This window comes from Pan troglodytes, chromosome 19 (genome assembly GCF_028858775.2).
Source record: "Pan troglodytes isolate AG18354 chromosome 19, NHGRI_mPanTro3-v2.0_pri, whole genome shotgun sequence".
NCBI classification, from domain to species: Eukaryota; Metazoa; Chordata; class Mammalia; order Primates; family Hominidae; genus Pan; species Pan troglodytes.
In genome coordinates this window covers 36,623,419-36,685,989 of record NC_072417.2, presented here as the reverse complement: position 1 = coordinate 36,685,989, position 62,571 = coordinate 36,623,419, and the positions used below count along the sequence as shown (strand labels likewise).

Here is a 62,571-nt window from a genome sequence, read left to right as displayed (position 1 = left end):
TTTTTTTTTTTTTTTTTTTTTTTTTGAGATCTGGTCTCGCTATGTTGCCCAGGTTGGAGCACAGTGGCTATTCACAGATATGACCATGGCATACTACATCCACAGACCCCTCGCCTCAAGAGATCCTTCTGCCTCAGCCTCCTGAGTAGCTGGAACTACAGGCATGTGACACAGTGCCCTGCTTGCCTTCTTAAAATATTGGGTGGTTTGGGCTGGGCACGGTGGCTCACACCTGTAATCCCAGCACTTTGGGAGGCTGAGGTGGGCAGATCACGACGTCAGGAGATCGAGACCATCCTGGCTAACACGGTGAAACCCTGTCTCTACTAAAAATACAACAAATTAGCCGGGTGTGGTTGCAGTCCCAGCTACTCGGGAGGCTGAAGCAGGAGAATGGCGTGAACCCGGGAGGTGGAGGTTGCAGTGAGCTGAGATCGCACCACTGCACACTCCAGCCTGGGTGACAGAGTGAGACTCTGTCTCAAGAAAAAAAAAAATTGGGTGGTTTGCTTTTTCTACTGTTGAATTTTGAGAGTTCTTCATATATTCTGGATACTATGAATACAGACTTGGATTTGTAAATATTTTCTTCCAGTCCATAGTTTTTCATTCTGTAAGAGTGTCAGTGAAGGCTTCTTTAATCCAGGTATTAAGGTTAGGGTTCATGACTTTCTTTGTTTTTTGCTGACTTTTGTTGCTGACAAAGTTTGGCATTAATAATGGGGTGAGAAAAAAATGGGGTGAGGCCAGATGTGATGGCTCATGTCTATAATCCCAGCACTTTGGAGGCCAAGAAGGGAGGATCACTTGAGGCCAGGAGTTTGAGACCAGCCTGGACAGCATAGCGTTCAAGATCTTCTCTACCAAAAAAGTTTTTAAGCAGTGTTTTGGCTTACGTTTGGGCATTTGAATCATTTATTATGAAGTGGAGTGGAAGTAAGAATGATGGAAATTTAATGATCTCTTCCATCCCTTGACAAAAAGTGCTTTGTCCCTGAAAGAATTTAGCAAAAACAGGCTGGGCTCGGTGGCTCATGCCTGTAATCCTAGCACTTTGGGAGGCCGAGGCAGACGGATCACCTGAGGTCAGGAATTTGAGACCAGCCTGGCCAACATGGTGAAACCCCGTCTCTACTTAAAACACAAAAAATTAGCTGGGCGTGGTGGTATGCACCTGTAATCCCAGCTACTTGGGAGGCTGAGGCAGGAGAATCGCTTGAACCCGGGAGGCAAATGTTGCAGTGAGCCGAGATCATGCCATTGCACTCCAGCCTGGAGGACAAGAGTGAGACTTCATCTCAAAAAAAAAAAAAAAAAAAAAAGAATTTAGTAAAAACAAAGAAAAGAAACTGATAGGACATGTTAGGCCGAGCGTGGTGGTTCATGCCTGTAATCCCAGCACTTTGGAAGTTTGAGGCATGAGAACCGCCTAAACCCAAGAGGCGGAGTTTGCAGTGAGCCAAGATTGCGCCAGTACACTCCAGCCTGGGCAACAGAGGGAGACTCTGTCTCAAAACAAACAAACAAACAAAAACACGTTAATGGCAGTGTGCCTTATTTCATCCAGCACACAAACTCAAGCACCTCATCATTTCTTATCTTTTTTTTTTTTTTTTTAGATGGAGTCTTGCTCTGTTGCCCAGGCTCGAGTACAGTGGTGCAATCTCGGCTCACTGCAACCTCCACCTCCTAGGTTCAAGCCATTCTCCTCCTCAGCCTCCTAAGTAGCTGGGATTACAGGTGTGTGCCACCACACCGGGCTAATTTTTGTATTTTTAGTAGAGATGAGGTTTCACCATGTTGGCCAGGCTGGTCTTGAACTCCTGGCCTCAGGTGATCCGTCCTCCTTGGCCTCTCAAAATGCTGGGATTACAAGTGTGAGGCATTGCTCCTGGCTCTGATTTTTTAAATCTAATTTAGCATTAGAACCTAGTGTCACAGGGATGGGTGTTAACACATGTACTTGAATAGAAAAATTTCAGGGCTGGACATGGTGACTCATGCCGTAATCCCAGCACTTTGGGAGGCTGAGATGGGAGAATTGCTTGAGTCTGAGAGTTTGAGATCAGCCTGGGCAACATGGTAAAACCTGGCCTCTATAAAAAATACAATAACAGGGCATGGTGGCATGTGCTTGTAGTCCCAGCTATTTGTGGGACTGAAGCGATGGCTTGAGACTGGGAGCTCCAGGCTGCAGTGAGCAGAGATCACACCACTGCATTCCAGCCTGGGCAACAAAGACCCTGTCTCAAAAAACAAAACAAACAAAAAAACCCAAAAATGTATATATATATGTATACATATATGTATGTGTGTATATATATTTCAAATACATAACATAAAAGCACCTTTCCAAAAAATATTAGATTGACAATGGTGTATTAAAATAAACAATATTCTAATTTTCCCAGTCCTTTCTGAGTATATCAGTAAACAAGCTGTCTCTAAGTTAAAGTGTAATTGCTTTTAATTGATAGTCATTTGCTAAACCTTGGCAAAGTCTTTTTGGCATACTGAAATCACCCAACGGGTTCTTCCTGCCCACTGCACAGGCAAAACAGTAAAGAAAGAGTTTAATTAACATTAAGGTGAGGTTGGCCACGTGGGAGAAGTGGAGTTATCAGTCAAATCAGTCTCCCCAAAGACTGGAGGTTATGGTTTTTCAGTTTGGTGGGCAGGGGACTAGGGGATGGATGCTGCTGATTGGTTGGGGATGCAGTTATTAGGGGTGTGGAAAATCGTCCTCATGAACTGAGTCCACCTCTGGTTGAGGCCACATGGCCAACTGAGTCACAAGTCACCAGTCCTGGTGGCATAAGACTGGAAAACATCTCCACCAATCTTAGATTCTACAATAGTGATGTTATCTATAGGAGCAATTGAAGAAACCACAAATCTTGTGACTTCTGGCTACATAACTCCTGAAGGTAAGGGATTATAGAAATTGTGTCAACATCTCAGCAGAATTCAGGCCCCTCCCATAAACTTAATTTCGTGGCCTTTCAATGGTTTTACAAAGGTGGTTTCAGCCCCCTGAATAAGGAAAGGATTAGTTTTAGGGAGGGACTATTATCATCCTGGCTTCTAATTTAAACTATAAACTAAATTCCTTCCACGGTTAGCTTGGCCTACCCCAGGAATGAACAAAGACAGCCAGCCTGTGAGGCTAGCAGCAAGATGGAGTCAGCCACGTTACAATACCACCCAGAAAATGAGAAAGTGAATACTTCTTTTGTTTTTTATTTGATCTTTATTTATTTAATTTATTATTTATTTTTTTAATTTTATTTATTTATTTTATTATTTTATTTTTATTTATTTATTTATTTATTTATTTTTAAAGTGAATACTTCTAACGACTTTTGTAACACAAGTGTTTCAAATTCTTTTTTTTTTTTTGAGATGGAGTCTCACTGTCGCCCAGGCTGGAGTGCAGTGGCGTGATCTCGGCTCACTGCAGGGTCCGCCTCCCAGGGTTCACGCCATTCTCCTGCCTCAGCCTCCCGAGTAGCTGAGACTACAGGCGCCCGCCACCGCGCCTGGCTAATTTTTTTTTTTTTTTTGTATTTTTAGTAGAGACGCGATTTCACCGTGTTTGCCAGGATGGTCTTGATCTCTTGACCTCGTGATCCACACGCCTCGGCCTCCCAAAGTGCTGGGATTACAGGCGTGAGCCACCGCGCCTGACCTCAAATTCTTGCTTTCAACAAAAATTAAAGAAAAATCAAATCAAGTTGTTAATTGAGAGATTATCACTATATGACTTTTTTGCATATATCTCAAAAAGTATTCAACAAAATGAGTGACAATTTTGTCATCTATTTATACATGTGAACGAGATTTCTCGGCACACTCATAAAAACATAAAAGAAATAGAATTTATTGCGAAACTTTGTCTATCATTAACTAATGTTCATTCATAGATAAATGCTTCTTTTTTTGACAGAGTCTTGCTCTGTTGCCCAGACTGGAGCGCAGTGGTGCCATTTCAGCTCACTACAACCTCCGTCTCCTGAGTTCAAGCAATTCTCCTGCCTCAGCCTCTGGAGTAGCTGGGACCTCAGGCCACCATGCCCAGCTAATTTTTGTATTTTTTGGTAGAGGCAGGGTTTCACCAGGTTGGCCAGGCTGGTTTCAAACTCCTGACCTCAAGTGTTCCGCTCACCTTGGCCTCTCAAAGTGCTGGGATTACAGATGTGAGCCACCGTGACTGGGCATAAATGCATTTTTGAAAGAAATGAGCCCATCTGTCTTATTAATAGCTATCATTCCAATAAAATGTTTACTGTCTTTAAAAGTTATTTATATAAATTGCAGCATACTTTTCTTTTGTTTGACTGCTAATAGTAATTATATTGATAATTAAATCCAGGGGAAAAAATTTACCAAGAGCCTTTTTGTCACAGGAAGTTAAGAAGAATTAAAAATTTAATACACATACATACTTTTGTTGTAGAGAAGTATTACAAAGTGATAAAAGACTTTCATGCATGAAATATATTGCTTTGGAATGTAATTCTGTGGAGGAAATGGAATGGAAATACAAGTTCAGAAAGATAAAAGAATGACAAAATTTCTTTTTTTTTTTTTGAGACGGAGTCTTGCCCTGTTGCCGAGGCTGGAGTGCAATGGTGCCATCTTGGCTCATGGCAACCTTCACCTCCCGGATTCAAATGATTCTCCTGCCTCAGCCTCCTGAGTAGCTGGGATTACAGGTGCCTGCAACTATGCCCAGCTAATTTTTTTTTGTATTTTTAGAACTCCTGACCTCATGATCCGCCTGCCTCGGCCTCCCAAAGTCCTGGGATTACAGGCATGAGCCACCGCACTCGGCCAAGAATGACAAAATTTCTGATGTAGGCTGGGCGGGGTGGCTCACCTCTGTAATCCTAGCACTTGGGAGGATGAGGTGGGTGGATCACCTGAGGTCAGGAGTTCGAGACAAGCCTGGCCAACATGGAGAAACCCTGTCAACATGGGGAAACCCCGTCTCTACTAAAAATACAAAATTAGCCGGGCATGGTGGCGAGCGCCTGTAATCTCAGCTACTCTGGAGGCTGAGGCAGGAGAATGGTTTGAACCCAGGAGGTGGAGGTTGCAGTGACACGAGATTGCGCCACTCCACTCCACTCCACTCCAGCCTGGGCAACAAAGTGAGACTCCATCTCAAAAAAAAAAAAAAAAAAAAAAAAAAAAAAAAAAAAAAAATCTGATATAAATGAAGAATTTGCTAATATATTTTTACTACCAGAGCTGACCACTCTCCCCCTTCCCCCTTTCTTTCTTTCTTTTTTTTTTTTCTTTTGAGACAGAGTCTTGCTCTGTCGCCCAGGCTGGAGTGCAGTGGTGCGAACTCAGCTCACTGCAAGCTCCGCCTCCTGGGTTCAGGTCATTCTCCTCCCTCAGCCTCCTGAGTAGCTGGGACTACAGGCGCCCGCCATCACGCCCGGCTAATTTTTTTTGTATTTTTTAGTAGAGACGGGGTTTCACCATGTTAGCCAGGATGGTCTCAATATCCTGACCTCATGATCCGCCCGCCTCAGCCTCCCAAAGTGCTGGGATTACAGGCGTGAGCCACTGCGCCCGGCCCCCACTTCCCCCTTTCTTATAACCACTGCATGATTTTGCATAAAACTTTTAGGGCGTGTCCAAGAAAAAAAGTTTGAAAACTACTGGTTAACCCACTCTTTCCAGAAACTTGGCTGTGAAATGGAAAAGAGTTCCAGGGAGGCTCAGGTCAAAAGTGATTTTATTTTATTTTTTAATTTTTAATTTTTTTGAGACTAGGTCTAGCTCCTTCCCCAGGCTGGAGTGAAGTGGTGTGATCACAGCTAACCACAGTCTTGACCTCCTGAGATCTCATGGCTCATTACAGCCTCCACCTCCCTGGCTCAAGCAATCCTCCCACCTCAGTCTCCTGAGTAGCTGGGATCACAGGCCTGCGCTACCATGTCTAGGTAGTTTTTGTATTTTTTTTGTAGAGACAAGGTTTCACCATGTTGCTCAGGCAGGTCTCGAACTCCTGAGTTCAGGCCATCCACCTGCCTCAGCCTCCCAAAGTGCTGGGATTACAGGCATGAGCCACCACTCCCCGCCAGTGATTTCATTTTTTAAGTTGGAAGATCTGAGCATGTTTAAGTGTTTAGTATCATGCCCGTTTTACAGAAAAAAAAAGAGGCTCTTAGAAACTACGATTTTACTCCGATGCGGAGATTCTGGAACAAGATCCAGGTAATATATCAGTCAGGATAGGCTAGGTTATGCTGTAGCAGCACACACCCACTAAATCTCAGTAAGCTGAATACATCCTAGTTTTCTTCTCCCTCTTACTACGTATCCTAGGGTGCGTTGGCAGGGAGTCTGCTCATCTTAGCCACTCAGTGACCCAGGTCACCGGATGATGGTTTCATCTCCATAATTGGGGCAGCTGGCAGAAAGGGATACAATGGCCGGCTCAGTCGCCTTTAAAGCTGGTGGGAAGTAACATATTACCTCTGTGTGTTTCAAGTGGGTCAGGGAAGTGCCAGTCCTACCATGTGCCCAGAAAGGGAAAGCACTGGAAACGTTGATGAGCAGCGCTGCCTACTCCATGACACTTCCAGTATTAGAAATAACCACAAACGCTTTTTTTTTCTTTTTCTTTTTTTTCTTTTCTTTTCTTTTTTTTTTTTTTTGAGACGGAGTCTCCCTATGTCGCCCAGGCTGGAGTGCAGTGGCGCAGTCTTGGCTCACTGAAACCTCCGCCTCCCGGGTTCAAGAGATTCTCCTGCCTCAGCCTCCCAAGTAGCTGGGATTACAGGCATGCGCCAGGGCGCCTGGCTTTTCTTTTCTTTTCTTTTTGTATTTTTAGTAGAGATGAGGGTTCACCATGTTGGCCAGGCTGGTCTTGAACTCCTGACTTCAAGTGATCCAAAGGCCGGCTACAAACTTGTATTATCTGATACCTACTTTGAGCCCAGGCCAGAAAGGATAAAGTAAAGCATGAGACGTTGTTAGTTCATTTCAACAGATTGGGGAGTTGTGGGTTTTAGTCTCTGACGCTTCATTGTTACCATGAGAGCCTGCAAGTTTTTCTTTTTTCTCTTTTTTTTTTTTTTTTTTAACCTCTTTGGGTCATCTGGGAGGACGTGGTGCTCTTTTAGCTCTAACATTTTCTGGTTGCAATGCGTTTAGGACTGGGATGCGAAGTGAGTGAGTGAGTGAGTGAGTGAGCCTTCTCAGGAAAACACTTTCTAGAATTTTGTCCGAGCGTCTGTTGGGAAACGCGCTTACATCCTGCAGAGGGCGGTAAGGACACAGCGCACAACTCTGCATTATACCTGCGAGTTAAAAAGCCAAGGGTTCGCTCACTCAACCTTGAATGCGCGTCAGAATCACCTGGGGGAGGTTTTCTAAAATACCCGTGCTCCACCCAAGACAATGAAATCAGACTCCCTGCGAGCCGGGCCGAACATCAGCATTTTTGAGGACGCTCCCTGTGGCTGTGCATCGGTGATCTTTAATCCCCTGCTACTTGTTAGAGGAGCTGGATGACACTTCGTGGGCTCATTCTCATAAATAAGCTGCTGAATGGAGTCCTCTCCTCCCAAGAGTTGTCGGTGTTGCATCTTTTTTGTTGTTTATTTTTTTTTAAGCCAACGGACGAAGACATCCAACGGTGCTGCATCTTAATGGGGGGACATCCAGCTAAAGGGAATCTTGGAGACCTCCGCGGGTTTCTAGCAGCTCGCGGCATGTTGGTTTCCCAGGGCAAGAGGCCGCCACTGAAGGTCAGCTCTGTCTTTCCAGCTGGGCAGTGGAGGCTCTAAGTCTGTTTTCAGCAGGATAGGAGGAAGGAGACGGGGTGGCCCCAAGGAAGGAGGAGAAAAGGCGGCCGAGAAGAGGAGGAGGGCAAGGGGAAGAGGAAGGGCGAGGGAGGAGCCTGAGGAGACTCGCCCGGCTCAACCCAGACGTCCGCGCCCCGGCCGCCTGGTGGCCATGGCGGGCCTGGGCCTGGGCCCGGGCCCGGGCTCCGCCGTTCCCGTGTGGCTGGCCGAGGACGACCTCGGCTGCATCATCTGCCAGGGGCTGCTGGACTGGCCCGCCACGCTGCCCTGCGGCCACAGCTTCTGCCGCCACTGCCTGGAGGCCTTGTGGGGCGCGCGCGGCGCCCGCCGCTGGGCCTGCCCCACTTGCCGCCAGGGCGCCGCGCAGCAGCCGCAGCTGCGGAAGAACACGCTACTGCAGGACCTGGCTGACAAGTACCGCCGCGCCGCACGCGAGATACAGGCGGGCTCCGACCCTGCCCACTGCCCCTGCCCGGGCTCCAGTCCGCGCTCCAGCGCGGCCGCCAGGCCCCGGCGCCGCCCGGAACTGCAGCGGGTAGGGAGGCCGGGCCCGCAGCTCCCCTCGCTCCCCCGGGCTGCCCGCCGCCTGACCCTTTCCCATGTGGCTCGAACCCCTTTCCTCAGCCGTTCTACTTTTACGTTCCTTTTCTCAGTCTAAAAGTCGACTCCCGCTCTTCGGAGGCACTTTGGAAAGTTCATAAAAGTATGAAGAAGTAGAAAAAAGCAAATTCCCCATCTTCCGAAAGCTTGTCAACTTAGCTGCTACACACCTTGGCATATTTCAACTTCTTCCCAATCGATCTTCGGTCTCTTTCTCTGAAACTTGTAAAATTGTGGTAAGATCTATATAACATTAAAACTGGCCATTTTAACCTTTTTCTTTATTTCTTTGAAACGGAGTCTCGCTTTGTCGCCCAGGCTGGATGGAGTGCAATGGCGTGATCTTGGCTCACTGCAACCTCCGCCCCCCAGGGTCAAGTGATTCTCTTGCTTCAGGCTCGAGAGTAGCTGGGATTACAGGCGTGCGCCATCACGCCCGGCTAATTTTGGTATTTTTAGTAGAGACGGGGTTTCGACATGTTAGCCAGGCTAGTCTCGAACTCCTGACCACAGATGATCCGTCCGCCTCGGCCTCCCAAAGTGCTGGGATTACAGGCATGAGCCACAGCGCCTGGCCTCATTTTAACCTTTTATTTTTTTGAGACGGAGTCTTGCTTTGTGGCCCAGGCTGGAGTGCAGTGGCACCATCTTGTCTCACTGCAAGCTCCGCCTCCCGGGTTCACGCCATTCTCCTGCCTCAGCCTCCCGAGTAACTGGGACTACAGGCGCCCGCCACCACGCCTGGCTAATTTTTTGTATTTTTTTTCTTTTTTAAAGAAATAGGGACGGGGTTTCACCGTTGTTAGCCAGGATGGTCTCGATCTTCTGACCTGGTGATCCGCCCGCCTCGGCTTCCTAAAGTGCTGGGATTACAGGTGTGAGCCACCGCGCCCCGCCTCATTTTAACCATTTTTAAGTGTACAATTCAGTGACAAATTAGTTACATTTCCTGTTGTGCAACTATCACTGCTGTTTCCAAAACTGTTTCATCATCATAAACAGAAACTTTGTACTCATTAAGCAGTAACTCCTCATTTCTCCTCCCTCTAGCCCCTGCTCACATCTAAGCTACTTTCTGTATCTGAGTTTGCCTGTTCTAGATATTTCATATAACTGGAATCGTTCAATGTTTGTCCCTTTGTGCCTGGTTTCTTTCACTTAGCATAGTGTTTTCAAAGTTCATTCATGTTGTAGCATGTGTCAGAACTTTATTCCTTTTATGGGGCTGAATAATATTCCATTGGGTGGATGTGCCACATTTTTTTGTTTTGTTTTGAGATGGAGTCTTGCTCTGTTGCCAGGCTGGAGTGTAGTGGCACGATCTTGGCTCACTGCAACCTCTGCCTCCTGGGTTCAAGTGATTCTTCTGCCTCAGCCTCCCAAGTAGCTGGGACTACAGGCATGCACCACCACACCCAGGTAATTTCTGTATTTTTAGTAGAGACGGGTTTTCACCATGTTGGCCAGGATGGTCTCGATCTCTTGACCTTGTTTGTGATCTGCCCACTTCGGCCTCCGGAAGTGTTGGGATTACAGGCGTGAGCCACCGCACCCAGCCTCACTGTGATTTTGATCTGGATTTCCTTAATGACTAATGATGTTGCCCATCTTTTCTTGTGCTTGTTGGTCATTTATAGATCTTCATTGCAGTAATGTCTATTCAAGTCCTTTGACCATTTTAAAATTGGGTTATCTTTTTGTTGTTGAGTTTTAGAGATTCCTTCTATATTCTGGATATCAAATTAGATATGACTCACAGATATATTATAAAATATATATTCTCCCATTCTAAGCGTTGTCACTTTCTTGATGGTATCCTTTGATGTGCAAAAGTTTTAAATATAATTTTTATCTGTTGTTTTCTTTTGTTGCTTGTGCTTCTGTTGTCATATTTACAAATCCATTGCCAAATCTCAGTTCATGAAGATTTACCCCTATGTTTTCTTCTAAGAGTTTTTTTTTTTTTTGAAACGAGGTCTCACTCCTTTCCCAGGGATGGAGTGCAGTGGCACGATCTCAGCTCACTGCAGCCTCCACCTCCCGGGTTCAAGCAATTCTCCTGCCTCAGCCTCCAAAGTATTTGGGATTACAGGCGCCTGCCACCACACCTGGCTAATTTTTGTATTTTTAGTAGAGACGGGGTTTCACTGTGGGCCAGGCTGGTCTGGAACTGCTGACCTCAAGTGATCTGCCCACCTTGGCCTCCCAAAGTGTTGGGATTACAGGCATGAGCCACTGTGCCAGCCTCTTCTAAGAGTTTTATGGTTTTCGCTTATGTTTAGGTAATTGGTCAATTTTAAGTTAATTTTTGTATATGGTGTGAATTAGGGGTCCAACTTCACTCTTTTGTATGTGGAAATCCAATTGTCTTGGTACCATTTGTTGAAGAGTCTATTCTCCATTGATTAGACTTGGCATCCTTGTCAACAATCATTTGGCTGGGCCAGGCATGTGGTTCACACCTGTAATCCCAGCACTTTGGGAGGCCAAAGTTTCATCTAGAGATGAAACCCCATCTCTAGAAAAATACAAAAAATTAGCTGGGCATGGTGGCATGTGCCCGTAGTCCCAGGTACTGGGGAGACTGAGGTAGGAGAAATCACCCGAGCTGGGAGTTTGAGGTTGCAGTGAGCCGTGATTGTACCACTGCACTCCAGCTTGGGTAATGGAGTGAGACTCTGTCTCAAAATAAATGTATAGTTTTATTTCTGTACATTCCATTTTATTCCATTGGTCTATATGTCTGTACTTATGCTGGTACCACACTATTTTGATTACTATAACTTTGTAGTAAATTTATAAATAGAGAAGTGTGAGTTCTTTGACTTTGTTTTTTGTTTTTTTCCCCAAGATTGTTTTTGTTATTCAGAACCCCTCGCAATTCCATCTGAATTTGAAAATTGGCTTTTCCATTTCTACAAAGTAGGCTGTTGGAATTTTGATAGGGATTATGTTGAATCTGTAGATCACTTTGGGTAGTATTGACATCTTAACAATATTAAGTCTTCTTTCCCTAAAACACAGAATGTCTTTTTATTTATTTTTATTTGGGTCTATAATTCCTTCAGTGATTTTTTTTTGTAGTTTTAAGTGTATAAGTCTTTCACCTCTTTGATTAAATTTATTCCTAGCTATGTTATTCCTTTTTATTATTATTATTATTATTTTTATTTTTTGAGACAGAGTCTTGTTCTGTCACCCAGGCTGGAGTACAGTGACACGATCTTGGCTCACTGCAACCTCCATCTCCCGGGTTCAAGTGATTCTCCTACCTCAGCCTCCTGAGTAGCTGGGGTTACAGGCGCCCGTCACCACCCAGGCTAATTTTTATATTTTTGTAGAGATGGGGTTTCACCATGTTGGCTAGGCTGGTCTCAAACTCTTGACCTCAGGTGATCTGCCTGCCTCGGCCTCCCAAAGTGCTGGGATTACAGGCATGAGCCACTGTGCCAGGCCCATTATAATTTATTTTAAGAAATTTTTCAGGCAGATTGTCATGGCTCACACTTATAATCCTAGCACTTTGGGAGGCAGAAGCAGGAGGATTGCTTGAGCCCAGGAGTTCAAGACCAGCCTGGGCAGCATGGTGAGATCCAATTAAAAAAAAAAGAAAAAAGAAGCTATGAGACCCAATGAAAAAAAAAGAAAAAAGAAGCTGGGTGTGATGACATATGGCTGTGGTCCCAGCTACTTGCGAGACTGAGGTAGGAAGAACACTTGAATCCAGGAGGTTGAGGCTGCAGTGAGCTGTTTTCATGTCACTGCACTCCAGCCTGGGCAACAGAGCAACATCCTGTTTCCCCTTAAAAAAAGATTGCTACTTATGCCTGCACCTGAGCCCAGGCACACATCTGGATTAGAAGATGCCAGGCTCAGAGGATCTTCCTAAAGGCAAGGACCAGATGCATTCACACAGGAAACGAACCATGTTCACTGAGAAGCAACTGGAAGATCTGAACATCTTGTTCAATGAGAAACCATACCCAAACCCCAGCCCTCAGAAATAAATTGCCTCGAAAATAGACATACACCCAACAGTACTCCAGGTCTGGTTCAAGAACCACAGAGCAAAACTCAAGAAAGCCAAATAAAAGCATATTCAGCAAAAACAAGAAACTTCACAACTGCCAATACCGGAGGGTGGAGTCACCACCAGTGTCGGCCTGAGAAATGCAGACACACTACCCAGATTGCCCAACACTGCTCACCTGATTGGCCTGGTATACATGGGTCATCGGGTACCCTCTTTCCAGCTCATCCTGTACCCCAACCTCAAGGTCCCTGCAGATGACTTCGTTGGCCACAGAATAGTCCATTTTGGCTGCTGCCAAGCTCCTAACGTATATGGCTTCTACCCCATTTTGGAATCCCAAGTTTGGGCTCCAAGCTTCAATTCTGACTCTTCTGCCTGTTCATCTCTACAAAGCTGAGAGATGATAAATACAAAAAGTCACATGTAAAAAAAAATAAATACTAAAAAAATTTTGTTTGTTTGTTTTTTTGAGATGGCGTCTCGCTCTGTTGCCAGACTGGAGTGCAGTGGCGTGATCTCTGCTCACTGCAACCTCCACCTCCCTGGTTCAAGTGATTCTCCTGCCTCAGTCTTCCCAGCAGCTGGGATTACAGGCACACGCCACCACACCTGGCTAATTTTTGTATTTTTAGTAAAGACGGGGTTTCACCATGTTGGCCAGGATGGTCTTGAACTCCTGACCTCGTGATCCACCCACCTCGGCCTCCCAAAGTGCTGGGATTACAGGCATGAGCCACCACGCCCAGCCTATTTCAATTTTTTTTTGAATGTTTTAAGACTTGTTTTTGTGACCTGACATATGTTAGGTCTTAGGTTTTGTGACCTATCCTTGAGAATGATCGTGTGCTGAGGAAAAGATCCATGTCTGTAGCGTGGATGTAAATGTTCCGTAAATATCTATTAGGTCCATTTGATCTATAGTACAGATTAAGTCCAATATTTCCTTGTTACTTTTCTGTCTGAATAATTTGTTCAATGCCAAAAGTGGGTTGTTGAAGTCTCCAGCTGTTATTGTATTGGAGTCTGTCTTCTCTTTAGCTCTAATAATACTTGCTTTACATGTCTGGGTGCTTTAGTGTTGGTGCATATATATTTACAGTTGTTATATCTTCTTACTGAATTGACTCCATCATTATAAACTTTGTCTTTTATTATAGATTTTGTTTTGAAATCTATTTGTCTGATATATGTATAGCTAATCCTGCTCTTTTTTGGTTTCCATTGGCATGGGATATATTTTTCCATCCCTTTATTTTCAGTCTATATGTGCCTATAGATGAAGTGTGTTTCTTGTAGGGAATAGATCATTGGGTCTTGTTTTTTTATCCAGTCAACCACTCTGTGTCTTTTGATTGAAGATTTTTGTTCATTTACATTCAATGTTATTGATATGTAATTCTTGCCATTTTGTTATTTGTTCTTTGGTTGTTTTGTTTTGTGGTCTTCTCTTCCTTCTTTCCTTCTTTTCTGTCTTCCTTTAAATGAAGATGATTTTCTCTGGTGCTATGATTTAGTTTCTTGCTTTTTATTTTTTGTGTATCCATTATATGATTTTTGATTTGAGGTTACCATGAGCTTGCAAGTAGTATCTTATAACCTATTGTTTTAAGCTGATAACAACTTGACACTGCTTGCATGAACTACCTAACAAGCAAAAAGAAAACTAATAAAAACTCTACACTTCAAATTCATCCCCTGCTATTTAATTTTTTGTTATTTCTGTGTATATCTTATACTATCTATATGTTTGAAAGTTGTTGTAGTTATTTTTTATTGGTTTTCTGTGACCTTACTATTACTAGTGAGGTTTTTGTTTTGTTTTGTTTTGTTTTGTTTTGAGACAGAGTTTTACTCTGTTGCCCAGGTTGGAGTGCAGTGACGTGATCTCGGCTCACTGCAACTTCCACCTCTTGGGTTCAAGAAATTCTCCTGCCTCAGCCTCCCGAGTGGCTGGGACTACAGGCATGTGCCACCATGCCCAGCTAATTTTTGTATTTTTAGTAGTGACAGGGTTTCATCATGTTGTCCAGGCTGGTCTTGAACTCCTGACCTCAAGTGATCTGCCCACCTCAGCCTCCCAAAGTGCTGGGATTACAAGTATGAGCCACTGCGCCTGGCCTTCTTTTCTTTTTGATTGAAGTATTCCCTTTAGCATTTCTTGTAGGACAGGTCTGGTGTTGATAAAATCCCTTAGCTTTTGTTTGTCTGGGAGAGTCTATTTCTCCTTCATGTTTCAAAGCTATTTTCACAAATTATAGTTTTCTAGGGTAAAAGTTTTTTCCTTCAGCACTTTACATATGTCATGCCACTCTCTCCTGGCCTATAAGGTTTCCACTGAAAAGTCTGCTGCCAGATGTATTGGAACTCCCTTGTATATTATTTATTTCTTTTCTCTTGCTGCTTTAGGATCCTTTCTTTAACCTTAACCTTTGGGAGTTTTATTATAAATGCCTTCACATAGTCTTCTTTGGGTTAAATCTGCTTGGTGTTTTATAACCTTCTTGTATGTAGATATTGATGTCTTTCTCTAGATTTGGGAAGTTCCACGCTATTATTTCTTTGAATAAACTTTCTACCACTATTTCTTTCTCTACCTCCTCTTAAGGCCAATAATTCTTAGATTTGCCCCTTTGAGGCCGTTTTCTAGATCTTGTAGGCATGCTTCATTCTCTTTTTTCTTTTGTCTCTTCTTACTGTGTATTTTCAAATAGGCTGAATTCAAGCTCACTAATTCTTTCTAATACTCGATCGATTTTGCTCTTGAGAGACTCTGATGCATTCTTCAGTATGTCAGTTGCATTTTTCGATTCCAGAATTTCTGCTTGATTTTTAATTATTTCAATCATTTTGTTAAATTTACCTGATAGAATTCTGAATTCCTTCTCTGTTATCTTGAATTTCTCCGAGTTTTCTTAAATCAGCTATTTTGAATTCTCTGTCTGAAAGGTCACATATTTCTGTTTCTCCTGAATTGGCTCTTGGTGACTTATTTAGTTAGTTTGGTGGGGTCATGTTTTCCTGAATGGTCTTGATGCTCGTGGATGTTTGTCAGTGCCTGGGCATTGAAGAGTTAGTTATTTATTGTAGTCTTCACAGTCTGGGCTTGTTTGTACCTGTCCTTCTTGGGAAGGCTTTCCAGGAATTTGAAAGGACTTGGGTGTTGTGATCTAAGCTGTATCTGCATTAGGGGGCACCCCAAGCTCAGTAAAGCTGTGACTCTTGCAGACTACTAGAGGTACCACCTTGGTGGTCTTGTATAAGATCCAGAAGAATTATCTGGATTACCAGGCAGAGATTCTTGTTCTCGTCTCATACTTTCTCCAAAACAGTCAGTCTGTGTGCTGAGCTGCCTGGAGCTGGAGGTGGGGTGACAGAAGCACCTTGTGGCCATGACCACTAGAACTGCTCAGGGTCAGACCTAAAGCCAACACAGCACTGTGTCTTACCCAAGCCCCTTGTTAACCACTATCTGGCTACCACCTGTATTCTCTCAAGGACCTAGGGCTCTATAATCAGCAGATGGCAAAGCCAGCCAGGCTTGTGTCCTTCCCTTCATGGTGGCACATTCATCCAGGCTCAGGGCGGGTCCAGAGACCCATCTCAGCACTAGGACTTGCCTAGGAGTTGCAGTCCTTGTGGCCTAGACTGCCTTTGAAGTTTATTTAGAGCCGCAGAGCACTTCAGCCCACAGTGGAGAGGCTTGCCAGAACTCAGGTTCCAATAACTGGGGTGGGTGATTTGATTCCTCTCTGGCTAGGACTGATCTAAATGCTCCCTCTGTGGGTAGGCGTCAGCTGAATTCAGCCCAGTTTTGCTTTGTGAAGTGACAAGGCAAAGTCTCTCTATTCTCTTTATCACCATGCTCTCCCTTTCCCGAGTGCACAGATTCTCTGTGCATGTGGCCCCTGACACATGGGATATGGGTTGCATTGGCAATTCAAGACTGTTTTTCCTACCCTCTTCAGTGCCTGTTTCAGTAATATAAAGTTAAAACCAGGTACCGTAAGTACCCCTGATTTTTGGTTCTTATGAAGTTGCTTTTTTGTGTAGTTGTTAAATTTGGTGTTCTTGTGGGAGGGATGATCAATGGAGCCTTCTATTTGGCTATCTTGCTCTGCCCTCTCCACCCTTAAGTCTTCTGGCTTTCCCCCACTTCTCTCTGGCCCTAAACCATTTTTAAGTATACAGTTTGGTGATATGAAATACATTCACAATGTTTTGAAACCATCACTACCATCATTTCCATAACTTTAAAAAATTTTAAATTAACATGACTGGTTCTTCAGGGTACCATAACTCTTTTCAACTCGCAAAAGTGGAATTCTAGGAGGACATTAAAATTCTCCATTTCCTCTTCCCCCAGCCTCTGGCAACCATCATTCTAATTTCTGTCTCTGATTTTGACTACTCTAAATACCTCATATAAGTTGAATCATACAGTATCTGTCTTTTTGTGACTGGCTTATTTCACTTAGCATAATGTCTTCAAGGGTTATTTATGTTGTAGCATGTGTCAGAGTTCCCTTCCTTTTTAAGGCTGAGTAGTATTCTATTGTATGTATATGCCACTTTTTGCTTATTCATTCATTTGTCTGCAGATACTTGGGTTGCTTCCATGTTTTAGCTAGTGGGAATAATACTGCTATGGGCATGAGTTTATGAATCTCTTTGAGATCCTGTTTTCAATTCTTATATATCCAGAAGTGGAATTGCTAAATCATATGGTAATTCTAATTACATATATATACATATATATATATATATATATTTTGAGATGGAGTCTGGTTCTGTCACCCAGGCTTGAATGCAGTGGCATGATCTTGGCTCACTGCAACCTCCATCTCCCGGGTTCAAGAGATTTTCTTGCTTCAGCCTCCCAAGTAGCTGGGATTATAGGTGCCTGCAACCACACCTGGTGAATTTTTGTATTTTTAGTAGAGATGGGGTTTCACCAGGTTGGCCAGGATGATCTCGAACTCTTGACCTCAGGTGATCCACCCGCCTCGGCCTCCCAAAGTGCTGGGATTACAGCCATGAGCTATTGCGCCTGGCCTATTTTTAATATTTTGAGCAACCACCATTCTGTCTTCCATAGTGGCTATATCATTCCCACCAACAGTGCAGAGGGTTCCAATCTTCCCACACCATCAACATTTGTTATTTTGTTTTTGTTTTTTTTTATAGTAGCCAACCTAATGAGTGTGAGGTGGTATCTCACTGTATGTTTTGATTTGCATTTCCCTAGTGATTAGTGATCTTGCATGTCTATTCATGTGCTTATTGGTGATTTGTATATCTTCTTTGGAGAAATGTCTATTCAAGTTCTTTGCCCATTTCAAAATTCAGTTGTTTGTGGGTTTTTGCTTGTTTGTTTTACCAACCAAACAAGCGGCAGTGATATGTTTTTATTGTTGAGTTTTAGAAATTCTCTGTATATTCTCAGTATTAATGCCTTATCAGATGTATGACTTGCAAATATTTTCTTCCATTTTTGTGGATTGCCTTTTTACTCTATTGTTCGTGTCTTTTGATGCACAAATGTTTAAACATTTCATGTAGTCCAATTTGTCTCCTTTTTTCTTTTGTTGCCTGTGCTTTTAGTGACATATACAATAAATCATTGCCAAATCCAATGTCATAAATTTTGCCCTATGTTTTCTTCTAACAGCTGTATTATTTTAGGTCTTACATTTAGGTCTTTGATCCATTTTGAGTTAGTTTTTGTATGTGATGTTAGGTAAGGGTCCAGCCATATTCTTTTGCATATAGATATCCAGTTTTCACAGTACAATTTGTTGAAAAAACTGTCCTTTCTCCATTGAATGGTCTTGGCACCTTCGTCAAAAATCATTTAACTATATATGTGAGAGTTTATTTCTGGGTACTCTATTGTATTCCATCGGTCTGTATGTCTGTTTTTATGCCATTACCACAGTATTTATGACTCCCTCTGTCTAGTGGTGGTTCCCGGGTCCAGTTTTATAGAACCCAGGACCTGAACTTTGCTGTTTTGAAGGTGGCAGTAGAGAAGAGCGTCACAGAAGTTGGTCAGGAGCTGACAGAGCTGGTGGAACATCTTGTAGACATTGTCAGAAGCCTGCAGAATCAGAGGCCCCTATCAGAATCTGGACCAGACAACGAACTGAGCATCCTGGGCAAGGTAGGCTCCACTGGGAGAGGAAAGGATGTGGAAGGGAATAGGGCTAGGGATTGCTTTCAACTGGAACAACATGAACATATTTGAACCTGAAGGATACAATAAGTCTCAACCTTTTATTGTTCTCTTTACTACCAGACATGGATGATTGGACATTTGGAATGCTTGAGGTAAGGTTGGGAAGCTTCAAATGGGCTAGGATCACTCCACCTAACAAGCTATCTCTAAGATCACCAGTGACCTCTGTGTATAACGTTCTGGTGCCTGTCTCTATAAACGTTCTGGTGCCTGTCTTCATTGACCTTTCAGCAGCCTTTGACACTGGGGACCACACCTTCATTCTTAGCTTTTGGGACAGGAATCTTTTGGCTTTCCCCCACCTCTCTGGCTGATCCTTCTCAGTCTGTTTACAGGCTCTCTCTCCTCTGCTTAGGAATTAAATGCTGGAGTTCCTCAAGGCTGAGTTGTAGGTCCCTTTGTTTCCCCTGCAGGTAGTCTTCCCTGCATCCATGGCTTTAATGACCACCTCTATGCACAAATAATTGCTCCAGGCTGGAGCCTTCTCTGAGCACTAGGCTGCTATGTCTTCCTTCTCATCTTTTCTTCTTGGGTATCTCAAAGCATCACACTTAATGTGTCCTAAACTGCTCCTCTTCTGGGATTTCTCATCTCAATGCTTGCCCCATTATCTTTCCAAGTACAGAAGCCAGAGACCTGGAAATCATGTTACCTTCTTCTCCCTTACCCTAATATGCAGCATATTGTAGCTTTAAGACCTGCCTAATTACCTCTCAAATCTATTTACTTATTATTGAGCTCCTTTGAGACTTCTCTAATCCAAGCCTCTGATAATTTCATGTCTGGATTGCTGTCATAGTCTTCCAAGTGCTCCACTCTCCCTCTTCTAGTCTGTTTTCCTCATGGTCATCACAGTGACTACCACAAACATCAATCTGAAAATGTAACTCATCTGCTTAAAACATTCAAATTACATCAGTTTGCTCAGGAGTAAGACCCAAATCCTCACAGGACCAACAAAGCCCTGTAGGATCCCATCTCTGTCTGCCTCTCAAATCTCATCTCTGCTCCTGCCGCCTGGCTCTGTGCGCTCTAGCTACACTGGCCGCACAGTCACTCTAGTGTGTCTCACGTCTTCCCACTACAGGGCACCCTTCATGGAATGCTCTCCTTTCCCTCCATCACTTAGGTATTACTTGCTCATCCTTCAGATCCTAGCTAGAACGTCATTTCTTCAGAAAGAAGCCTTCAATGATTTCCTTGAACAAATCAAATCTCCCCATTAGAGGCTCTGAGGACTCCATGTACCTTTCATTTGTAGTGGTTATCACCATTGCACCTTTGTAATGACTTGTGCCATACTCTATATTAATGTCTGCCCCCCTCCCTTTTCCTTCACTGGACTCTCAACTTCAGGAGGATAGGGACTTTTGATGCTTTTTTATTTTTTTTGAGACAGAGTCTTGCTGGAGTGCCGTGGGGTGATCTCAGCTCATTGCAACCTACGCCTCCTAGGTTCAAGTGATTCTCCTGCCTCAGCCTCCCGAGTAGCTGGGACTACAGGTGTCCGCCACCACTCCTGGCTAATTTTTGTATTTTTAGTAGAGACGGGGTTTCACCATACTGGCCAGTCTGGCCTCAAACTCCTGACCTTGTGATCCACCTGCCTCGGCCTCCCAAAGTGCTGGGATTACAGGCGTGCGCCACCTTGCCTGGCTGATGCTTTTGTTCTTTTGTCCACCATTGTGTCCCCAGGCCCTAGCACACTACCCAAGTACCCACTTACAGTAGGGGTTCAACAAATACCCACTGAATGTATGAATAAATGCATCTTTAGGGATGCGATGTGTTGGGATAGAAAGTCTGAGGGTCTGACTTTCAGAATTGACATTGTCACTCACTAGCATTATGACCTTGGGCAAGTCATTTCATCTATCTGCGTCTCAGGTTCCTATCTGTAATATAGAAATAATGATACAGGGCCTGCCACATCATTGGTTTATTGTGAGGATTAAAAGAGGTATAAGAAAGTGCTTGAGCAATGTTAAAATGTGGGATGTTATAATTAACTGTGGCAATTTAGTTAACCTTCATGAATTTCATCTTCTTTTGTAAAATGGAGATTTTTTACAGGTTGATAAACCTACTTTGTGAGGTTGTTATGCAAATGAGAGAAAGGCAATATCTAGCATGTAGAAAACACTCAATAAGTGTAATACTACCGTATTTTGATTGGTAGAAAGAATGGGGAGTGGATTATGCAAAGGTGGGAAGGAAAGTCAGGGGTTGAAGTGGGTGAGCAGATAAAGGGCTGTATTGGGGAAGAACAGGACCTGAGGCTAAAGAAAATGAGGGAGCATGTGTTGAAGGCCCTAGAAAGCAGGACCTGGATGCAGGCAATTTGAGAGGGAGCTCTTGCGAAGTGAAATAATATAATGATAGAGGTGGGAAAAGGTTCCTTTTTTATTTTTGTGAAATGGAGTCTTGCTCTGTCGCCCAGGCTGTAGTGCAGTGGCATGATCTTCTCAGCTCACTACAACCTCTACCTCCCGGGTTCAAGTGATTGTCCTGCCTCAGCCTCCCATGTAGTTGGGATTACAGGCACTTGCCATCATGCCTGGCTAATTTTTGTATTTTTAGTACAGACAGGGTTTCACCATGTTGGCCAGGCTGGTCTCGGATTCCTGACTTCAGGTGTTCTACCCTCCTCAGCCTTCCAAAGTGCTGGGATTACAGGTGTGAGCCACCATACCTAGCCGAAAAGGTTATTCTGACCTCCATGGTTTATCTCAGTAACTATCTGTAGTATTTATTTTATAAAGCCCCTATAAGATGTGCCTAGAAATGTTAAACTTTTTTGGTATTACCTAAGAAATCCATGTTTATTGTGCAAAATATTAGAAAGCACATAGCATTAAATAAAGCAAATTAAAATGCTCCATAACCCCATCACCCAGAAATAACCACTCTTTGATATTTTTGCTGTGCTATGTATTATTCCAGATTTTTTTCAAGGCATATTTTTTGAGGGCCTAATTTTGTTTTTAAAAACTTGCTGGGAATTAAATAGAAAATTATAGATGAATAGAAAAACTTGAATATAATAGTTGATAGACTGCATAGCGGACTTCCATTTATTCAGTTTTAAATGGTTTATCAATAGGCTTTTTCTTCTGGGGTGGATCTTTCCATGGCTTCTCCAAAGCTGGTGACTTCTGACACAGCTGCAGGGAAAATCAGAGATATTCTCCATGACCTAGAAGAAATTCAGGAAAAATTACAAGAAAACGTCACCCGGAAAGAGGCTCCTGAAGCACAAATGCAGGGTGAGCTGATCTTATTTATTGGAGGAGGATTAAATATGGAAGTTGGGGGGAGTAGCAGAGTGCTCCATGGCTTTGTTCTCTGGGGATAGGATCCCAGAGTCCAGCTGTATTACCACTGTGGTGTCGTGAATCAGGTAGGGGTGGGCTGAAGTGATTTTGTGGCTGAATATGTTTTTGGCAATGACTGAAGGTGTGATGTATCACAAGTCCTTAATAGATAGAAACTCATTTTTGAAGATCCATGCACACAGGTCCTTACTGATCAAGTGTGTTATCTTACTGCAGAGATTCTGAAATAGGCCACTTTTAATTTTTTTTTTTTTTTTTTGTGATGGAGTCTCACTCTGTCGCCCAGGCTGGAGTGCAGTGGCACCATCTGGGCTCACTGCAAGCTCTGCCTCCTGGGTTCACGCCATTCTCCTGCCTCAGCCTCCCCAGTAGCTGGGACTACAGGTGCCCGCCACCATGCTGGCTAATTTTTTGTGTTTTTGATAGAGACGGGGTTTCACCATGTTAACGAGGATGGTCTCAATCTCCTGACCTTGTGATCTGCCCGCCTTGGCCTCCCAAAGTGCTGGGATTACAGGCGTGAGCCACCGTGCCTGGCCTTAAATTTTTAACTAGTAAATGTCTTCTTCTTCTTTTTTTTTTTTTTAATAATTTTGTTTTGTTTTTGTTTTATTTTGAGACAGAGTCTCACTCCGTCACCCAGGCTGGAGTGCAGTGGTGCAATCTTGGCCAGAATTATAGGCGTGCGCCACCACGCCTGGCTAATTTTTGCGTTGTTTTTTTTTTCTTGTCTTTCTTTCTTTTTTTTTTTTTTTTAAGTAGAGACAGAGTTTCACCATGTTGGACAGAGTGGTCTCAAACTCCTGACTGCAAGGCTCACCACAGCCTCCCAAAGTGTTGGGATTACAGGCGTGAGCCACTGCACCTGGCCGTAAATGTCTTTCTTAACAAAGCATATAGGCCAAGTGCAGTGGCTCACGCCTGTAATCCCAGTGCTTTGGGAGGCTGAGGTGAGAGGATCTCTTGAGGCCAGGAGTTCAAGACCAGCCTGGACTACAGAGAGAGATCCTGTCTCTACAAAAAATAAAAAGTAACCAGATGTGGTGGTGCACACCTGTAGTCCCAGCTACTCTGTAGGCTGAGGCTGGAGGATCACTTGAGCCACGGGTTCAAGGCTGAGTGATCATGCCACTGCATTCCATCCTGGGCAACAGAGGGAGATCTTGTCTACAAACAAAACCAGCATGCCACTTTGTAACTAGTTGTTGATACAGTCTATTAAAATATAATCTCTGGGGAGTGTGTTAATGTTAATATTAAACAGTACCATATAGAAAAGAACCTTTCTGTCCTGATCCTGTAGTTTCTCTGTTGTTCTTCCAGAGTTATTGAAAAATAACTAACACCTTCCTGTCAGACATTAGACGTTAGCTCTGTCTGGTCTCCCAGGGTTCTTCCTTCTGCTCTGGCCACTGCTATCTTCATATGCTTTAGAGGCATTTCTTCTGTAGCTTTTCCTCTTCTGATAGCTTTTATATCCTTTATATTTTCATATTTAAACAATCTTATGCTACTTAAAAAATCATTTCTGGCCAGTGCAGTGGCTTATGCATGTAATCCCAGCACTTTGGGAGGCCGAGGCGTGTGGATCACCTGAGGTCAAGAGTTCAAGACCAGCCTGGTCAACCTGGCGAAACCCTGTGTCTATTAAAAACACAAAAATTAACTGGGCATGGTGGTGGGTGCCTATAATCCCAGCTACTCAGGAGGCAGAGGCACAAGAATCACTTGAACCTGGGAAGCAGAGGTTGCACCATTGCACTCCAGCCTGGGCAACAAGAGTGAAACTCTGTCTCAAAAAAAAAAAAAAAAAAAAGAATCATTTCTTACGTAAGTGGAGAAGCATGATTCCTTGGAAAAAGTTTCTTAAGGAAAACAATTAGAGAGCAGTTTATTGTTCCAAAAATTATCTGAGAAAGAAGCACCTTCGTATTCTGTGTGCTTCTAAACTTAGGTTGGGTTCCTTAGTGATTTTATTTATACAAACTTAAGATCAATTTTTAAATTTTGGGGGGTTAAATTTAAAATTTCATATTCAAAAATCAAAACAGGGCTGGGCGCGGTGGCTCATGCCTGTAATCCCAGCACTTTGTGAGGCCAAGGAGGGTGGATCACCTGAGGTCAGGAGTTCGAGACCAGCCTGGCCAACATGGTGAAACCCCGTCTCTACTAAAAATACAAAAAATTAGCCGGGCGTGGTGGCACACTCCAGTAGTGCCAGCTACTCCAGAGGCTTAGGCAGGAAAATTGCTTGAACCCGGGAGGCAGAGGTTGCAGTGAGCCACTGCACTCCAGTGTGGGTGATGAGCGAAACACCATCTCAAAACAAACAAACAAACAAAAACAGTATAAAAAGGGCATACTGCCCAATCTCTCTTCCATCCTTGCCAATTGCCCCATTCTCTCTTCTCAGTGCACCACTTTTATTACCGTTTTTTTGAGTGTCTGTTCAGAATTTATTTATGCAAATGTCAGCGAATATGAATTTATATTTTTATTTCTCCCAATCTTTTTTTAATACACAAAAGATAGCACATTATATACATTGTCCTGCATTTTGCTTTTGTCTTTTACTTTATACATCTTTATTTTACAGTACAGTAGTTAGGACATTTTTTCTTTGCTTTTGTTAGTACCTAGGGCATTTTCTCTTACAGTTGCTCAGTATTCCAATATCTGGGTATGCCAACATTTATTTACTCCATCCTCTGCAGATGAATGCGTGATTGTTTCCAATTGTTTACAATGACAAATAATGCTAAAATCAATAACTGTGTATGTACATTGTTTCATATGGGTGTAGATATAATTGTAGCTCAAATTGCCAGTGAAGGTTTCTGGGTCATAGGGTAAATTCATTTGTCATTTTGATATACATTGCCAAATCACCCTCCAGTTGGGTTATACCAGTCTTCACTCCCACAGAAGAAGTGTGTGTCCCCAACCTGCCAACTGAGTGTGTTGTCAAACATTTGTCTTTTTTTTTAAACCAATCTCATGGGTCAAAATATTGATGTGAAATTAGCCAGTCTTGGTGGTGGGTGCCCGTAATCCCAGTTACGTGGGAGGTTGAGGCAGGTGAATTGCTTGAACCCGGGAGGCAGAGGTTGTAGTGAGCCAAGACCGTGCCATTGTCCTCCAGCCTGGGCAACAAGAATGAAACTCTGACTCAAGAAAATACATTGACGTGAGAGTATACTGCACGTTTTTTATCTCTTTCTTTTTCTATTTTTTTTTTTTTGAGACTGAGTCTCGCGCTTGTTGTCCAGGTTGGAGTGCAGTGGCCCGATCTCGGCACACTGCAATCTCCGTCTCCCAGGTTCAAGTGATTCTCCTGCCTCAGCCTCCTGAGTAGTTGGGATTACAGGCACCTGCCACCAGGCCTCACTAATTTTTGTACTTTTAGTAGAGATGGGGTTTCACCATGTTGGTCAGGCTGGTCTCAGACTCCTGACCTCAGGTGATCTGCTTGCCTCGGTCTCCCAAAGTGCTGGGATTACAGGGGTGAGCCACCGTGCCCGGCCTATACTACACTTTTAATTTGTGTTTCTCCATGAATTGTCTTTCATATCTTGTGTTATTGGTCTTTTAAAAATTGACATTTAGGAGCTCTTTGTAAATTAAAGAGATTAAACTTTTGTCTGTTATATGAATTGCAAATTTTGTTCCTTAATATGTCATTTGTCTTTTTATTTATCTTTTATGGGTTTTATAATGCCATATAGACATTTTTAAATTTATGTAATTTTTTTTTTTTTTTGAGAAGCAGTTTCGTTCTTGTTGCCCAGGCTGGAGTACAAAGGTGTGATCTGGCTCACTGTAATATCTGTCTCCTGAGTTCAAGTGATTCTCCTGCCTCAGCCTCCCAAGTAGCTGGGATTACAGGCCTGTGCCACCACACCTGGCTAATTTTTGTATTTTTAGCAGAGACAGGGTTTCCCCATGTTGGTCAGGCTGGTCTCAAACTCTTGACCTCAGGTGATCCACCTGCCTTGGCCTCCCAATCTGCTGGGATTACACAGGAATAAGCCACTGCGCTCGGCCTTTACATAATTTTTTATAGAGATGAAATCTCACTGTTTTGCCCAGGCTGGTCTCAAACTCTTAGGCTCAAGCAATCCTTCTGTCTCTGCCTGCCAAAGTGCTGGGATTACAGGTGTGAACCACCATGCCTGGCCTCAATTTTTTTTTTTTTTTTTAGAGACAATAGACAGAGTCTTGTTCTGTTGCCTAGACTGGTTGACTAGAGTGCTGTGGCAATTCCTGGTCTCTAAATGTTTCTTTTTTATTTTTTTGAGACAAGGTCTTACTTTGTTGCCCAGGGTGGAGTGCAGTGGTGCAATCAGGGCTCACCCCAGCCTTGACCTCCCAGGCTCAAGTGATCCTCCCTCCTTAGCCTCCTGAGTAGCTGGGACTGCAGGTGCGTGTCACCGCACCTGGCTAATTCTTGTATTTTTGGGTAGAGACAGAGTTTTGCTATGTTTCCTAGGCTGGCCTGGAAATCCTGGGCTCAAGCAATTAGTTCACCTTAGCCGCCTGAGTAGGTGGGACTGCAAGGTGGCGCTACCACACTCAGTTAATTTTTTGTTTATTTTTTTTGTGGAGAAGAGGTCTTGCTTCTACTTTCATGTAGTAAATTTTGTTCATTTTTTCTTTTATGCATTGTAGATTTTAAGTTTTAGTTAGAAAACTCAACCCCCTGAAGTTTAGAAAGGAATTTTCTCAGGTATATGTGTGTGTTTGTACTTATACAGTTTACGTTTAAATCTTTGGTTTCATGTTTTACATTTAAATCTTTGACTCACTTCAAGTATATCTCAGCATGTATCCTAGTGCATTTTGTTTTATTTGTTTATTATTATTATTATTAATTTTGAGACAGAGTCTCACTCTGTTGCCCAGGCTGGAGTGCAGTGGCGTGATCTCGGCTCACCACAACCTCCGCCTCCCGGGTTCAAGCAATTCTCCTGCCTCAGCCTCCTGAGTAGCTGGGATTATAGGCTCCCAACACCACATCTGGCTACTTTTTGTATTTTTAGTAGAGATGGGGTTTCGCCATGTTGGCCGGGCTGATCTTGAACTCCTGACCTCAGGTGATCTGCCTGCCTTGGCATCCCAAAGTGCTGGGATTACAGGCATGAGCCACAGCACCTGGCCTTATTTATTTTTTAAATAGAGGCAGGGATCTCACTTTATTGCCCAGGCTAGTGTTGATCTCCTAGCTTCCAGCAATCCTTGTGCTTTGGCTCCCAAAGTGCTGGGATTACAGGCATGAGCCACCATACCGAGCCCCTAGTGAATTTTAAGTAAGATTTGTGTAGTGCCACTTTAGAGACATATCTCATAGCATTTTCATGTTTAATGATATTGCTCTGCTTAAAATGTTGCTCTTAACTGGAGAACCATGATTCTTTGGAAAAAATTTCCATGGTTAAGTGTAGATTATTTCTCTCATCAATAGAGATAAAAAAAGTATTAGGGAGTGTTAATTTAAAAAAAAAGTAAATAACTTCAGTAGGTTCTGCAAACGCTTTTTAAAAATTTTTTTTCTTTCTTTTTCTTTTGTTTATAATCTGCATTCTGCTGAATTAATTAATTAATTAATTTTTTTTATTTTGACACAGGTTCTCTGTTGCCCAGGCTGGAGTGCAGTGGCACAATCACTGCAGCCTCGATCTCCCAGGCTCAGGTGATCTTCCTTCCTAAGACTCCCAAGTAGCTGGGACTACAGGCATGTGCCACCACACTCAGCTAATTTTTTGTACTTTTTGTAGAGATGAGGTTTTGCCATGTTGCCCAGGCTGGTCTCCCACTCTTGGGCTCAAGCGATCCTCCTGCCTCAACCTCCCAAAGTTGTTGGATTACAGGCGTGAGCCACGGTGCCCAGCCAAACATTTTTTAAAAACCTATTAACAATAAGTAATAATCGGATCAGCAAAATAGGAGAACAGTGATATTCATCTGAATTTTGTGTTTTTCTAAATTGTAGTGAAAATACATACAACATAAAATTTACTATCTTAACTATTTTTAAGTAGGCAGCTCAGGCAGGTGCAGTGGCTCATGCCTGTAATCCCAGCACTTTGGGAGGTTGAGGTGGGCAGATCAGTTGAGTCCAGGAGTTCAAGAGCAGCCTGGGTAACATAGTGAGACCCACTTCTCTACCAAAAATACAAAAACTAGCCTGCTATGGTGGCACATGCCTGTAGTCCCAGTCCCAGCTACTTGGGAGGCTGAGGTGGGAGGATCACTTGAGCCTGGGAAGCAGAAGTTGCAGTGAGCCGAAATCAGGCCACTGCACTCCAGCCTCGGCAACAACAACAAAAAAAGTAGCAGCTCAGAGCTCAGTACTGTTAAGTATGTTTACATTATCATATAACCAATCTCCAGATCATTTTCTTTTTTGTAACTTTATTTTATTTTATTTTATTTTTTTGAGACAGAGTTTCACTCTTGTTGCCCAGGCTGGAGTGCAATGGCATGATCTCGGCTCACTGCGACCTCTGGCTCCTGGGTTCAAGCGATTCTCCTGCCTCAGCCTCCCAAGTAGCTGGCATTACAAGCATCCACCACCACACCTGGCTAATTTTTTTTATATTTTTAGTAGAGACGAGGGTTTCACCATGTTGGCCAGGCTGGTCTCAAACTCCTGGCCTCAGGTGATCCGCCCGTCTCGGCCTCCCAAAGTGCTGGGATTACAGGTGTGAGCCACCACGCCTGGCCTGTAACTTTAATTTTAATTTTTTAGGATCAGGTCTTACTTTGTTGCCCAGGCTAGAGTACAGTGGCACAACTATGGCTCACTGTAACCTCAATCCTCCTGCTTCAGCCTCCCCAGTAGCCAGGACTATAGGCCCACACCACCATGCTCAGCTATTTAAAGAATTGTTTTGGCCGGGACAGTGGCTTACCCTGTAATCATAGCACTTTGGGAGGCCGAGGCGGGTGGATCACTAGGTCAGGAGATCGAGATCATCCTGGCTAACACGGTGAAACCCCGTCTCTACTAAAAATACAAAAAAATTATCTGGGTGTGGTGGTGGGTGCCTGTAGTCCCAGCTACTCAGGAGGCTGAGGCAGGAGAATGGCGTGAACCCAGGAGGTGGAGCTTGCAGTGAGCCGAGATTGCGCCATTGCACTCCAGCCTGGGCGACAGAGCGAGACTCTGTCTCAAAAAAAAAAAAGAATTGTTTTGTAGAGACAGGGTCTCATTATGTTGCTCAGGCTGGTCTGGAACTCCTCCTGGCCTCAAGTGAGCCTGCTGCCTCAGCCTCCTAACTAGCTGGGACTATAAGCATGGGCCACCATGCCTGGCTTCATGTTGCAGAATTGAAACTCTATACCCATTAAGCAACAATTCCACATTCCCTCAACCCCCTCCTACCTGGCAACCACTATTCCACTTTCTGTTCTATGAATTTGACTATTCTAGATACCTCATGTGAGTGGAATCATACAGTATTAGTGTGTGAGAGGTTTATTTCACTTAGCATAATGTCCTCCAAGCTCACCTATGTTGTAGCATATATCAGAATTTGTTACTTTTTTTTTTTTTTTTGAGACGGAGTCTTGCTCTGTCACCCAGGCTGGAGTGCAGTGGTGCGATCTTGGTTCACCGCAACCTCCGCCTCCCGGGTTCAAGCAATTCTCCCACCTCTGCCTCCCTAGTAGTAGCTGGGATTACAGGCATGTGCTACCACCCCTGACTAGTTTGTGTGTGTGTGTGTGTGTGTGTGTGTGTGTATTTTTTAGTAGAGACGGGGTTTCACCGTGTTAGCCAGGATGATCTCGATCTCCTGACCTAGTGATCCACCCGCCTCGGCCTCCCAAAGTGCTATGATTACAGGGTAAGCCACTGTCCCGGCCAAAACAATTCTTTAAATAGCTGAGCATGGTGGTGTGGGCCTATAGTCCTGGCTACTGGGGAGGCTGAAGCAGGAGGATTGAGGTTACAGTGAGCCATAGTTGTGCCACTGTACTCTAGCCTGGGCAACAAAGTAAGACCTGATCCTAAAAAATTAAAATTAAAGTTACAGGCCAGGCGTGGTGGCTCACACCTGTAATCCCAGCACTTTGGGAGGCCGAGACGGGCGGATCACCTGAGGCCAGGAGTTTGAGACCAGCCTGGCCAACATGGTGAAACCCTCGTCTCTACTAAAAATATAAAAAAAATTAGCCAGGTGTGGTGGTGGATGCTTGTAATGCCAGCTACTTGGGAGGCTGAGGCAGGAGAATCGCTTGAACCCAGGAGCCAGAGGTCGCAGTGAGCCGAGATCATTGCGAGTGGTCATTGCACTCTAGCACACATGACTGCTTTAAGTTAATAATTAAACTTTAGCACATCGAGAGGGAATTAGGAGGTGTCAGCAATGATGATGAATCTCACTCCAACTCATGTTACCCAGTTTATGTAACAACAGTTTAAAACATTGACTTGGGGGTCCTGGATATTCTAGGTGTTAGGGTGCTGCAATTCCCTGGAACTGTATTAGTTGATTTTATTTCATGAGTGTGCATAAAACACCTTCTATCTATGGGACTGGCATGGGGCTTGGTGCTTAGAACATACAGATGAAGAAGATCTTTGCTAGCAAGGAGCTGAGAGCTTAGTGAAGAAAGAGTGAAAAGTCCACAGTGAGAACATGGAGGTGCAAGTACCTGGGCTGCAGGCACACTGCCTCTGCCTGATCCAGTCCTGACACTGAAAAATGTGTAGATGATAAGAAGACAAGCCAGCCATGTGCCTTGACCATGATGTTTGGAGACCTTCAGTTTGCCTTTTTCTGATGGGACTTTCCTCTGTTAATTTTTTTGTTACTTAGGAGAACTCCTGGAAGCCCCGTCTTCCTCCTCATGCCCATTGCCTGACCAGAGCCACCCTGCACTCAGGAGAGCTTCTCGGTTTGCTCAGTGTAAGTATATGGTCCACTTTAAACATGGGTTTGGCTTGCCGCAGAGCGGGCTTCGAGAATATCCTATGTCCATCTCCCTACTGCTAGGGCCACTCCTTGGCTTACTGCACATGGATTTGTTCCAGGTCCCTCCACGGGGGGAGCTGATTGCAAAGGCAAAGCAGGTTGAGACTCTAGACCCAAGAGCACTCAGAGTCCAGCCAACCTTTGAGCATCTCTGCTGTGGCCACCAACTACAGCCAACTGCCTGTTCCCAAACCTGCTGAGGTATTTCTGCATCTGTGCTGTGGCCACCAACTATAGCCAACTGCCTCTTCCTAAACCTGCTGAGGTATTTCTGCCATCTCAGTCTAGGATAGTCCTTAAGAGCATGGATCCCAGAGCCAGACTGCTTGGGTTTGACTCCCAGCAGCTCCACTAACTAGCTGTGTGATCTTGGGCAAGTCACTTAAGCCTCCTAGAGCCTGGGTTTCCTCATCTGTAAAATGGAGATAATATAGTACTTCTCTTGCCATGAGGGTTAAGTGAGTATGAGTAAAGCACCTAGAGTAGTCATGCTATATAAGTGTTAGCAATTTATTCACTCAATAGGAAACCAAATGAAATATACAAAGTGAGTAAGACATGGTCCTCAATCAGGAAGTTTCAGTTTAACTGGGAAGGTATAAACAGCTGTGGTCCTAAATCACCATAAGACGGGCGTGAGCCACCGCACCTTGCCTACGCCTAGCTAATTTTGGTATGTTTAATAGAGACAGGATTTGGCCATGATGGCCAGGCTGGTCTTGAACTCCTGGCCTCAAGTGTTCCACCTGCCTCAGCCTCCCAAAGTGCTGGGATTACAGGGGTAAGCCAGTGCACCTGGCTGAAGGAGCTGGCCTGATTTTTAAAATTGACATATAATAATTGTATAGTCTGGGTGCAGTGGCTCATGCCTGTAATTGCAGCACTTTGGGAGGCTGAGATGGCAGGATTGCTGGAGCTCAGGAGTTCGACACCAGCCTAGGAAGCATGGCAAAATCCTGCTTCTTTTCTAAATAAATTTTAAAAATAAATAAATATAATAAGTGCACATATTTATGGGATACATAGTTATGTTTCAATACATATGGTGCATAGTGATCCGATCAAGGTAGTTAGCATATCTATCATCTGAAACATTTATCATTTCTTCCTGTTGGGTGATGTACCAATTTTAATGCCAGTGTGAGTGAAACATCACACCAAAAGATACAAAGTTGCTATTTGAAGACTTCTTAGCATGGACCATCAAAAGATGACCGGCCATGTTGTTATTGTTCTTTTTTTTTTCCAAAGGGGCCATCCATCCAACCTTTAACTTGAAGAGCCTTTCCTGCAGCCTGGAGGTGTCCAAGGATTCCCGTACAGTGACTGTGTCTCACCGCCCACAACCCTATCGCTGGAGCTGTGAGAGGTTTTCTACCAGCCAGGTCTTATGTTCCCAGGCCCTGTCTTCTGGAAAGCATTACTGGGAAGTGGACACTAGGAATTGCAGCCACTGGGCAGTTGGGGTGGCTTCCTGGGAGATGAGCCGCGACCAGGTCCTGGGAAGGACTATGGACTCTTGTTGTGTGGAATGGAAGGGGACTAGCCAGCTCTCTGCATGGCACATGGTCAAGGAAACTGTCCTTGGCTCAGACAGACCTGGGGTGGTGGGCATCTGGCTGAACCTTGAGGAGGGAAAGCTTGCCTTCTATTCAGTGGACAATCAGGAGAAGCTTCTGTATGAGTGTACCATCTCTGCCTCCTCTCCTTTGTACCCTGCCTTCTGGCTGTATGGCTTACATCCTGGAAATTACCTGATAATAAAGCAAGTAAAGGTGTAAGGTTTCCTAAGGGATTACAACACAGTGGTTTCCTGGTCTCTCTCCCTGTCATCAATCAGGGTAGTAACTTGACTTAAGAATACCACTTTTTAGAAAAATTATGATAGAGATGGGATCTCACTAGGTTGCCCAGGCTGGTGTCGAATTCCTGGCCTCAAGCAGTCCTCCCACCTCAGCCTCCCAAGGTGCTGGGATTACAGGTGTGAGCCACCACACCTGGCCAAGAATACCACTTTTGAAGTTAATCCTTTTGTGTGATACAGGATGAACTTGGGATGTTTGAACCCTGGACATTCCAAATAAAGAATAGGCCCCTGCCTGGCTCCTGGGAGATAACCTCTAAGCCATTAGAATATCTTGCCTGATAGGAGTGTTTTTGTTTACCTGTGAGCCTTGGGCCATGCAGTATCAGCTTGACCTTGCAAGGTCAAGCTGAGGAGACTAAGTTAGCCATGTGGGCAGTGAAGCATGCCAATGTGATCAATCCCTAGTAAAAGCCCTGGACACCTAGGCATGGGTGAGCTACTCTGGTTGGTAATACTCTGTGCACACATCATTGTAGCCACACATCATTGCTGGGAGAATTAAGCATTATCCTGAAGACTCTGCCAGGAGAGGATAATTGGAAGTTCTCTTGGACCTTACCTTATGTGCCTTTCTTCATTGCTGATTTTAATCTGTATCCTTTCACTGTAATAAACTGTAACTATGAGTGCAACACTTTGCTGAGTTCTGTGAGTCCTTCTAGTGAATCACTGAACCTGAGGGCAGTCTCAGAGGATCTCTAAACATAATTTGCTACTTATCAGTTGCTATGTAAGAATATTGCCACAAATTTAATGGTTTAAAATAACACATAGATATTATTTCACAGTTCCTGTGAGTCAGGAGTCAGGGCATAGCTTAGCTGAGGCTCCTACATCAGAGTTTTACAAGCTGCAATCAACATGTCAGCTGGGGACACAGGGTCATCTGAGGCTCCAATGGGGAAGGATCTGCCTCCAAATTACATGGTCGTTGGCAGCCTTCAGTTCCTTGTGAGTTGCTGGACTGAGGGCCTCAGTTGCTTTCTGGTTGTTGGCTGGAGACCACCCTCAGTTCCTTACCCCATAGGCCTTTGCAACACAGCTGCTTGCTTCCTCAAAGACAATAAGGGAGAGGGTCTCCTAGCCAGATGACGCAAAATCTTTTTTTTTTTTTTTTTTTTTTTTTGAGATGGAGTTTCACTCTTGATGCCCAGGCTGGAGTGCAGTGGCGTGATCTGGGCTCACTGCAACCGCCGCCTTCCAGTTTCAAGCAATTCTCCTGCCTCAGCCTCCCGAGTAGCTGGGATTACAGATGTCTGCCACTACGCCCGGCTAATTTTTTTTTGTATTTTTAGTAGAGATGGGGTTTCACCATGTTGGCCAAGCTGGTCTCGAACTCCTGACTTCGTGATTCTCCTGCCTCAGCCTCCCAAAGTGCTGGGATTACAGGCATAAGCCACTGCACCCGGCTGACACAAAATCTTACATAGCATAACCACATAAACACGTAATCACATACATCCCATTGCCTTTGCCTTCTATTGATTAGAAGCAAGTCACGTTACCACCCACACTGAAGGGGAGGGGATTACAGAAGGACATGAATGCCAGGAAGTGGGGCTAATGGGGGCCACTCTACAGTATGTTTGACACAGGTGTTATTTCATACTTGATTTCCCCTATTTTTAACAACCATTTTATTATATAAGAAAACAGATACAGAAAACTACACAAAACAAGTCGTGCTTAATGAGTTATTATAAGGTAAATACCCTTGTAACTATCATTCAGGTCAAGAAATAGCACCTGCTGCCCACCCCAGAAGCGCCTTCCTGTGCCCCATTCTAATCACAAAACCCTCCCTGTGCCTGAAAGGAGTCTTGACATTCACGCTAAACACTTCCTTGCATTTCTTTAGAGTTTTATCACTCAAATATGCATCCATAGCCACAGTAGTTTCATCTTGCCCATTAAAAAAAATGGTATGTCCTTTAACAGCTTTGTTGGGAATATTATTTATTTATTTATTTTTATTTTTTATTTTGGAGCCAGGGTCTCACATTGTCACCAAAGCTGAAGTGAAGTGGCATGAATCTTGGCTCACTGCAACCTCTGCCTCCCGGGTTCAAGTGATCCTCAGCCTCCTGAGTAGCTGGGATTACAGGTGTGAGCCACCACACCCAGCTAATTTTTGCATTTTTAGTAGAGATGGGGTTTTGCCATGTTGCCCAGGCTGGTCTCAAACTCCTGAGCTCAGGCAGTCTGCCTACCTCAGCCTCCCAAAGTGCTGGGATTACAGGCGTGAGCCACTGTGCCTGACTGACATATAATTTACATTCTATGAAATTCACTTAAGGTGTACAAATATATGTTTTTTACTATATTTACAGAGTTGTAAAACCATCACCATAATCTAATTTTAGGATATTGTCATCACCCCCAGAAAGAACCCTCATGCCCATTATTTAATGTCTGTTAGTCACCTAATATACACGTCTCTCTCTCTCTCTCTCTTTTTTTTTTTTTTTGTCTTACACTTCATCCATAGAAGGACTCTGGTCTTGACTAGCACCTATTCTGAAGATGGGAATGTTCAGCTCCTGAACTAGGTTGAAGAGAAAGCCCTGTCATGCAAACCAGCCAGGCAGCGTTTGACAGTACATTTAAACTCTTCTTGCCTTTCTTTCCCCTCTAAAATGGACATCGTTATTATTTGCCCTTCCTTACCTTCCTCACAGGTTTGCTGAAACCATTAAATAAAGTAGGAGGTGAGGAAATCGGAAGAATACGAGGATGATGATAATCACAGCAGCAATGATGGAATTACATCTTAATATCACCCACCTTGGCCTCTAACATCCTGAGACTCACACCTAATTTCTATACATGATTAATCGCTCCTTCAAAACAGGGGTAAGCAGAATTCTTCCACGTGGTCTACTAATATGCTTTCTGAGCCTCACCACTGCCCTGCGTGATGGGCATTATTACCTTCCTGTTGATGCATAAGGAAGCAGAGGCTGGGACAGGTGTGGTGGTTTGTCCGGGGTTGATCAGCCAGTCATGGCAGAGCTGGAACCAGGCCCAGTTTTCTCACTTTTGTTTGTTTGTTTTTTTTTAAGACAGAGTCTCGCTCTGTTACTCAGGCTGGAGTGCAGTGGTGTGATCTTGGCTCACTGCAACTTCTGCCTCCAGAGTTCAAGTGATTCTCGTGCCTCAGCCTCCCAAGTAGCTGGGATTGTAGGTGTGCACCCCCATGCTCGGCTAATTTTTGTATTTTTAGTAGAGACAGGGTTTCACCATGTTGTTCAGGCTGGTCTTGAACTCCTGACCTCAAGTGATCCACCCACCTCAGCCTCCCAAAGTGCTGGGATTACAGGTGTGAGCCACCGTGCCTGGCTGGTTTTTTCACTCTGAAGCCTCTCCCCTCGTTGCTCTCCGATAAGGTCCTATGCTAAGGCCAGGACCTGGCCTTCCACTTTGATGGGACACAGCTAGCCCTAAAGTCATGAGGTACCCTTTCTTTTTGATTTTGGTGGTTGTCCTTAAGTGGCCTTGAGTTGTCTAAGCAGGGACAAGGCTTCCTTGTTTGTGCCAAGTGACCACTAAGAAGCTATGGGTGGCCGGGTGTGGTGGCTCACGCCTGTAATCTCAGCATTTATGGAGTCTGAGGTGGACGGATCACCTGAGGTCAGGAGTTCGAGATCAGTCTAGTTAACATGGTGAAACCTCGTCTCTACTAAAAATATAAAAATTAGCTGGGCATAGTAGCACACACCTGTAATCCCAGCTATTTGGAGGCTGAGGCAGGAGAACCACTTGAGCCTGGGAGGCGGAGGTTGCAGTGAGCCATGATCTTGCCACTGTACTCCAGCCTGGGTGATACATCAAGACTCTGTCTCAAAAATAAATAAATAAGGCTAGGCGTGGTGGCTCATGTCTGTAATCCTGGCACTTTGGGAGGCCGAGGCGGGCGGATCACAAGGTAAAGAGTTCGAGACCATCCAGGCCAATATGGTGAAACCCTGTCTCTACTAAAAATACAAAAATTAGCTGGGCATGGTGGCGGGCACCTGTAGTCCCAGCTACTTGGGAGGCTGGGGCAGGAGAATCGCTTGAACCTGGGAAGTGGAGGTTGCAGTGAGCCAAGATCACGCAACTGCACTCCATCCTGGGTGACAGAGCGAGATTCTGTCTCAAAAATAAATAAATAAATAAATAAATAAATAAATAAATAAATAAATAAGTAAGTAAAAAGAAGCTATAGGCCCTCACTTTCTGCATCATGGAGCTTTTATCTTCTAACCCAGAGTTAATTTGATGTTTGCCTTTTGAGCCAAGATTCAGAGTTTGGAGTGAAGGGTTTCAGCCTCTTGAGGTTCTTTGGTTAAATATTGTCCTCTCAGACAGTATGTATTGCAATGAGGCCTCTGTGAGTGTTGGTTTTATCTGCCTGCCACATGATGTCCCCAGACTGGAGCCAGAGCACTAGAATCAGAAAGATAGGAAAGGAAAGAAGGCTATCACTTTTGATTGCTTTGCTTTTGGCTTGCACTTTGTGTCAGCATATCTCTTCCAGGACACTGTAGAATATAGTGTCCTTCCTTCAAACAAAACACAAAATCTCCAAAGGAGAATAACTAAAGCTGAAATGCCAGTGGATGAAGGACCTCTCACTGGGGTCTGCACTGTGGGGGCGAGGAAATCATCTGCCTATGGACCAAGCCAGAAAGACTTTCCTTGGGGACTATCTTAGTCCATTCGGGCTACTATAACAGACTCCCATAGACTGGGTGGCTTACAAAAAACAGAAATTTATTTCTCAGCTGGGTATGGCGACTCACTCCTGCAATCCCAGCACTTTGGGAGGCCAAAGCAGGAGGATCACTTGAGCCCAGGAGTTTGAGACCAGCCTGGACAACTAAATGAGATCCTATCTCCACAAAAACATTTTATATTAGCTGAGTGTGATGGCATGTGCCTGCAGTCCCAGATACTCTGGAGGCTAAGGCTGGAGGACTGCATGGGCCCAGGAGGTCAAGGCTGCAGTGAGCTGTGATCATGCCACTGCACCCCAGCCTGGGTGACAGAGCAAGGCCATCTAAAAGAAAGAGAGAGAGAGAGAGAAGGGAGGAAGAGAGAGAGCAAGAAAGAGAGAGAGAGAGAGAGAGAGACAGAGGAGGGAAAAGAGAAAAGAAAAGAAAAAGAAAGGAAAAAAATGAAAAAAGAAAAGAAAGCAAATTTATTTCTCATAGTTCTGGAGGCTGGGAAGTCCAAAATCAAGGTGCTGGCAGATTTGGTGTCTAGTGAGGGAGCTCTCAGGAGTTCCCCCGCCGTTTTGGTTTTTTTTTTTTTTTTTTTTTGAGACAGAGTCTTGCTCTATCACCCAGGCTGGGGTGAAGTGGTGTGACCTGGGCTCACTGCAACCTCTGCCTCCCAGGTTCAAGCAATTCTTCCTGCCTCAGCCTCTTGAGTAGCTGGGATTATAGGTGCCTGCCACCATACCCAGCTAATTTTTGTATTTATTAGTACAGACGGGGTTTCACCATGTTGGCTAGGCTAGGCTGGTCTTGAACTCCTGACCTCTGGTGATCCACCCAACTCAGCCTCCCAAAGTGCTAGGATTACAGTCCCTTTTATAAGGTCACTAATCTCATTCATGAAGGCTCTATCTTCATGACCCAATCACCTCCCAGGACTGTCATATTGGGAGTTAGGATTTCAGTACATGAATTTTGGGAGAACACAAACATTCAGTCTATAGCGGAGACACACTGCTTCATAGGAGAGCACGAGGAACTCCTTTGGCAGCTTTCTGCGCTATCTGGGGACATTGTTCTCAAAAATTTGTTTTCTGTCAGGCCTTGTCTCTCTTAAGTGTTTTTTTTCCTGGGGGTTGAGGAGAATGGAGTGTTCTCATCAGTTCCATGGGCTGCTTCTGTCCTTCTCTCTTCTCTTCCACCTCACACACTCTGGTGAAGCAGCTGCTGGATAGTTCTGTTGAACCCACTATTGGGTCTGGGGCTTTGGGTTCCTGGAAGACCACCTGCTAAGCAGGAAGCCACCATCTTGTTAGGCTTGAGGTAACCTCTAAAATAGTTATATCTATCTGTCCCTTGCTTCTCTCTCAAATGCTATTTTGTTTTGTTTTGTTTTGTTTTTGAGACAGTCTCGCTCTATCACCCAGGCTGGAGTGCAGTGGCACAATCTCGGCTCACTGCAACCTCCGTCTCCCAGGTTCAAGTGATTCTCCTGCCTCAGCCTCCTGAGTAGCTGGGATTATGGGCATGTGCCATCACGCCCAGCTAATTTTTTATATTTTTAGTAGAGACCAGGTTTCCCAATGTTGGCCAGGCTGGTCTTGAACTCCTGACCTCAAGTGATCCACCCGCCTTGGCCTCCCAGAGTGCTGGGATTACAGGGGTGAGCCACTGTGCTGGCCTTATTTTTATTTTATTTTATGTTATTATTATTATTATTTTGAGACGGAGTTTTGCTTTGTCCCTCAGGCTGGAGTGCAATGGCACAATCTCAGCTCACTGCAACCTCCGCCTCCTGGGTTCACGCCATTCTCCTGCCTCAGCTTCCCGAGTAGCTGGGACTATAGGCACCACCACCATGCCCGGCTAATTTTTTTTTTTTTTTAGTAGAGACAGAGTTTCACCATGTTAGCCAGGATGGTCACTATCTCCTGTCCCCGTGATCCGCCTGCCTCGGCCTCCCAAAGTGCTGGGATTTACAGGCATGAGCCACTGTGCCTGGCCGCTTGCTTCCTATTTTCTATGAACTCATGGCACTACTGTTGAACCTTTCGAGGTTCCTCTCATGGCCCTGGAACCTGCTTTCCACTGTAAAACATTCTTTCATTCTTTCTTCCGTAATTGCATCCTTATCTTAGCTAAGCAAAACTATTTTCGAATAAACTATCTCCCTGATGGTTTTTCAGATAGAGACTGCTGTAGGAGAAGAAAGATTTCCATGTTCTCCTAGCTCCTCACATACTCAATGACTACTTTCCTGTTACTCCAAACCCTTCCTCCTCACAAGCTAATATTCTACATTCTATTTGTCAGTTTCTGTCATCAATAGCTCTCTAGGCTGTTCTCCCACATTCAATGACTATCTACAGCCAACCTATCCAAAACCTGAGATCACACCAAGGTATGGTGTGGCCACGTTCCATTCAACAGAGTTCTTTGCTTTCTACTCCAAGACTTGCACTTGTCCATACCCCTAACTGTGCTGCTCCATACTAGAAGTCTTAACGTTGTAATGCTCCACTCTTGGCCGTGGTTTCCTCTTTTAGTTCCTTTTCTCTTCGTGTTTCTACTTAGGGACTCATCAAGACATCTACACTCTCTCTCTTTCTTTCTTTCTTTCCCTTTCCTTTCTTCTCTTTCTTTCTTTCTCTTTCTTTTCCTTCTTTTCTCTCTCTCTCTCCCTCTCTCCCTCTCTCTCTCCTCTTTCTTTCTTTCTTTCTTTCTTATGCATATATCTCACCTAAGACATCCAGACTTGAACTTTTCACATCTTCTCCCAATTTATCAGTTGCTCTCTTTGCTTCCTGCTTCCATTTCCTAGCTAGCCCAAGTCCCACAGTGTAGCTCATGGACTTCTTTCTTCAGCACTTTGAACTTTCTTACTTCCTCATTCCTCTGGGACACAAAACTTGTCTATTGGTCATCGAAATTCTTTGACCCAACATATTTCATAGTAATGGTAACATCAATCCCGGCTTACAACTTTTTTTTTTTTTTTTTTTTTTTTGAGGCAGAGTCTCGCTCTGTTGCCCAGGCTGGAGTGCAGTGGCGCGATCTCGGCTCACTGCAAGCTCCGCCTCCCGGGCTCACGCCATTCTCCTGCCTCAGCCTCCGGAGTAGCTGGGACTACAGGCGCCCACAACCACGCCCAGAGAATTTTTTGTTTTTTTTTCAGTGGAGACGGGGTTTCACCGTGTTAGCCAGGATGGTCTTGATCTCCTGACCTTGTGATCCACCCGCCTTGGCCTCCCAAAGTGCTGGGATTACAGGCGTGAGCCACTGCACCCGGCCAAGCTTACAACTTTATTTTTAGGGACAGGGTCTCACTTTTTTGCCCACTACTGCAGCTTCCAGGAGAAAAAGTTATTCGCCTCTGCCGTGGAATATTCTATAGCCTAATCCACGTGAGCAAAAGACACAACTCTACCAAGATATAAAATGTGTACTACATATACAGTCATGTGAGCACTAGGCTGTGACCTCGAATGCCAACAACTATGGCCAAATTACTGACAGACATAAGCCTGAGAACTAAGCCAGACACTCAAAAGAAACAAGCCTCCCTTTTCAGAGACATTTTCTAAAACCATAAAAATAAGAGACAAAAATTAGGACATATTCAGGTAACAAGAGCTTCCTTCCCCCAGATAATTTCTGTTGTATAAAACCCAGAGATTAAAAACAACGATATTGGATTAGAAAAAAAAAAAAAAACCTTAGTCTTTCAATCAAAAGAAGAATGGGACAAATTTAACCCAAAACACATCATTTTTCTTGAAAATACGATAGTTCCCTTTTATCTGAGAGGGATCCATTCTGAGACCCCCCAGTGGATACGCTGAAACCATGGATAATACCAAACTTTATATATACTATGTTTTGTTCTGTACATACATACTCATGGTAAAGTTTAATTTATAAACTAGGCACAGAAAAAGATTAATACCAGAACAATTATAACATACTCTAATAGAAGTTATATGAACGTAGTCTCTTTTCTCTAAAAATATCTTATTGTACTGTACCACTGGTAACTCAAACTGCGGATAAGGGGGGACTGTTGTACGACAGTCTCACCATTTGCCGGTATTTCCGAATCATTTTTAGCTTGTCTTCTCCTCCCTTGTTCCTTCTTTCTGTTCAAGGCTGCTGATTATTCTCCAGGAGGCTCTTCTAGCTCCAATCACATTCTTATATGTAACAGATAGGAGGTTTCTTTCTTCAGCTGTCAGCTCCACATCCATCCCTGCTAATTTCTTCACTGACTCCACCATTTCTACAAGGGAAAAGCAAAATCCCGGGTCCCTCAGACAAAAGGGCGGGTGGAGGAGGAGAAGCCGAGCCCAGAGTCCTGCTCCGGCGCCGCCCGAGCACCGCCCGCCTCAGCCGACCAGCCCCGTCGACTACTGGGCCTAGCCCAGACGAGAGGAGGGAAAGGCCGCAGAGGCCGCGAGGATGCTGCGGAGGCGCGGGCGGCCGGCTGCCGCCTAGTTGTGCAGCCCAGACCAAGGAAAGAGAAGTGGGAGGAGCGGGGAGCTCGGCGTCCCGCGTCCTCCGCGGCTCAGGACGACTACGCTCGGCACGTCCGGGACCCTCCGGCCGTGGCGGTTGCAGCGCCAAAAGCTCGGGCCTCAGCCCCTGCCGCTGTGGTGACTCCGCCGCGCCTCGCCGTCGCTCCTGTCCCCGTCCTGCCCGCCGCCTCCGCCGCTGGGGACATGTCCAACCCCGGAAGCCGGAGGAACGGGCCTGTCAAGCTGCACCTGACAGGTGAGGGGGAGCGCCGGGCCGGGCTGGGCAGCCGCCGGGTGGGCGAGCTGGCGGGGGGTGCCTGTTGACGTGGGAAGGGCCAGGATCGCAATCAATGGTGAGTTGGGGGTTGGAGGAATGGGAAGGCCTAGTTCAGGGAGAGTAATTGGAAAACCACACGCTCCGGTTTGGACATTCTTTAAAAAGCCGAGGATGACTTGGGGAGTGGGGGTGGTCTTCTGTGGAGGGGAGGTTACATCGGTTCGCATCTCAGGCGGATTTCAGGTCGGAAAGTCTTGGTCAAAGAGCCCGACGCTGCCTCCCGGGGCTCGGGGAGGAGCCCCTGGGCCACCGCCCAGGTGGGATCGTGAAGGGGATGAAGAGCTCTCGTGGCGAGGATCATTGAATCCGGTTGCTGACTGCGCGCAACTTTAAGGAGTGTTTACTCCTTAAAGATGGAGCGCTTAACAGGAGGGTGTGCGTGTGTGTTCCCGGGTTGTTACCTTGCACACCTACTTATGCCCGCTTGCAAAATCTTTACTCTCCGCCTCCGGCCACCGCTGCCGGGGCCGCACACCTTAAACTCACTTCTCTCTGAGGAGAGGAGACTGAGGTTGACTTTTCCTGTGTGTCTGTCTGATCCGACGGCTCGGGCTTATTGTACACTGTGTTTTGGAAGTGTCTGATTGTAGGGTGGCATGTTTGGGGTTGTAACTTGTAGGCCGCAGAACTTGTGTCACTCCTAACTCCAGACCTGCTTTAAAAACACACTTTTTGGGGGGGTGGGGGAGGGGGTAATTTTCTAACCTTGTGCTCATACAAACTTTAGAGCAAACTTTCTCTTACTCTCCCCACCCTCCCCCTTCCTTTTTCTAAATGGAAAATAATGTCCGGAGGGGTTGCTAGATAGAAGACTACACTTACAAAGTGTTTATGAGTCCAGGTGCATGAAATCTTTAACATTACAGGTACATTTTTGCTTACAGTGCCATTTTTGGTATTCTTACATGGACATGTCACCCCCATTTTAGGAAAACTTGTATTTGATTTGAAAAGGAATTGAAATCACGACGTTATCCTACCTTCACCATTTACCCCTGATAAATTGTCCACGTTTATATTCGGATGAGTGGTGAGAAAGATAATTTTCCGTAGAGGATTTGTGTGTGCGTGCACGTGTACGAATAAACTGTAATTATGTTTGTCCACACTAGACTTTGAGATTTATTTGGGCTAATTTTGTAGTTGAATGCCTGTGTGTCACATCCCAGTACAGCTAGATGAAAACTTGCAGTGAATTTGGTATTTGAGAATTTAGCTTGAATGTCTGTTGGCTGCGATTTAAATAATATATGACCTTCATGACAAGTTTTGCTTTCCCTAAGGAAAAATGCAGGGAATCATTAACTGAGTGGTTCTTAATGGAAAACCTGGATTGGAGGATACTTGTATTTCCCCCCAACTTCCCCCCATTCAATGTCCTTATATTGGGAGAAGTCAGTGGAAACCTTTTTAGGGGATCTTTGTTGCTTTAGAGTTTATCTGTTGCTATCTGGAATCAGTGATCATCGAAAGAACCTGCGATCCCAGGTGTGCAGAAAGCATCAGAAATAAGCTGTTTCCATTTACTTCCCTCAAGGCTACATAGAGAAAATGAGGGAAAAAATAGGGATTTTGATTTTCTGCAGATAAAATGAGTTGAGGTTTTAAGTATGACTCAGTAGATCTTCAAGTGTTTATCTGTGGTTTCCGTACTGCCTATGATACATTATAAAAATTTATAAGTGAAGTTTGTTAAGAGGAAAGATTATGCTTATATTTTAGGGGAAGAGGGAATATTGAACTACATTTATAGAGTGATTTTGTTTCAGGTTTTTCTGAGGATTTTTAAAATACCCTGTGTCCACTTAATAGTAAAAACAGTTTGAGGCACTCTGAGTTTCTTACAACTATTTGTCTCTGAATAGTTTTCTCTTAAAATTTGACAAATGTTAAAAACATTGTCCTTCCTCCTTTGGTTACAGTGGAGTCTTCTGTCTTGCCAGGAAAGTGAACTTTTTTTTTTCATTTTTGTTCATCATTTACAAATTAGATGGGATATATTTTAGCAAATAGATCTCAAGAGCTGGATTTAATTAGCAGCTTTTTAGGACATAAACATTAAAGGTTAGATGGAAAAGATTGTTTTGACTGACTGGATAAATGACAGGGCTGTGTTTGATGTGCATCCAGGAATTGGTCTGGAGCTGGTGCCCAACTTCTCAGTCCATCTTGAGAAGCCAAATAAAATATTTAACCTAGGCCTCATTTTGTTTAAAAAAAAAAAGTTGATTCTTTGTAAAGACCTTAAGAAATGTTTGGCATACCTTTAGACTAAGTGTTTAACAGTTCATTTAGACCTGGGTTCCCTAATAGAGGAAAAAAAATCACTTAAAAAAAGACAGATCTCACAGTGAATTTATATTTGGTTTACAATACACTTGGGCTATAAGATGTTTTGAAATTATTGTTCTTTGCTTTAAGTTAATACCATGTTAGTATTTTAAATTTATAGAGTATCTTTGATTTCAAGATGCTGTATAAACTTTAGTTACTTGGTAATAACCTTATTGTGGAATTGCCCTTTTACTGAAAGGTATAAACATTTCTTGCATGGTGACACACACACACACACACACACTCTCACACACTCACACACACTCACACACACTCTTTCTGAAGAAGAGGAAATATTTGAACCATGAGATCACTGCCCACAATTGATATTAGACTTTTCCACATATTATTCTTTTTTTTTTTTTTTTGAGACACAGTTTCACTCTTTTTGCCCAGGCTGGAGTGCAATGGCACGATCTTGGCTCACTGCAACCTCCGCCTCCCGGGTTCAAGCGATTCTCCTGCCTCAGCCTCCCAAGTAGATGGGATTACAGGTGCCTGCCACCATGCCCGGCTTTTTTTGTATTTTTAGTAGAGATGGGGTTTCACCATGTTGGCCAGGGTGATCTCCGTCTCTCGACCTAGTGATCCGCCCACCTCGGCCTCCCAAAGTGCTGGGATTACAGGCGTGAGCCACCACGCCCGGCCACCACATATTATTCTTAAAACCACAATCAGTGAACCGTTTGGTATTTGTCAGTGCTAAGAAGGTGGGGCTAATTTAATAATTTGATCCCAAATTTTAGATTCCTCAGGCAATTGGGGGTTAGAATCCAATTTCATCCATCAAGCTACTTCTGTTCTTTGTGACACATTAACATATGATCATTAAAATGGGGTGTATAGTAACACCATCAACTTCAACTAATATTTCTAGAACAAATTGATTATAAAGTATATGATTTCTATATTATACCTATATGACTGTTGGATACAGGCTTTTCTTACAATGGTTTGGATAGAAAAATATTCTTTACAGTAAAAACTTTGGGGTAATTTTTAGACCAGTATTGTTTTTGAAAACCAAAGGCTGCAAAAAGCAGTTTAGTGTAATTTCTAATATTTTAAATTCTTAGGTATGGAGAAGTAGAATAAGATTACTCCTCCAGAGCATTTATTTCAGACCTTTTTATAAATTTAATGTTTTTGTATGCTGCTTCTCATATTATTAATTTCAAAGCCCTTGGCAATAAGGAGGTTAACCTTGTCTATAATGTAAGGAAGTTTAACTTTAAAAATTTCCCTTTAGATATGCTAGCATCTTAATCTTGTTTCACTACATATTTTATTAATTCAAGGCCTTAAAAATGATAGCTTTATTCTATTACACAGGTTTTTATGTATGCCTATACACCATAATGACATTTATTTATTTATTTGAGATGGAGTTTCGCTCTTGGCTGGAGTGCTATGGGGCGATCTCAGCTCACTGCAACCTGTGCCTCCCGGGTTCTAGCGATTCTCCTGCCTCAGCCTCCCCAGTTGCTGGGACTACAGGCGCATGGCGCCACGCCCGGCTAATTTTTTGTATTTTCAGTAGAGATGGGGTTTCACCGTGTTAGCCAGGATGGCCTCTATCTCCTGACCTCGTGATCCGCCAGCCTCGGCCTCCCAAAATGCTGGGATTACAGGCGTGAGCCACCACGCCCAGCCAAGAAATTTTTTAAATGCAAAGTTCTCTAGCCACTTTGTATTTACCACTAGATGTCTCACTAACTTCAGGAAACCTGATAGCTTTTGACCACATTAGAGTAACTTGGTTCTCAATTAAATTTTTGTAGAATAATATAATCAGGTTAAGTTGAAACTTATTTTTTAAATTAAGATATTGAACTTGTATTTTTGTTTATTGTGTTATTTAACAGAAAGGAAACATAAAAGGCTGTGACTTTCCTACTTAATTAAGGATCTGGAAGCCACATTTTGTATGGAAAAAGGTTTTCTTTTTTTTTTATTTCAGTAGGTTTTGAGGGAACAGATGGTGTTTGATTACGTGAATAAGTACTTTAGTGGTGATTTCTGAGATTTTGGTGGACCCATCACTCAAGCAGTGTACACAGTACCCAGTGTGTAGTCTTTTATCCCTCACTACCCCTACCCTTTCCCACAGTCCCTATAGTCCAGTGTATCATTCTTATGCCTTTGCATCCTCATAGCCTAGCTCCCACATGTGAATGAGAACATACAATGTTAGGTTTTTCAGTCTTGAGTTACTTCACTTAGAATAATAGTCTCCGATTTTATCCAGGTTGCTGTGAATGCTATTATTTCTTTTTATGGCTGAATAGTATTCCATGGTGTATATATATGTGTATATATGTGTGTGTGTATGTGTGTGTGTGTGTGTATACATACCACATTTTCTTTATCCACTCATTGACTGATAGGTATTTGGGCTGGTTCCATATTTTTGCAATTGCAAATTGTGCTGCTATAAACATGCGTGTGCAAGTATCTTTTTTGTATAATGACTTCTTTTCCTCTGGGTAGGTACCCAGTAGTGGGATTGCTGGATCAAATGGTAGATCTACTTTTAGTTCTTTAAGGAATCTCCACACTGTTTTCCGTAGTGGTTGTACTAGTTTACATTACCACCAGCAGTGTAAAAGTGTTCCCTTTTCACTGCATCCATGCCAACATCTGTTTTTTTTTTATTTTTTGATTATGGCCATTCTTGCAGGAGTGAGGTGGCATCGCATTGTAGTTCTGATTTGCATTTCCCTGATACTTAGTGATGTTGAGCATTTTTCCATAAGCTTGTTGGCCTATCTTGGTTGGTATATCTTCTTTTGAGAATTGTCTATTCATGTCTTTAACCCACTTTTTGATGGAATTGTTTGTTTTTTTTTTTCTTGCTGATTTGTTTGCATACTTTGTAGATTCTGGATATTAGTCCTTTGTCAGATGTTTTTCTTAATCCTTAATTTTTTTTTTCCCCCTGAGATACGGTCTTGCTTTGTCAACCAGGATGGAGTGCAGTGGCATGATCGTGGCTTACTGCAGCCTCAGCCTCCCAGGCTCAAGCGATCCTCCCACCTCAGCCTCCTGAGTAGCTGAGACTACAGACGTATGCCACCACCCTTGGCTAACTTTTAAATTTTTTTTGTAGAGGTGGGGTCTTACTGTGTTGCCCAGGCTGGTCTCAAACTCCTGGGCTCAAGTAATCCTTTCGCCTCAGCCTCCCAAAGTGCTGGGATTACAGGCATGAGCCACTGTGCCTGACTAATTTTTAATTCTTTTTATTTTAATTTTTTAAAAAAGCAAGAAACCAGCAGAGAGACTTAATTCTTCAACTAGTTTAATAACACCCAAAGGGAAAGTATAGAAATGTGATTTTTTTGTTTTTGCTTATAAACATAAATTTATATGTTTAAATAGTAGAGTGAAAATAACAAGATAGAGTAAATTCTTCAAAGGAGGAAATACTTCATGAATTGAGGGTGGAGATAAAAACATTCTTCCATTGAACACATTTATAAATGGTTAGGCATTATTGAAATACTATGCATAGCACTCAGCTTCAAGAATAATATAGTCAAATAGATTTAATACCCTAACTTACCAAGTTTGTTTGAAACATAACCCTTAAGTTTTGGTCTTCCTTTATTATTTGAAGGTGATAGATCACAGAATCATAGAATTGGGGAACTGATAGGTGATTTGTCTGTCCTTGAACCTTGGCAAATTAGTATCTTAAAAAAATTAGCATTGATACCAACATGCAAAATTTCTCCAGTTACCAACACTTAACACTGTTTTGTTCTAGTATTTTCAGCTGTCCACAGGAAATCTACTCTATCCCAGTATGTCTAACATGTGAAGTGTCATTTTTGTCTAACATTTTTAGTTCCACCTTTTAAATTTTTGTCAAAAAAATCATTTTCATTATGGCTTTGGGCCGAAAACTGTATTGTCATCTTTGATACAAGTTTCTTATTGATTTGTATTAGATCTTTCAGAATAGCTCTCTTAATTTTCATTTCCTTTCTCTTTCCATATGACTTTCCTCGTTCAGGGTCCTTTCGTCCTACTGTTGGATGATTACAACAGCTTCATATATGGTCACCTCTAATCTTTCTTTCTCCTAGTAGGCCCTGAATACCACTGATAGGAAAATATGACTGTAATTACAGCCATGCTCAAGAACCTGAAATGGCTCCCTGTTATCTACCTCAATCAGTCCAAGCCCTATTGTCTGACTTCTAAGCTCCTCTTACTGGCTCATTCATATTTCCAACAGTATTTACTTTTACACCTTAGCAGAAACTCTTTGGTTAGACTCTTCAAAGTCTTTTAAATACTATATTGTCATACCCTCGTTGGCGCTCTTCCTGTTGCTAGGAAAGTCCTCCTTCTCCTGTATGTCCTTTAAAGCAGCAGTCCCCAACCTTTTTGGCACAGGGACTGGTTTTGTGCAAGACAGTTTTTCCAAGGATGTGGGGAGCAGGGGATGTGTTGGGATGAAACTGTTCCATCTCAGATCATCAGGCATTAGATTCTTGTAAGGAGCGCACAACCTAGATCCCTTGCACGCGCAGTTCACAATAGGGTTCCAGCTCCTATGAGCATCTAATGCTGCTGCTGATCTGACAGAAGGTGGAGCTCAGGCCATAATGCTTGTTCTCCTGCTGCTCACCTCCTGCTGTGTGGCCCGGTTGTAACAGGCCACAAACTTGTACCGGCCCATGGTGCAGGGGTGGGAGACCCCTGCTTTAAAGCCCAGATGAGTTCCCCTCTCCCCTAAAGCCCTTTCTTTACTGTTCAGATTCAAGTTGTTCTCCTGATTTTCTGAGCTCTTACTTGTACTCACTGTTGAACCATGTAGTAAATGAGGGGTAAAATCCAGCACAGTGGTTAAGATCATGAAGTCGAGAGCCAGATGGGTTTAGCATCTATACTTTAGACCCTGGCTCTGCCACTTACTACTGTGTGACCTTGGGCTACTTAATTGACCCCCTTGTGCCTTAGTTTCCTCATCAGTAAAATAGGGAAAATAATAATATCTCCCTTAGAGGGTTATTGTAAGGATTAAGGATGAATGTAAAGTATTTAGAATAGTACCTAACATAGTGATATGTGTTTACATTATAATCAGTATCACTAAGCACTTGTTTATTCTCAGGTATTTTTGTTTCTGGTTTTTGTTTTTGTTTTGCGTATAGCATTTTTTATCTTTCCACGTAGATAGTAAGCTCTTTTAAGCCAGAGTGTTACATCTTTTGTTTCGGTCTCATTTTTCCTGGTAGTTATTCAGCAAAACCCATTTGCTAATTTGATTTCTCTGTAGCTTGTGTTCCTGTATAAAAACCTCTAATAAGCTCTCCTTTAAATGAGCTACTGAGGGAGACGTTTGGAAAGAAAAAGCCATGAATGGTTACAAGAATTCACCTTCCTTGGGTCAGAGGGCTGGTAACAACTTAGAAAACCTTCCACATTACGAAGTAATCTCTAGATTTTGGTAGTTTAAACTGGGAATATTTTGAGACAGAAATGAGAAAAAATAAAGTTTTGGTGTTTTATATAGAAGTAACTTTTAGTCTTTTTTAAAAAAATGGAATATTCATTTATAGCTGTTAAACTTTTTTTAAAATAATGGAATAATCTTTTGTAGCAAATGAAATGTTTGTATAATCTTCTATCTCACATGTCAAATTATTAATTTCAAAAATCTTTTTCACAGGACTTCCTGATCCATTTGCTAAGGTGGTGGTTGATGGATCTGGGCAATGCCATTCTATAGATACTGTGAAGAATATGCTCGATCCAAAGTGGAATCAGCATTATGACCTGTAGGTTTAAACGATTAGGTTGAAATGAAACATATAATTAATATTACTTGATATAGTCTTTGAAAAGAATCGTGGGAAATGATCTGAGTTTCATCTACGCTATAATTTGGTCTTCACAAAAGGGGTAAAGAAAAGCCCAGTGGGAATGTGCTTTGGTTTATAGACAGGTTTTGAAAGATGAGGTATCCCTAAAATTCTATGAAGAACAAAATGAAACTGGCTCACAGTAGAGCAGTCCCCCCCACTTTTTTCAATTAAATAAAGGTATTAATTCACCACTTTAGACCAATTATAAAACCAGAAATCAGAATTTGGGTTACACTGAATAGGCATTCTTTTTGCCTTTATGTAGATGGTTTCTTTCTTTTAAATTTTATTTTAATCATAGGAGTATATGCACCATTTAAAAAAGGCAAATGATGCTATAAAGGTTTTATGGAAAACAGCAAGGTCCCTGGTCCTTTCTCATTCCTGATTCCCATCCTCAAGGCAACTGCTCTAATAACTTTGGCTGTTTATTCTGGTATATTCATCTGTTTCTAGATATGTTCCTTATTTTATACCATCACAGTTTTCTTTTTTTAGTTTTATGTAATTTTTTTTTTTTTTTTTGAGACAGAGTCTTGCACTGTCACCCAGGCTGGAGTGTAGTGGCACCATCTTGGCTCACTGCAATCTCTGCCTCTTGGGTTCAAGCAATTCTCCTGCCTCAGCCTCCCGAGTAGCTGGGAATGCAGGTGCCCACCACCATGCCCAGCTAATTTTTGTACTTTTAGTAGAGACAGAATTTCACCATGTTGGCTAGGCTCGTCTCGAACCCCTGACCTCAAGTGATCTGCCTGACTCGGCCTCCGAAAGTGCTAGGATTACAGACGTGAGCCACTGCACCCAGCCTAGTTTTAGATATTTTCGAATTTCCTACATAGAAGATAATTCAGCTTTATTTTTTATGAAAAATTCTTTTAAAATTAGAGACAGTCTCACTCTGTTGCTCAGGCTGGAGTGCAATGGCATAATCATAGCTCACTGCAGCCTCAAACTCCTGGACTCAACTGATCCTCCCACCTCACCCTCCTGAGTAGCTGTAACTACAGGTGCATGCCACCATGCCAAACTAATTTTTTTTTTTTTTTTTTTTTGGTAATTTTCTGTAGAGATGGGGTCTTCCTATATTGCCCAGTCTGGTCTTGAATTCCTGGGCCCAGGTGATTCTCCCTCCTTTGCCTCCCAAAGTATTTGGATTACAGGCATGGGGTATAATGCCCAGCCCAGTGGTTCAGCTTTTAAAATTGGTATTCGTCATCCCCATTCCCATGACACTCACAAGCCCCTTCCTTTCTTTAATCTTCCAATATAATTATAGGAACCTTTTTGATTAAACCATTGTTCCATGTTTACATTATTATGATTATGTAAATATCCATAGTTGGGTCACATGGGTACAAGAATTATATTTTCTTTCTTGACAGCTTTTGTTTTTTCTGAAGTTAGTAGCTACTTTTCCCTTTTGTTTAGTTTTCTATTTATCTCCTAGCTAGAAATGAGAAATTACATGTCATAATCCTCAAACTCTCCTACAGAACTAAAGATCTTTTCTCCATATATTCAATTCTGTCAGTATTCCATTGGCTTTGTTTCTTCTTGGAGATACCCCTCCTGGGGGTCTGTGTTCTCTTTCTTCAGTCTGGTGTGATGGTTCTCTAAGACCTGCTGTGCAGTTGTCCTGGGACTTGCCTTTATTGTTATGTTGGCAATTTCCTTTGTCTCTTCTAGATTTAGTGACTTCCTATTTTTTGTTTACTCTCTTGATTTGGTGAACTCTATCATCTGTTGTCATTTTGAGAAATAATACAAAGATGGGAAGAAAGTTGAGATCTTATCAGAAAATATATTTTGGTTTCTTATCTGTTGGTATGGTTTGTGTACAGGCTTCTAGATGAAATAGCACTTTATCTCCAAATGTTGAATACATTGCTCCATTATCTTCTAGATTTAGATCCGTACTGTTGAGTAGAAATATAATGTAAGCCACAAATGGGAGTTCATCTGTAATTTTAAATTTCCTAGTATCCACATTAAGATAAGTAAAAAGAAACAGACGACATTAAGCATAATAAACTGGGCATGGTGGCTTGCACCTGTAATCCAGCTACTCAGGAGGCTGAGATGGGAGGATAACTTGAGGCCAGGAGTTTGTGACCACACTGGGCAACATAGCAAGACCCGTAATATAATATAGTTATATTATGCATAATAAGCATAATTTATTATGCTGAAAATTAAGCATAATATATGTTATTTAATTCAATATATCAAAAATATTTTCAACATGGTAGTATAAAAATATTGAGCTACTTATTTATGTATATATACATATTTACTATGTCTTTGAAAAATCAGTGGTTTTCTCATTTTATGTTAAGAAAAAATCAGTGTTTTCTTTTGCAGCTTGCCTCAATGTGGACTAGCCACATTTGAAGTACTCAAAGGTCCCATGTGGTTGGTGGATACCATTTTGGACAGTGTAGGTTCAGAGTATTGCTGATGGCATCCTGATTTTGATCTGTCATGACTGTTGTTTTCCACTAGAAGTTTCTTTAGTCCTCTGTCGCTTGTTATTTTCCTTTAAAAAAACTGTAGCCCCCCTAGTGTGTATGAAGTTGTACCTCGTCATGGTTTGGAAGTGCATTTCCCTCATGACTAATGATGTTGAACATCTTTGCATGTGCTCGTTATGTTTTATCTTACGGTTAATATTAATTGGCTACCAGAGGCTTCTCTCTTGCTTGTGTCTGAGGTCATTTTGCAAAATCCTTGCCTTTAATTGGCTAAGTGTACAAACAAAAGTCTAATAATTAAATTTTAGCCCCAAATCCTGAGTATATATATTATACTTTTGTCTATATGGTAACATTATATCACCCATAGAGGTTACCATCTACCCCTCTCAACAAAACATCCTGAAACTTGTTTATAAATCATGTATTTGTTAGTGAAGTCAAAGTTTTAATAGAAGCTAATAGAGCCCTCTGTTTAACTTTCAATTATAAAAGTCTTTACTTTTTCTTTTACGTGGCCATGTATGTTATATTATATGAGGTTTCATTAAAGTGAGAGCATGTACTTCTCTGTGTATAAGAAAAGGTAATATTTCTGATTAATTTCTGGCCCAGGAATATTTGGACAGAATGTTTGTGACATGTACACTTAAGTAATACAATATATTTCATAATTTTGAGTAATTCAGAGTTAGGCTGTCTTCCAGAAGGTCCATAATTAGCAATTTCTCATTACGGTTTAATGTAGAGCTTCCCAACCTTTTCATATCATGGTACACATAAAAAATATTATGGCACACTGGACTAAACAGGTGAAGTTGCTTAAGCCAGTGGTGCATTGTCCTGAGGACTGAGGTAATCAATATATGTATTTCAGCATACCTGTAAACCAGGCTTACTAGTTGGACAACTGGTTTAATGTGACTTTAAAAAAAATGTTTGGTTTGGGTAATTCAGCTACTTAATTACTGGATTCTGGCTCTGGAATTACATGCTAGTAGATATATACCAAGATAGGTCGGGTAGGTGTATTTGAAAATTGGTACATTTATACTGAACAATATTTTAGTTCAAATCTTTTCATTTGCAAGCAACAGAGACCAAGTTCAAATCGGCTTAATTTTTAAAAAGGGAATGTACTGATTTGCATAATGAAAAGTCCAGGGGTGGCCATTTTTTAGGCACAGCTGGATCCCGGGGCTCAAGTGTACCTTCCATGTTCCTTATTTGAAAGCTTTAGTCGTTACTTAAGTGGTTTAGGTTTTTCTCTATACTAGGTGAATTTTTCTGATATTGCTAATTTATTGAATTAGCAGTACTTTAGACCAAAACTTTGACCTCTTAATGTCATTGAAATAGAGCTAGGATTCTACTGACATAATTATGTTATTATATTATCTTTTTGCATGGGTTGACGCCATGTTAACAATTGGCTGTGGTAGAGCCTTTACGTACTTGCAGGTATATCCACAGACAAGTACAGTAATGCTTTTCCCTGCACTGCTTGTCTGCAGGAGGTGAAGTGAAATCTGCAAGAGTCCTGCTCGCTCAAGGCCTGCATACAGGAAAGAAGCAGGGGAAAAGCATTACAAACAGCTTTTGTTCTATAGCATTTTGAAATATAACAGGTAGGTCAGATTTTTGGTCTGTCAGACTTGACACTATCCCTTGAAAAGTAGGTCATGTCATTGAAATGTATTTAAAATGTGACTGTGATAAAAGGTTTTTGTTTTGTTTTGTTTTTTGAGATGGGGTCTCGCTCTGTCTCCCAGGCTGTAGTACAGTGGCGCGATCTCGGCTCACTGCAAGCTCTGCCTCCCGGGTTCACGCCATTCTCCTGCCTCAGCCTCCCAAGTAACTGGGACTACAGACACCCACCACCACGCCCGGCTAATTTTTTTTTTATTTTTAGTAGAGACGGGGTTTCACCGTGTTAGCCAGGATGTTCTCGATCTCGTGACCTTGTAATCCACCCGCCTCGGCCTCCCAAAGTGCTGGGATTACAGGTGTGAGCCACCGTGCCCGGCCGTGATAAAAGTTTTTAAGATTCTTTTTCTTGGAAAGAAGTTATTTAATAAACCCCCTTAGTGTTATTAGACACTAGCTACCAAAATAGCCTTTTTACTAACTAGAATTATAGCCCAGCTTGAGAGTGGCAGATGTGATAAAAATATACTAAAATTGTTTTTAAAAATTTTACTTTCAAGATTTTTAAAAACTTTATATGCAATCCTGTGGATTAACTCACATATTTTGCATAATCTAGCCAGGCTCTGAAGCATATTTGTAACTTTAGGGTATAAAAAGAACAAAAGAAAAATTTTACATCCACTGCCTTATAACTACCAACATACTCATGTAGCCGTTTTCATTTTTAGGTATATTGAAAAGTCTGATTCAGTTACAATCAGTGTATGGAATCACAAGAAGATCCATAAGAAACAAGGTGCTGGATTTCTCCGTTGTGTTCATCTTCTTTCCAGTGCCATCAACCACCTCAAAGACACTGGTTGTGAGTAGATATTAGTGCTTTTCAAATTTATATATATATATGTGTGTGTGTGTGTGTGTGTATGTGTATATGTTTGTGTGCATATACATATATACATGTACTATATATGTATTCTCAAATATATATAAATAATATATATATTTGAGTATGTTGGTAGGGGTTCAAACATAACTTCCTGTGTATGTCTGAAACATTGGTAAAAATTCCTGGTCTAAATTTATTTTGTAGACTTAAAAAAAATGAAACGTTTTAAATATGTGAAACTTACAGCTAAATGAGAGCTGATGCTTCATTTCCAGCTAATTTAAAAGTATTAAGAAATGATTGATATCCAGAATGGCAACAACAACAAAAAAAGGTGTCAGGATGTATATACCTTTTAAAATTTCTTAGTACCCATTTCTGGTTGTGGTGGATTTGTGGACAAAATGTTTTTATTTAGGTGATTGGAGTCTTTAAGGTGGCAGTTAAAGAGCAATTACGAAGTGATAAGAATGGTATAATATATAAAACTGCTGTGACAAAATTAAAAGTTAAAGAAAGATTAAACATTATTTTGAGTGTACGACGGTTCTATTAACTACTTAACTGTAGCTCAGTTTGTCACCAACCTGGGTGTTTAGAAAATTAGACAAAGATCAAGACATTAGAAGTGGTTTTCATAATGGATTTATAAGGTGACTTAGCATGACCAGGTGACAGTCTTTTGACAGACTCTATAATTTCTATAAGGGAAAAGCAAAATCTGTACACCTGCAGAATTAGTACCACGTGGATGCTGCCGAAGGCTTTTCTGCCTGTGTCCTCTGGAGTGGTGACATCACGTCCCCACTGGACCGGAGCCCATTGAGCAACACTTGGAGCAGTCAAGGAGTGCCACACCAGAATGTGGGGACCAGTGACTTCAGGGAGTGCTGGGCAGCAAGCCCCAAGGTCCTCAGGGTACCCCAGGGCCTTCCTTGGAAACCGTACTGCCGTCAGTGCCCTGGCACCATGGGCCTGTGATGAGAGTGCAGCCTCTCATCACTCACAAGTTCTGCCTTCCAGAAAACACTAGGAGCACAATGCAGCCAAGTTCTTTGTCACTTTATGACAAGCGTCACCTTTCCTCTAGTTTCTAATAACATGTTCTTCATTGCCATCTGAGACTCCATCTGAATGACTTTTCCCTTCCATATTTTTATTTTTTAAAGAGACCGGGTCTCCCTATGTTGGCCAGGTTGGTCTTGAATTCTAATCCTCAAGCAATCCTCCCATCTCAGCCTCCCAAAGTGCTAAGATTCCAGGCATGAGACACCATGCCCGAACCCCTCCATATGCTACAGACACTCTGTCCAGCTCTCCTCTTCTGAGCTCTCGCCAGAATCACCCTTAACTAAGAGTCACAGGGAGAAGACGATCACCTACATGCCAAGAGACAGGCCTAGAACAGAGCCTTCCTGCACAGCCTCAGAAGGGACCCACCCTGCTGACACCTTGATCTTGGACTCATGGCCTCTGGTACTGTGAGATAGTAACATTCTGTTGTTGACAGTGCCCAGTCTGTGGTACTGTAAAACAGCCCTAGGAAACTAACACAGCCTGTTAGCCCACAGATGGTGGAGAGATGGAATGCTCCATGGAGCTCCAGGCTTACTGTCTACAGCTCTCAAAGTGTGCTATGGGACCCTTGGGTGGGCGTAGGTATGCAAGATAATTTTGGGTGGTGCAGGGTGAATGATTTCAATTGACATAAAAATGTGTTTATCTTACTGGGTAAATCAGGGGTCCCCACCTGTTAGGAACCAGGCTGCACAGCAGGAGGTGAGCAGCCAGCCAGTGAGCAAAGCTTCATCTGTAGAAACAGCCGCTTCCCATCCTTCACATTACTGCATGAGCTGTGCCTCCTGTCAGATGAGCGGTACCATTAGATTCTCATAGGAGCATGAACCGTACTGTGAACTGAGCATGCCAGGGATCTAGATTGCGTGCTCCTTATGAGAACCTAATGCCTGATGATCTCTGACTGTCTCCCATCACCCCCAGATGGGACGATGTAGATACAGGAAAACAAGCTCAGGGCTCCCACTGATTCTATATTATGGTGAGTTGTGTAATTATTTCATTATATATTACAGTGAAATAATAATAGAAATAAAGCACACAATAAATGTAATGGGCTTGAATTATCTCCGCATCATTCCTTCCCCTTCTCCCGGGTCTGTGGAAGAGTTGTCTTCAAGAAAACTGGTCTCTGGTGCCAGAAAGTTTGGGGACCGCTGGTGTAAATGTTTCTAAGAATGGTTAAGCAACTTAAGCTTTACATGCTACGAAGAATACAGGTTTTAAATGCTAATAAAAATGGGTGCAGATGAAAACATTCTCTTTTGTGGTCCAGGGAATCTTAACCATTCTATCAGAAAGACTTGCAGCTTGGAGCTGCAGCTGCCCTCCCACATCCTGTCCACTATAAAGCCCTGCAACACACACACATGCACACACACATGCACACACATGCACACAGATGCAAACACACAAATACATTCACATGTACATACCTGCACACACACACACACACACAGACACGCACACTCACTGTGCTTCATGCCCTCACTAGGGTGGTCTGGGAGGGAATGCGTGTTTTTAGGAGAAATGAAGACAACTCAGGCCGCTCATTCTCCTGGTGTTTCCACAAGTGCCTTCTCTGCAGACCATGCTTCAGTCTCTTTGTTGGTTCTCCCTCTTACTGAAAGAGAGAAGCAGAGGCCCGGCACATACTCGGATGCTCAGTGCTCAAGCCAAGTTCGCAAGCTTCCTGGGGAGCCTAGTGAGATGAAGGCACTGCAGAGCCTCCCCAAAAGAGGCATCAGCTTTTCCTGGATCCTTGAGCCCAGGAAGGTGATAGGTGAGACATCACAGTTCATCAGAAGACACAAGCAAACTCCAGTGAGAAAGGGCAACAGTCAAAAATTTTATTCTCTCGGAGAAGGGGTTCTCGGGCTGTAAGCAGCAGGCAGAAGACTATTGCATGCGTAGTTAGGTGATGGCGACCTACAGTTTTCACTGGGAACTGGGATCAAGAGTCACGTGACCTCCTACTTATGCTCGTTTCTCCCTGTCTTTCTCTTTGCCTTTTGTGTCTCTCTCCCTATCTCTCTCGCTCCTTTTCCTCTCAGCCTCCTCTGTCTCTCTCCCTATCCCTTCCTCTCTCTGTCTCACTCCCTTCTCCCCATCTCTCTTTCTCTCTCCTTCTTTCCCACTTCTCTCTCCCTCCTCATCTATCTGCCTGCCACTGTTCAGGCTCCTGGGGCCCCATGTGGATGGGCGGACACAGGACTCCTAGGCTACCTTTCACAGCACAAGCACAGGGCTGCAGGACCTTGGTCCCCACCTCCCAGCGTCCTCAAAATGAGGGGTGTGGGGTGTGCCGTGCTCTCCTGAGTGGGCACCCCATACTCCAGGAAGCAGAAACTGCAGGTCACAGCTGGCTCGAGTGGCATGCCCACAGGGCTGCCAGCTTCCATCGTGTGATCTGCTGAGGCCAAAGCAGAAGACACCAGCCCAGGCCCATCTCTGTAGCAGGGTAGGGGTAGGGGTGGGCTTGGGGGTGGGGATGGGGATGGGAGCCGCCAATGCAAACTGGCCCCTGACTGGTTTCCTACCCTGCACCCTGCCATGCAAGGCTTCCTCTCCCACCCCTCCCCCTGTCTCCCACCGCCTCCACCCCTAGGCTGCCCCAGACCCAGGCTCCGGAAGTCTCCCAGGATCCAGGAACTAAAGGCAACCACTGGGTTCCGCAGCCCCTAGTCCATGAGTCAGCCACTCCTCTGCGTGCTGACAGACCTTGGCTCTCATACCCCACTCCAAGCCAGCCACACACCCCTGTCCCCCCACCAGCATTATTAGCACCTCCTGATTTTAGCCCTCATAGCCCTGCTTCCTGGTAACCTTGCCCCCTCCCACCCTGGTCCAGGCAAGCCCAAAGGCCAGCGCCCTCCACCCACCCTTCCTGGGGACCACGCTACTATCCGCTTGCCCAGATGTCTTAACCTGGCTTTACCAAGATAGAACAAATAACAGGGATGAGCCCCCGGACTCTGCAAGGAAGATTTGCCAAAATACTCTCCATTTAGAAGCAGGAACAGTGATGGGGCCTACGAATGACCCCAGGATTGTCACCCAAGCAGCAAGAAGGGCGAGGAGCCCGGTTTCCTGCCCTTCGTGCTCACACTGTGGCTGAACTGGAACCAGGAGAGACAGGTCTAGCCCCTTAAGCATCCATAGTAGGAGCACCACCCACAATGGGGAAGGGTAATGCCCCAAAAGGAGTTTTGGAAGGGGAAATGGATGTGGGCGGCCCAAAGGGCAAGTAAAGGGAGCCTGATGGCCCATAGCAGATCCTGATAACATGGACACTTTGTCTCAAGCAGGAAGAGCTACAGCGGGGAGAAAAGGATCTTTGCTGATGTTGAACATCAACAGGGTAAGCCTCTTTTCTGCAGTTACATTATTGCTACAGTTGTGAAAACCCTGACATTAGTTTCTATACACTCCTCCAGCTCATCACTAACTGAAAACTAGTTATTCAATAACCCTATACCCATTGCTGAGCAGCCACTCTTTTAGAATATTACTTTTTTTTTTTTTTTTTTTGAGACAGAATCTAGCTCTGTTGCCCAGGCTGGAGTGCAGTGGCACAATCTCGGCTTGCTGCAAGCTCCGCCTCCTGGTTTCACGCCATTCTCCTACCTCAGCCTCCTGAGTAGCTGGGACTACAGGTGCCCGCCACCACGCCCAGCTAATTTTTTTTGTATTTTTAGTAGAGACGGGGTTTCACCGTGTTCGCCAGGATGGTCTCGATCTCCTGACCTCGTGATCCACCCACTTCGGCCTCCCAAAGTGCTGAGATTACAGTCGTGAGCCACCCCACCCGGCCCTAGAATATTACTTTTTAAAACATAGGTGTAGGTCCAAAGTCAGGATAAAGAATAGGTTGAGTCTTTAGGGAAGTCAGAGTTCTCCGGAGAAACAGAACCAATAGAATGTGTATGCACAGGGAGAGGAATTTAATTTTAAAAATTGGCTCATGTCATTGTGAAGGCTGGCAAAGTCCAAAATCTGCAGGGTCAGCAGGCAGGCTGGAGACCCACGGAAGAGGTGCAGCTGAGTCCACTCACAGGATTCCCTCTTCTCTGGGCAGGTAACCATTTTCCTATTAAGGCCTTCAACTGATTGAGTGAGGCCCACCTACCTTTTCAAAGGTCATCTGCTTTACTCAAAGTCTGTTGATTTAAATGTTAATCACATGTAAAAAATACCTTCACAGAAATATCTAAAATAATGTTTGGTCAAATATCTGGGTATTGTGGCCTAGCCACATTGACACATAAAATTACCCATCACAGACGGGTCTCAGAAAAAGAACTGGGAAGGTTTGAATGCCTTTACAGCCAACTGTAGCCACAGCGTGACCTTGGACAGTCACTTGCCTCTCTGAGCCTCATTATCTGTAAAATGAGGGGTTTGAATTGGGTGGCCTCTAAGGGTTTGGGGGATAAAATGGCAAGGTGAGTGTGAACATCTAGTTTATCTCCCCTCCCGGATTCTCACGGGGGAATTTCCAGCAGAGTTTGGGATGGCAGGGACTTGGTTCAGACATGGAAAGGAGGCAGAGGATGCTTGTTAAGGGGTTTCCTACCCAGCACCCATTTCCTTCTGCCCTGCAGTATCCCAGCTTTCATTCAGATTCCCGCCTTCCCTCACGTAACCCATGTGCTTCAAGACTGACCTCACTGCCAGCAGCAGGGATTGGTCCAATTGGCCTAAGCGGATTTCTATCCCCAACCATTGATTGTTTCAGGAAACCAGGCCTGAGCGGATTCGCACATGACATCTCCCTGGACACAGGGATGGGTTCACAAAGGGGTTGGAGTCACTGAGATGTGAGGAGAAGTCTGCTGGCAGCTTCTGGGACATTACACCCTGGTGCTGAAGAGATTGCTGCCGGAAGAGGCTGTCTTCCTGGGCATGTTGTCAGGTGAGGTCTAGAATTGTGGCAGCCACCTTGCTGCCAGCACAGGGGAAAGATGAGCCTGGGGAGTCCCAAGAACCAGAGCGGGAGCCCTGATTGCCCCACATCCCATCCCCCACCCCCACCAATAACGGACCTTTTAAGCGATGGGAGCCAATAAATCCTCTTTATTTCTGTTACTGTAGCAAATGGAAACCTAACAGAGACACTATAAAGGCGACTATTCCAATGCTTCTGGAATTGGTGCTGGGAGAACCCTGACAGAGCCCTTCTCCTCTGCTGTCTTGGAGGGCTGGGGGCGGGCCGACCCAGCACACAGGAGGCCTGCACCTCAGATCCTCCTGGCTGAACCAGGCAGCAGATCCACGCCGCGGGGCTTCCTCCCACGTGAGCAAACGCAAGAAACGACCCTGCAAATAAAAGACGACCACCCGGGAGAAGCAGGAGAAACTCCCCAACTTGAAGTGAATGTATCAACATTTCAGAAAAGGTAGAAAGTGGATGTTGCTGTTTAATCTGCTCGGCATCCCTCCCCCACCTCTTTTGATAATTGGCCTCAGCAGGGTGGGTGGCCCACGTCTTTAATCCCCGCACTTTGGGAAGTCGAGACAGGTGATCACAGGAGTTACAGACCAGCCTGACCAACACAGTAAAACCCCGTCTCTACTAAAAATACAAAAATTAGCTGAGCGTGGTGGTGAACATCTGTAATCCCAGCTACTTGGGGGGCTGAGGCAGGAGAATTGCTTGAACCTGGGAGGCGGAGGTTGCAGTGCGCCAAGATCACACCACTGCACTCCAGCCTGGACGACACAGTGAGACTGTGTCTCAAAAAAAAAAAAAAAAAGATTCTGTCTCAAAAAAATAATAATTGGCCTCATCTATTGGACACAATTCTGGGAATGACACCGAGGCCAGGCCAATCGGCCCCTCCTGAAATGTTTCC

The 62,571-nt window shown here is 43.6% G+C and overlaps 1 protein-coding gene and 2 pseudogenes across 5 annotated transcripts; all 3 read left to right on the top strand.

The window, feature by feature from the left end:
- Positions 1-7,107: 7,107 nt before the first annotated feature.
- Positions 7,108-33,508, top strand: RNF135 (ring finger protein 135). Of its 4 annotated transcripts, XM_001174801.7 has the most exons (6): positions 7,108-8,361; positions 18,476-18,619; positions 21,798-21,960; positions 27,654-27,718; positions 30,852-30,941; positions 32,259-33,508. In XM_001174801.7, exons 1-6 carry the CDS (start codon positions 7,978-7,980, stop codon positions 32,283-32,285), a joined length of 873 nt encoding a protein of 290 aa, XP_001174801.1. In that variant the 5' UTR covers positions 7,108-7,977; the 3' UTR covers positions 32,286-33,508. The 4 variants fall into 4 exon arrangements, with proteins under 4 accessions (XP_001174801.1, XP_001174802.1, XP_511391.2 ...); XM_001174802.7 differs by lacking the exon at positions 27,654-27,718; XM_054670085.2 differs by lacking the exons at positions 7,108-8,361; positions 27,654-27,718 and adding an exon at positions 9,574-9,845.
- On the top strand, positions 12,189-12,943 carry LOC134808871 (divergent paired-related homeobox-like; annotated as a pseudogene).
- Positions 33,509-33,735: 227 nt separating the features above from the next.
- Positions 33,736-62,001, top strand: LOC104002875 (uncharacterized; annotated as a pseudogene). Its single transcript, XR_010153415.1, has 6 exons — positions 33,736-33,825; positions 41,779-42,341; positions 55,482-55,615; positions 60,022-60,077; positions 61,455-61,631; positions 61,811-62,001. The product of XR_010153415.1 is annotated as an uncharacterized LOC104002875 (transcript).
- The last annotated feature ends 570 nt before the right edge of the window (positions 62,002-62,571 follow it).

What these genes read in the sequence shown, in the direction of transcription:
- RNF135 (XM_001174802.7), top strand. Translation starts at nt 7,978, where the DNA reads ATGGCGGGCCTGGGCCTGGGCCCGGGCCCGGGCTCCGCCGTTCCCGTG. An exon ending in GCCGCCCGGAACTGCAGCGG is followed by an intron (nt 8,362 to 18,475) that starts GTAGGGAGGCCG and finishes GCTGTTTTGAAG; the next exon opens with GTGGCAGTAGAGAAGAGCGT. An exon ending in TCCTGAAGCACAAATGCAGG is followed by an intron (nt 21,961 to 30,851) that starts GTGAGCTGATCT and finishes TTTGTTACTTAG; the next exon opens with GAGAACTCCTGGAAGCCCCG.